General features: G+C 33.5%; 3 protein-coding genes and 2 pseudogenes across 4 annotated transcripts; 4 read left to right on the top strand and 1 right to left on the bottom strand.

Annotated features, from left to right (window-relative positions):
* Window positions 1-13,109: 13,109 nt before the first annotated feature.
* LOC120215310 (protein WVD2-like 7) lies at window positions 13,110-14,539 on the top strand. The gene is made up of 3 exons (XM_039213023.1): window positions 13,110-13,217; window positions 13,574-14,134; window positions 14,272-14,539. Exons 1-3 carry the CDS (start codon window positions 13,149-13,151, stop codon window positions 14,527-14,529), a joined length of 888 nt encoding a protein of 295 aa, XP_039068954.1. The 5' UTR covers window positions 13,110-13,148; the 3' UTR covers window positions 14,530-14,539.
* On the top strand, window positions 14,493-16,907 carry LOC120215309 (protein WVD2-like 4). The gene is made up of 7 exons (XM_039213022.1): window positions 14,493-14,879; window positions 15,087-15,145; window positions 15,323-15,421; window positions 15,596-15,698; window positions 15,787-15,858; window positions 16,092-16,202; window positions 16,420-16,907. Exons 1-7 carry the CDS (start codon window positions 14,532-14,534, stop codon window positions 16,696-16,698), a joined length of 1,071 nt encoding a protein of 356 aa, XP_039068953.1. The 5' UTR covers window positions 14,493-14,531; the 3' UTR covers window positions 16,699-16,907.
* Window positions 16,908-17,069: 162 nt separating this feature from the next.
* Window positions 17,070-20,269, bottom strand: LOC120215308 (two-component response regulator ARR11-like). Of its 2 annotated transcripts, XM_039213020.1 has the most exons (5): window positions 19,984-20,269; window positions 19,241-19,393; window positions 18,738-19,124; window positions 18,512-18,588; window positions 17,070-18,207 (listed from the first exon to the last, which is right to left on the bottom strand). In XM_039213020.1, exons 1-5 carry the CDS (start codon window positions 20,117-20,119, stop codon window positions 17,239-17,241), a joined length of 1,722 nt encoding a protein of 573 aa, XP_039068951.1. In that variant the 5' UTR covers window positions 20,120-20,269; the 3' UTR covers window positions 17,070-17,238. The 2 variants fall into 2 exon arrangements, with proteins under 2 accessions (XP_039068951.1, XP_039068952.1); XM_039213021.1 differs by lacking the exon at window positions 19,984-20,269 and having other exon boundaries at window positions 17,071-18,207; window positions 19,227-19,351.
* Window positions 20,270-27,430: 7,161 nt separating this feature from the next.
* On the top strand, window positions 27,431-32,035 carry LOC120215307 (annotated as a pseudogene).
* Window positions 32,036-46,433: 14,398 nt separating this feature from the next.
* On the top strand, window positions 46,434-47,032 carry LOC120215139 (annotated as a pseudogene).
* The last annotated feature ends 17,763 nt before the right edge of the window (window positions 47,033-64,795 follow it).

Here is a 64,795-nt window from a genome sequence, read left to right as displayed (position 1 = left end):
AAGTGTCATTGGCGTGCAAAGAAAAAAGAAATTCAAAAGAGAAAAAGACTCCTTCAACAAATTGGAGTGCAAAAAGAAGAGAAAAATCATAAAAGAATAAAAGAAGAAAAGAAGAAAAGAAGAAAAGAAAAGAAAAGAAAAAGAGAAGTTCAAAAAGATAAAGCAAGCCAAGGAAAGTGCTCTACCATTGCAAAGTACATCAAAGAGGCCTATCTACACTAAGAGAAGATAACCTTATTGTTTCTTGAGAAAGGTTGCAGTAAGTGTTGTTTCTTGAATTGTAAGTCACCTCTTCCTTTTATATCCTTTCATTTTCCTTGTCTTCAACAATTTTTATCTTTTAATACCTTTAAATCATTTCTTCTACCTTTACATTTCTTCTATTCTTTCTACCCTAACCTATTTGCAGCCGACGCACACAAGGAAAGAATTAACTTGTTCTAATCTTGAGTAAGTTTTTCAAAGGACTTAACAAGAGAAATTGAGTGGAAAAAGGCTAATTGAGAGAGTGAGATCAGAAGGGGAATTGTTAAAAGCCAAATTATATTCCCGAGAGTAAACACGAGTGTTGAGTGAGTGATCTCTTAATTTTCTTTGGAGTGAAGATTGTGAGGCTTTGAGAGTGTGCTGGTAAGGTTTTAATTTTTTTTCTTTCTACTAACAATGTCTTATGATCTTTCATCTTTCCAAACAATGGAGAACGAACAACAAAGAACAAACACATTTCACACTCGTTGCCATGTAAATGGTAAAGTGTGTCTTGTAGCTATTGACGGAGGAAGTTGTACAAACATTGCAAGCACATACATGGTGAACAAATTGGGTCTTACAACGATTAAACATTCCAGCCCATATGAATTGCAATGGTTGCATGGCAATGAAGAATTGAAGGTTACTGAGCAAGTACTTGTTCCATTCTCACTTGGAAGTTACAAAGAAGAGATTCTATGTGACGTGGTACATATGAATACGAGTCATTTACTCTTGGGAGGCCATGGCAATTTGAAAAGCGTGATGTTCATGATGGTTTCACAAACCAATACTCCTTCTTTCACAATAAAAGGAAAATCATCTTGACTCCACTATCTCCTAGCCGAGTAAATGAAGATCAAAACACCTTGAAGAAGAACATTGAAGCAATGAAAGAATAACTTAAAGACAATGCAACTGAGACTGTTTGGAGAAAAATTCAAATGAACAAAAGCATTTTGAAGTTGAACAAAATGTTGGAGTTGAAAATGATGAACGGAGAGTGGATGCAGAAACCGTTGGAGTTGAAAAGTATGAATTTGGAGGAAAAGAGGAGAGTGAAGAACAATTTTTATCTAACCTTACTTCTACTCCTATTCTCTCTTTTGTTTTGCAGGATAATTCAAGAGACATATCTTTTCAGGGAGATGATTCACAAAACATGTCTCTTGATATTTCAAAGGTTATGCCATTTGAAGTTCTAAAAAAAGCATCACTTGAAGTGCCAAGAGTTATGTTCGTTGACATTCCAAGTACATTGCCAATCCAGAAAAGAATTCAGCAACCAACTCCCATTAAACATCCACCCTGGTTTGATATTTCCTTTAATCTTGTCAATAGTTTTTCATTTACATGTTTTGATTTATTTTGCAGAAATTCAATTCATGTCTATGGTATTATCTTATCACTTGGTGATGGCAAGGTCATTCGAGAATGCCTATGGATGAAACGAAAGATCAAGGATGATTATTCTAACCATGTAATTATAGATTTTTTCTTTGATGTTTCAAATTTTCCAAGCGACACAACTTGTCAAATTGGGAGGCTAGGGGACGTGACCTTCAAAGAGCCAAGAGATGCGAGGCAAAGGGAGACATTTTATCATCCAAAGGACGTGTCTTATGAGGATTCTAAGGACACTTCCATTCTAAGAGTTATAACCTTTCATGATTCAATGAATACACCTATTGGAGGACCAAGGAACATGACTTTTGGGGACATGATCGTTTAAAGCAACATATCTTATGATTCAAAAGACATCACTTTTGGCCATCCAAAAGATGTGAACAGGGAGTATACCTTTAACTTTCTAATGATTAATACTTCCCTTACTTATGAAAGTCTTCTTTCTTTTCAAGACAAGGAGGTTCAAAGTACTTATTCAAGATTCATGACCTTTCATGAGGAACCTTTCATAGATCGTTTCAAAAGGAAATGTCTTGAACAATTTGGTATTGAATGGATACATTTTGAAGTCAAATCAATAACATTTGAATGGAAAGACACTAAGGAGAAGTTACCTTACGATTTGAGGACAAATCGCCTAAAAGAAGGGGATGATGATGTGATCATGTTTTGCACCAACTTTCTTCATGACACACTCACATCATTGAAGATTCATCATGCTCAATATAAGGGAGTTATACCTTAATTTATATTATATTTACTCATTTATACACTATATATTATTATGAGCATACATTTGCATCTTAAACTATGCTTGAATAATCATATGTTATCATTCACTTGCAACAATATGATTTTCATGCATAACATATGTTTTCACATCTTTACTTAGCTTTATATTATGTTTACATATGTTTTAGATTCATTTATTATGTTTGCATTTCATTTAGATATCATGGCAGCATGTATTCATTCATTCATTAACTCATGTCATGTTATTCTAGCTCATGTTATGTTTACATTAGCTCACTAGCTTTAAATCCATGATTCTTTAGCTCATTTGCATGCATGCATCTATTTTCTAGCTCTTGAACGTTATGGCAGCTCATTTCATCACTTAAGGAGCTTCAACTTAGCTGGAGGAGCTAGCATGTAGCTGAACCTAGTTGGAGGAGAGCTTTGGACCAAATTGTTGAAAAATGGACTAAAGGTAGCTGGAAGTAGCTGGGAGAGTAGCTGAGGAGCTGAGAAGACCAAAGCTAACTAGCTTGAGTTCATCAAGCTATAACTCACCTAGTTAGCTACCAAGACACTCACCTAGCTTACCTTGAAGCTAGTTCATCTCTAGGCTGCCCATGGACTTCAAGACATCATCCTATGGTTGCAACCTCACCAAAGCCTTGCAAGAAGACCCATGTGCGTTCAAGTAGACTGCCATGTGCATCATTCAAGCATGTGCACTCCATGTGACATCAAATTGGAGCCAAAACACCAAGGGATGCTTCCTATTCGGCCAAAGACTCCTTCATCTCCATTTTGGCGCCCAAATAACTTCCAAATGCATTCCAATCATCCTTAGGGCCGAACCAACACATAACCATTCGGCCAAGAGCATGTATCTTCATTAAAATCATGTATTTTCATCAAAAAATCATGTATTTTCAAAGGGGTTTCAACCTTGGCCGAACCATCATGTGTCTATTCGGCCTAAACCCTTTGAAAAACTATAAATAGGCTAGTGCATTTCATTTGTAATCATCTCATCTCTTATATAAAACATACTCTTGTGAGTTATTTCTCTTCAAAGTTCTTTGTGAACTTTATCGATTAAGCAAGTATAATTCATATACTTGTGGCGTCATTCTTTCCATCTTGATTCCAAAATTCCTAGATTGATATCTAGTGGGTTGAAGACACTATCACCACCCCTCAAGCAAGTTTGTGAAGATCGGGATTGTGCTCCTTAGCACTATTTCATCTTTGGCGTGTTTGAGATACAATATCACCACCATTGCCATTACATCATCAACATCATCCATCAAGACCATCAATTTCCGCAGCCATCTCTATACCATTCTTTTAAATTCATTTCTTATCTTATTATTCCATTTATCCTTCCATTACTAAACATATTTATTTATTATCTTATTTGCAGCCCAAACTTATAATTCAAGGACATCAGTACTTGTCAATCCTAGATCGGGACACAATAAGGCTATCTACTCTCTTCCATTAAAGCGTGTAGATTCGCCTTACATCAGATGAAAATACAGAGGATGGTCTACAAGGCGACTATGTGTCACATTCAATCCCGAAGACGTGGCGCCCACAATTGAAGAGTATATCACTCTGCTGCATTATAAAAGACTCAAAATGAACCGGGTCTACATTAAGCACAATGAAAGTCTATCTTTGAAGAACTGACTGACAGAGGTTGCAGGGGAAAGATGAAGGTTACTGATCTTGGGAGTCCCATCAAAGACGACAATGATAAAATGATAGCTGAAATTGGAGACCATAGTTGACGAATTCAAGAAACAGACAAACGAACTTCACATAGTTCCTATCAATTGAGGGCTCCAATGATGTATTCGTTGGGAACAAGTTCAACAAAAGATAAATGCAAAAGATGCTGTCATTCGAGACTTCTTGGGCCAGTACAAAAAGCAACTCAACATTTGTACAGTTCGTCCAGAGAGACCAGAGCGGTTCGATAGGTTATTCAACCGATGACAGATGAAGACAGAAGACTAGTCAACATGTCGGAAACTGTCAGGATATTTTTGTCTCTTAAAAGATAAAATACTTTTGTCCCCAATAAGGATTATTTCTAATAACAGACATATTTTTTGGATCAGTACCTCGAACATTGCATGCATCATGCATTCCTACATATTTCACATTACTTTTCTCTTTTTTATTACATTCACATGTCTAATAAAAAATGAGAACATTTCGATTCTATGATATATAAGAAACTTTGCAAACAGTTATTTGACGCACATGTGGTGTCACCATATCCAGAGAAATCCATGAAGCCCTTGTACCCCAGGTAGTATGATGAGAATGCTCATTGCGAATATCATAGCAGTGTCCCAGGGCACGCTATCAAGAACTACTCCGCATTCAAGAGAATCATACAGAAAATACATAACAAGAATTGGATCGACTTCAACAACTCGGGGGCATCCAAGTGAGGCAGATCATTTCATCATTTGAGGCATTCTATTTGAGTTTGTTTTTTTTCATTTTTTCTCAAGTTTTTGTAAGAACATTTGAATAAATTTATGTTACTTTAATGATGGCGAGCAATGAATCACATTTGCAAACTTGCAATTCTTTGAATATCAACTGAATTAAGAAGCTCTGTAAATGGTTCAAAGTTACAGATCTTTGACAAAGTAACATGATCTAAAACAAGGACCTTGACCTTACCTAGAATATACCTTCAAACACTGTACCCTGCTATTACAATTAGCCAATATAACCTTTTCATTCATAAGGTACGGACAACATGGGGCATCCTTTTACATATGACATTACTATGCTTTTTATTTAAGATGTTCAGTGATGATAATGATCTTCACAGATTGAATAGTCGAGTAGGTGAATCTAGTTTAGGTCAGTTTCCTAGAAATTGAACTCTAAACGATGATATTTTCTGACCTTCAAAAAACCTAGACTATAACAGGTTCTTCTTAACTAACTTAAGAAATTGGACCCGTATACCCACATTACTTATACACAATAAAGCTTGAGTTGTCCCTCTAGAGCAATTGGTTAAACACCCCGGCTTTATGTATAATATTCAGCTAGCCTGATAAAGGTGGTTATATTATACAATAAAGCTTGAGTTGTCCCTCTAAGGCAATTGGTTAAACACCATGGCTTTATGGATAAGATTCAACTAACTTGATAAAGGTATTTACATATTGAGTTGTCCCTCTAGAGCAATTGGTTAAACGCCCTGGCTTTATGGATACATCTAGCCATTTAATGGTAAATTTAAATAAGGAGTTTCGATAAAATGGACTAAGGGAGTTAAAAAACACATGTTATAGTCAATTTCACACGAGCACTCAAAAATTTCATTTTTAGACGATATTTCTGCACTATCTTTGTTAGAGGAACTTACAAAACTTGAACAAATCAAAGATTTCAGAGAACCGAAATAGAAGGTCTATTAATTGATTATGCTAGTTGCGGCATTTTGTCCGCACCCAATTAAAATGCCAAACCAAAAAAACATGTTGCGATATTTCAAAAAATGACATTTTGGGTTATCAAAACCTTAGAAAGGAGGCCAACCTAAAGCCAACTCATCCATTTGAACATTTGTTAAAGAGCTGTAACTCTGAAAGCATTAAAAGAGCTATTGATTCCTTTGATATTCTTTGAACTCACGTTTATAATTTGATTCAATTGCAAACAATATTTTATAGAATTTTTCCCTCCTAAAACATGAAAAAGGAGGAAAAACATTTTCAAACAAGACAATCTCAAATATGAAATGTTTGTAAACCCAAAGCTCGAGAAGTAAATGGGGTACAACCAATTCCAAGGACCAGATTGGCAAACAAAACATGGGACTTCAATCCAAGAGATAAAACATAACTCATTCATGTTGCATGCATCTTAGACATATTTAAGGGCATCACATTTATCATTTTTAGCATACATAATTTTTTTTGCAACCTTTTGAGTCAAGTTTCAACTTCACGACGAAAGATCCTCGATTCAAAAGCACATTCAAAAGTTGATGGTGGTTGTTCAACTTCACAGTGAAGGGGGGACTGACTATCAACAAACAACTTTTCAGTTTCATTCAGAGTTAATTTCAATTTCATAGCGAAGAATATTGGACTCAAGACAACACAAGCTCAACTTCACAACGAAGGGGCGACTGGTTGTTAACAAACAACTTCCCAGTTTCAGATCCAATTTCAACTTCACAGTGAAGGATATTGGACTCAACTTCACAACGAAGGGGCGACTGATTGTCAACAAGTAACTTTTCAGCTTCGTTCAGAGTCAATTTCAACTTCACAGCGAAGGATATTAGACTCGAGACAGCATAAGCTCAACTTCATAGCGAAGGGGCGACTGGCTGTCAACAAACAATTTCCCAATTCCACAGCCAATTTCAACTTCATGGCAGAGGATATTGGACTCGGAATAATACAACTTACTTGGATTTCAACTTCACGATGAAGGCTATCCAATTCAAGGCTCAACTTCACGAAGGAGGGGTCATCCACAGTTTCAACTTCACGACGAAGGGAATCGTGCAGACAAGCAGCATCCATCTCCAGATTTGGATTTCAACTTCACGATGAAGGATATCCAATTCAAAGAATGAGTGTATGTCAATAAACTTTCCAGTTTCAAATCCAATTTCAACTTCACAACTGAGGATATTGGACTCAAAACAATACAACTTACTTAGATTTCAACTTCACGACGAAGGATATCCAATTTCAGGCTCAACTTCACGACGAAGGGGCCACCCGTGGTTTCAACTTCACGACGAGGGGAATCGTACACACAAGCAGCATCCATCTCTAGATTGGATTTCAACTTCACGACGAATGATATCTAACTCAAAGAATGAGTGTCTATCAATAAACTTTCTATTTTCAGAGTCAATTTTAACTTCACAGCGAAGGATATTGGCCTCGTAACAGCGCAACTTACATTGGATTTCAACTTCACGACGAAGGATATCCAATTCAAGGCTCAACTTCACAACGAAGGGGCCATCTGCGGTCTCAACTTCACGACGAAGGGAATCGTACCCACCAACAACATTCATCTTTAGGAACAAGCAAATTATCGACCGCCTTTGAGATTGTTTCTCTCGAAACAAGGAGTTGTCTCGCTTGAGACTAATTTACTCAAAACAATGTTTTGTCTCTCTTGAGACAGTTTCTCTTGAAACAAATTTTTGTCTCTCTTGAGACAGTTTCTCTTGAAACAAAATCTTTGAATATGTTTTCCTTGAAACAAATTTTGTCTCTCTTGAGACAATTTCCCTTGAAACAACGTTTTGTCTCTCTTGAGACAGTTTCTCTTGAAACACCAATCTTTGAATATGTTTCTCTTGAAACAATATTTTGCCTCCCTTGAGACAGTTTCTCTTGAAAAAAAACCTTTGAAAATGTTTCTCTTGAAACATAAAGACTTTCAAGTCCGATTACACTCAGCATAAAGGCACATCATTTGCAGCATAGCTTAAGTCGAGAAGAGCTATTTGCCAACCAAAGACCTTCGAGTTCGATTACATTCAACTCAGAGCTCAATGACAGCGAGGAACTACTTTCTGGAAGAATTTTCAAGCCGAAATCTTTAAACTGAGAAGAAGACAAAGGCCCAATTCCAGGAAGCCCAATCACATTTGAGAGGATCGGACAAAAACTGATTGTTTTTTTCGTCTTTACCCTATTCTTGTTAACACAAAAAATGTGCAAAGAGGGGCAGCTGTAGACACCTGTTTTTGTTCGGGTCTACAAAAAAATTATATTATATTATTATTATTATTTTATTTTATTAATTTATAATTATTTTTGCATATCCCCACATTTCCCTCTTCGGTGATGCAAGGATTGAAAATGGAAGCTCTAAAGTGAAGCTCACGCAGTCTCAAGCACCAAGTTTCGATCTTTATTGCTGGACAAGCCCTTTAAGTCCACGTTGGCGAGGAATGTGGGTTCAAGGACCTTTTGGTCTTTCTGGTGAAAGTACATTTCTGGTTATTGAATTTGATACAAAGAAAGGTGATAAAGCTGGGAACTTTAATCATGTAGGAATTGATATTCATGGTCTTGAATATGTTAAGGACTCACGTTCAACCCCACACTCACATTATTCCACGAACCCACCATGAATCCACAAAGTCTTGTAAAATCCCATGATTTACGGGATCTTAAGGGGTTAGCAACAAATTATAAAATAGGGGACCATGAATCATTGAGGGGGAGGCCCATCTTTGCTTGCAGTTTCATGTTTTAGCTATGCTTTAACTGGAAAGCAAAACCATAATTCCAAAGGAGAAGCAGTATTACAATTGCTCAATATCCTTGGCCAAGCTGACATCGTTTTGCTCATCCACACACATCCCATGCTATATTTGACAATGGAACCGACTCCCATGAGCCTTTCTTATCAAGAACATAAGCATTATGAGTTACCTCGCAGCTCACCAGTCGCTCACACAAAATGCAAGGCTCAAACTCGACGAAAAACGGCTGCAACCTGGTTACCGCTGCCTCAGGTGGTGTAGGTACATATGTAGTCCAATTAGCAAAGCTTACAAATGCCTTCTATTTTTTTTCTCTAATGTTTGCAGTCCGTAACATTGGATAATTATGGTGGTATAAACTGTTTTTGAATCCAGTGTATTCCATTTATGATAAATTGACCATATTAAATACTTTGTGTGATTGTTTTGTTCGTTCACCTTTGATTCAACTCGAACTGTTATGATTGTGCCTTTGGCTAATTAGAGATATCTTAGCTTATTAGTAATGAAGGCATGACATTAAGGACAAGAAAGCCATGGGAACAATGCCTGAAGCTTACCTATATTTGATTCTTGAAAATTTTAAAACCAAGTTCGGTGAATGAACATCACATTTCTTAAGTGTGGCCACGTTTGTTGCTGATGGAGATATGACCACGCTTTCTTAAGTGTACCATATTTACACATTTTTTTTAACATTGTTTCTCTTAATTCATTTTTTTCTCTTTAATTTATTTAGTATTTTTTTAATCTAACACTTTTTACTTTCTTTTTTAGGGACAATTTTAACTAATTAAAGATAATTAATTCGAATCGAGTTTTTAAATTTAAATTTTATTTTTCGCAATTAAATACAACTGATAAATTAATTGGTACCGAAAGGACAGTTCAAGGGTGCTAATCATTCCTTGACCGTAACCGACTCCCGAGCCCGATACATTTCTGGTAAAATGCAGATCAGGTAAGATGGTGTCCGATCTACCTAAATATCGTTTTAAAATGATCGGTGGCGACTCTTACTCCAATATATTTTCCTAAGTCGAAGCCCAATTCTAGGCCCACCCAAAAGACGGTTCCGACAAGGTTTTTTTTTCCTAATAAAAATGATTGATGTATTTTTTATTAGGGTAAAGTACAAAAATAGTCCCCAAATTTTTAGGGTGCATGCATTTTGGTCACCAAACTTTTGAAACTTACAATACAATCATCGAAATTTTAGTTCATTTTCTGTAAGGTCTTTATCGTTACCTCACCTTAATTTTAGTTGACGTGTCACTTAACCTCGTTAACCCCCCGGTTAACCTTCATTCTTCTTCTTCTCATTCTTATTAACCAACGGTGGACGGAAGAGGGACAACAGTGAGGAGGCACGGCCGACTAGGTTTTGGTTAGAACGATGTGAGGACTCCAACGGTGGTGGCGGTGTGGCGAATGGACGACCCGATCAGCCAAAAATCGATGAAAACAAAAAAGGGTGTTGAGGTTTTTCAAGGAAATTCGGGGCCCTCTCCACGGCGAACAAAGGTGAGTCTCGATGAGTAGGTAGAGTGATTTTGGTCGGAATGGGGCGACGCTCCTATTGGTACCAGCGATGATGATCATAGGAGATTGACGACGGAGATCGGGGATGGGTGTTCGAATGGTCTTCTCGTGATTTGGGACAAATTATGGACGGTCAGTATGAATCGAGGGTCGGGGGTGTAGTCGGGAGCCGACGCCAGTGATGATGATGATGGCAGTGTGAGCCACCGTTGACCGGAGGTGGGGTGAGAAAAGAAGAAGAATAAGTGGGTTAACGGGGTTAAGTGCCACGTCAGTTAAAATTAACGGAAGGTAACGACAAAGACTTTATTGAAAACGAACTAACAGTTCGATGATTGTATTGTAATTTTCAAAAGTTGGGTGACCAAAATGTAAGTGACCTAAAAGTTCATGGATTATTTATATACTTTACTATTTCTATTATTGTAGCATATTTTTTATACTTTTGTAGCATGTTTTTTTAAGGTTGGATTTGACGTCGTCTCTCCAATATGTGTTTATTTGATTTATCTCAAATTTAAACTCTCGAGCTCATTCTCTCATGCTAATAAGTGCTCCCAATCATCTCTGATATGTTGCATATGAGTTGTGATAAAATCAACTGTCAATGTATTGTAATCGTTATAATCACTTTTATGTTAGTATTGATAGTGCTTATATTTCACCATCAACAGTAATGTTTGTTCGTATCTTATATTTTTTTTACAGTTGTTTGATTAAATTTTTTATTTCTCTTCATATATGATATTAAATTTATTATTTAGTAGCTAGTTTGTACTCTTTGATGCCTATCTTTCATGGTCGACAATAATTTTTATTTATATCTTTTTAATTTTTTTAATTGTTTGATTACATTTTTTCTCATTTCATATATAGTCCTAGTTTCATTGCTTAATGGCCATTTGTATTTTTGATGGTTTAAAGAAAATGTTTATTAATTTGATTAGTCTATTTTAATTTATGTCGACTTTTTTCTTTATTTTAGTAAAAATAATAAATAATATTAATTATATTATGTTATATTAATAATTTATTAATTATAATTTAATCTATATATATAACATGTTATCAACCATAATCTAGTGTTGAACTTGATTTAGTGGTAATGTGTGCTATATGGCCTAGGTTTGAATCCTTTTAATTTCATTTTTTTTATTCTTTATCAATAAAATAAGTTGTATACAAAATGTTATCGATGACAGATCAAGGACTGAGCTTGACTTAGGGATTAGATTCTCGTAAAAAAATCAAGTTCAAGTCTCTCCATGCCCATCTCAATTTTCCTTTTCCTAGATGTTTTTCCCCTACATTTTCTATTTCTTTTCTTTTCTTTTTCTGACTAACCAAACACATATTGAAACGGGAAGTACTTGAGCAATCTCATGAAAGTCAAACCAAGTTTCGGTTTTGACTTTTAAAAAGAATTGTATTGGGGTACCCCACATTTTCATGCATAATTGCAGATAACAGCCGTTGCAAAACCTATTTTGTTAAAGCACTTATTATTTGTCTGCTTAGTAGTTTAATAAATAAAAGCTTTTCCAGATTCTCTAAATTCAACAAGTGCCCACTTTTCTCCTTTTTATTTATATGTTCTCACAGATCATCATGAACTAGCAATAATCATCAAAAAGAAAATTAAAAGGAACTAGACGTTGGGAAGTTTTTGTTTTTGTTATTGGCAAACATAGATTTAATCACTAATTTTTTAATAAAAAATCAATTAATTTATTATATTTTTATTTACTCTACCAATTAATTTTTTTAATATTAATTTAATATTGAACAAATTAAATTTTTGAGAAATAAATAAGTACCACTGACCCTCAATAAAAAAAACAGTAGGTCCTACTTATGTGATCATCGATTTTTATATATTATGGAGCCTCTTTATTTAATTTTAACTCCCTTTAGTAAATTCTAACCCCTACATAATAGTCACATATACTGACATATATTACTTTTTGCGGACTTGGTATTCATGTCATTTTTTTTTCTTTTTGTTAATTTTGTTTTATATTCTTCATTCAAACATAAAAACTTTATAGCTTTTTATTATGTCACATCAATATTAAATTATTATTTTTCGCGTCTCTTCCAACCACTTAAGATACTGATGAACTCGCCTAATCATCATTTGTCACTCTATCAGTTTATTTCTTTTACAATTATTTTAAAACTCGTAAAATCAACCAAAAACATAAAACTCATAAACCCTAAACCATTTAAATCTATAATTTCCACCGTCTGATCAACATGCAAGATATAAAACTCATTTTCTGCTCCACCATTTCTTCACCATTAAAATTTAAAAGAAGATACTCGATCATTGGGAAAACAAAAGAAATATAAAATCAGAGTTTTTTAAAAAGGAAAAAAAAGTTTTGAGGATATTTTGTAATTTTTTTAAAAAAAAATTAATCATAACATCGTCAAGTATTTAAGGATCAAATGACTAAAATATGAGAAAATTAAAATTTTAAAGAATAAACTAAAATTATTTAAACTTTAATTATTAAAATAAGAGTGAAAAAATGAGTGAAAATTTTATAATTTATCTTAAATATAAAAAGAATATGGTATCCATAAATCATTAAATTATATTCAAATAATTAAATTAATTTGAAAAATTATTAAATGATGATAATTTTTTTCAAAAGACCCGAGCTTTAAAAGACTAGCAGGAAAAAAAAAGCTTTCCCAACACATCTCAGCTAAAAGCCCATCTTTTAGTCGCGAGTCTGGAAATCGAGATGGACTCATTAGCATGAGCCTTATGTTTTTCAAACAACAACAGTAAGATTCCAAGAGAGGGAGCCTGTATTTGGTGTTTTACTTACAGGCTGAGCGACTCTGCTGAACCAAAAAGAGAAGTAAGAAGGAAACTACAGAAGAAAAGAAAAAAAATCCTGGGTTTTTCTCTTTTTGAGAAATGGATGAATCTGTTCGTCTCGTTAGATCATTTTCTAACCCGGCACAGGTTTCTCGTGAAATTCAAGAGGTTAGTTTTTTTTTAACAAAGCCTGAAACTTTACCGATAAAAAGATTATTGTTTTACATTTTGTTTGCTTAAACGGTTTCTCTTGATTCCGTTTTTTTTACTGTCATTTGTTTGGTTAATGGGATTATGGGAAAATGGATACCCGTAGAAGATCTGGAAAACGAAAAAAAGGGCTTCTCATGGACGTTTCCTTTCATTTTCTCGCTGACCAAACATAGCATACTTGACATTCCAATGATTTCCCTAAGACAAATTTCTGATTATGTTGTTTTCCCCCCCTTCAATCTTTGAGCTTCAGGCTCTTTTTTCTTCTTTCTGTTTGAGTCATGAAGCTGATGGTCCACTTTGAATTACAGGGTGACCCGATTCATGACGCGGTGCGTGTTCTTACAGAATCGATTTCTTTCGGCAGATTTGTGTCGGAACCGCTGGCATGGGAAAAATGGTCGACATTTTCTCACAATCTTTACTTGGAAGAAGTCCAAAAGTCGTCGAAACCGGGTTCTGTTGCTCAAATGAAGGCTTTTTTCGAAGCTCATTACAAGAGAAGAGCTGCAATGAGAGCAGCGGCTTTGCTTGAACAAGCCAACATTGTGACCAATGATGCCTCTCAAATGGGAACTATAAATACAGCTTCGGTCGAGCATTTGTTAAATGAGGATTTAGCCAATTCGAACACATCTTCGACTGTATCGGAGAAAGATGTTTCTGATTCTGAGATAGCTGATAATGCCTGTGTAGATGCAGGCAATCTTAATGTTGTAAGAGAAAATGATGTTGCCGACATGGAACAAGGTCCGAAAGTGATGGAAGAAGATGTGAATTTGGAGGAATGCCAGCAGGTTGAGAATTCAAACGCATTCAAAAATGGTAACATCCGTGACAAAATTATGGCAACCCCAATCATTCCCCCAAAGGTAATGTTTATTTTAACAAGTTTCTGTTTTGTTCTTCCTTATTATCGAGTCTGTATTTATGTTGCCCTCATTATCTGTTTTGTTCTTCCTTATTATCGAGTCTGTATTTATGTTGCCCTCATTATGGAACACTGCAGAAATGTGATGACCCGAAGACCTCGACTTCATCATGTAAGAAAAGAACAAATTCTTTGTCAAAGTCATTGCTCCCTGGTAAAGCATCCAAATCTCCATTACCTCCTCCTAAACGACTGGCTTCGGGACAAGCCATGAATGATGCTGATGTTGCCAAGTCCACCGGAAACTCAAATGACAAGAAGAAAACAATTCCGAATCTGCTCCACATGTCATTAAATTTTCTTCCAACGCTGGTAAAACTAATAGACCATCAGTAAAAATGTCAAGAGATATTGCAATAACTCCACAAATTCCAACTAGGATATTGAAGAAAGCTGTTGATCAAGAGAATTTAGGTACTTCAAGCGAAAAAAGTCAATCAAATTCCAATTCCAAGTTATCCAATCATGGTGGAGTATCCAAACAAGCAACTTCTAGAATCGGAAATAAGTCAAATAACCACGAGTATATTAATAATAGGCCCGCATTAGACTCAAATGAGCGGAGGAGAATAACTATAAAATCCCTTCACATGTCGATGGATTTCACACGGCGTGCTGGTGAAGCCACTAAAACATCGCCTAAGATATCCAGAGATAGCTCGACTCCACTACAAACTCCAACCAGGGTAAGTTGTCTTATGTATTTGGTGTTCTATTTGCACATTCAAGAGTGGATGACAAATAACATATTTATGTTCACAAGTGAAAAATCATAATATTATTTTCGTTTTTTATTTAGAATTCATTTCGAGGGTACTAAATATTTAGGAAGTAGACACCAAGTGGTTTGGAATTTTCAAGTGATTAAGACGAGTTTCATTCACAAACTGCAGGCATCTGTTTATGGGGGCTCAAAGCATGCTTCCAAAGTTCTTCAATCGAGAGATGAAAGGTAATCTTCACTCCTAAAATGTCTTTGTTGACACGTTGTTTAATGGGGGTGCAATGGCTTCTGTATGTTACCTTTTCCCGATTTTACTTTATAGATTGAGTCTCAGATACCATTGACATAATTCCGAAGCCCGTCTTATATGAACCTTATTACTATTCTGTATTGAATGTGTGGCAGCAACTCGAGATCTTCGATTGCAAGTAGAACCAGTGCAAGATCTTCTATTAATTTGTGTCCATTTAATGGTTCCAAAAGTCTTCAATCACTAGATGAAAGGTAATCTTCACTCAAATGTATTTGCTCACACTTTGTTTAATGGGGTGCAATGGCTTCTGTATGTTCCTTTTTCCCGATTTTACTTTATAGACCGGGTCTCAGATACCACTGACCTAATTACCGAAGCCTGTCTTATATGAACCTCATTACTATTCTGTATTGAATGTGTGGCAGATGCTCGAGATCTTCGAATGCAAGTGGAACCAGTACAAGATCTCCTACTAGTTTCTTTCCATTTAGTTTCAAGAGCGAAGAAAGGGCGGAAAAACGGAAAGAGGCAAGTCTTACCCTTACATTTTTCTCATTCTTTATAATTGTCATGGTTTCAAATTGTACCAACCTTTCTGTTTCCTTGTCAATTCCAGTTCTTTAAGATGCTAGAAGACAAAATGAAATCAAAGGAGGCAGAAAAATCACAAATGCAAATAAAACCGAAGGTACTGCAAAACAGACAACCTTGTTAGGATGTTAATACGAGTGTAATTGATGAAACCCTGCAGTTCCCAAGTCGAATCACCTAAATCTCAAAGATGTGAATTAATTGAAGAATCATTTTAGATGCACTGATATAAGAGAAAATGTTATTCATACGTACTCGATCTCTGTGTGGTCATAATCTCATTTGCTGCTTTCCATGCCAAACTGATTTATTGCCTGATATGATATGTAGGAGAAAGCGAAGAATGACATGAATAAATTCAGGCAAAGGACTGACGTGAAAGCTAAATCAAATGAAGATTCATTTCATGGATCACAGATACCGTACAATAACGCTAAGAAGGTTCTTAACCATGCTTGCCTTTTTATATTATCTTGAACAGCTTAACCTTGGATTTAAATTTTCGTTCTCTATGCATCGAAATAGAATTGTTAGCCTTAAGTTACATTGTCAGTTATACACACACATGGTTACATTGTCTATGATCCTTTATTCTCTTGATGATCAGTAGATGTTTAATGTTTTCTACTGTGTATACTGTAAATCTCGTGCCTTGCAGATCATTTCAACTCGGCCTCAATCACCAAAAATCGGAAGGAAGCCATTTGACAGCACGGTGCAGAGTGCAAACTCTAGACCTCCAAGGCGGCCTTTCGTTAATACTGAGAGCTCTAAGAATGGATTAATGAAAAATAACAGGATCCCGGGGACCACATTGCTAAAGAACAGGCATGAAAATGCTTTCCCCAATATCCAGCTTTCAGTTGGCAAAGTATTCCATACACGCATGAAAATGGGGGATCAGTCGACGGTGGGTGCAGCCGATGAGACCTTTTAAGTTCTTTTAGTAAAAAAAATTATAGAAACTGAAAATAATGTTTTTTGGGAGATAAAAGATATAGAAGAGCAGTTTGTAACATTTTTGGTGGCAAATTCCACATCAATTATAGGTACAAGTTTGTGAAATACCTTAGCTATCTTTCAGCATATAAAGTTTTCTGGCTTTTTTTTATGTACTTTGGATAATGTTAGCTGTCTATGATAAATCTAATACCAAGTTATTATGCAGATTTATATTTTTGGAAATATTTGAATTTGGATACTAAACAACAAGATTAAAAGCCAAAAATAAGATATTATATCCATTCATATCACTAATACATGTATATTAATACAGCACTAACAGATGCAAATCCCAGTTCAGAAAACTTATAGCAGTAGAATTATTATGTTTAATGTTTTATCACCATTTGTATACATGTTTTTCAACATCCAAGTCCAAACTGCTTATGAAAATGGCATCCAATTGAAGCACTCCACTTATAGATATTACCTGAAAGAGAAAAAGGATAGTTTCTTCATTGAAAACGACTTCAAACTACGTAAACAACCCTTGATCGATTGCATAGTATTCTGACGAATCGAATAGATGCTCGTGGTCGAACCTTGGTGCATCGTACAAGTATAATGGAGTTTCAGCTATCAGTGTTGGATCGTTGTACTCAGAACAATCGAAATCCTGGAGAGCGAAGTTAATAGGATAACCATCACCTTGAAGCCAGCAGATTTGCAAGTCCTCGGAGAATGATGCTAACGGTACTCCTATGCCGGCAGCATTCAGGTTTCTCTGTGCAAAGTCCGAGTCAGCAGGGCAGTTCTGACTGATGTCCTCAGTTTTCATGCTTGATTTGGTACCAGATATGGGGTTGAAAACTTGACTCTTCAGCATTTGGGTTTTGTTTTGAACCGGAAATGAGTCGACTAAGTCAGCTGGACTTAAATGCTCGACAAGATTGCTTCTATACTCATCAAACAAAGGCTTAACTTCAGTTCTTTTCCTGTTAACCTCTTTTGCAATCATGGAAGTTTCAGGCAGTGGCAGTTGGTTGAAGCCATCTTCTGGTTGCAAGGGCTCATACTCTTGTTTGGACTGAATCTCAGGAATCTCAGTCCAGGAGCACCGTGCTGGGGTGGTCGAACCGAATGATGCAAAGCTTACACCTGAATCAACTGATCCAAGGGAATTATCAAAGCTCATCTGTGAACTCTTGGTTTTATGAGAATCAGGAATATCTTTAGACAAAGCTCCTTTTGCCTCTGTCATAGGAACTGAAGTAATTCCATTTCGATCACCTTGATCTTTGAGATCAACACTCTGAGCAAGCGAGTTATTCACGGAAAAACTATAGGTACCATTCAGCACATCATCAGGCATAGTTTTCATCGGTTTATGTAGACCGAGATTGACAGTCGAATAATTTGAAGGAGTATCTGAATGTTTCATTCCAATAAATGAATTCTTGATATCACTCTCCTTCTGCAACCTGCTCAAATAGAGTCGATACTTCTGCACAAGAGAGTTTCTCTATAAAAATCTCAACAATGTCTTAGATTATTGTCTATTAAGACTCTTTCTTTCACCTGTTTAGAACATTTTCATATTTGCAAAGCTTAATAGCATTGAAAATCCATTGTTTTCATTCATTTTATCAACCCGAAAACTTAAAACAGACCACACTAGTGTTTCCTCGAAAAAGCTCTCTTTTCTACTGAAAATATATGACAAAATGTTCTCATTAACAGTTGTTTTGCTGTTCTTTTAAAAGAAATGTAACACTATCATGAGGGAAATCTATGTGGGAGGTATTTACCTGCAAGTGACTGGCGACGTTTTCTCTTGTCAACCATGGTACATTCATCAGGTCGAGTATTTTCTTAGGACCAACTTCTGTCAAACAGACAATAAACAACATCATGAACACGATGCGTTCAAACGGGATAAAAAACCATAGCCATATCACTGAAAGAGATATACTGCTACTTCTTGATGACGATCAAGAGATATATTTAAAACCAACAGCTTGAAAGTATACATACTATCGAATCCGATCTGATTTACCGCTTTGACAAATTTTTGGTGAAGGTCTACTGTCCAAACAACTCTTGCTTTCTTGGTAGAAGAAGGATCGGTAAGGTCTCGATCTTCCTGCTTGTTATCAGCATCTTTTCTTTTCCTTCCCGAAGTTGTATCGTCTCCACCGAGGAAGTGCCCGTCATTGAACAGATCACAGCCACTTCTAGTCATCTGAAGACTTTCAATACCTTCAAGACTTTCAATATCTCTCACCTCATTTATCTTCTTTCTAAACACATGCTGCCATATATTGCGTAGCTCTTTCATTCTTATAGGCTTGAGAAGGTAATCACAAGCACCGTGCTGGACACCTTTCATCACTCTGCTCGTCTCCCCGTCGACAGACATCACTGTAATGTTTTACATAAATGGAGCTCGTAAGAACTTGATCCCATTAAATTCAAGAACGAAAACGGAGCGAATAACGTTTAAAACAAAGGTTCGTGTGTTACGGTAGTGAACTGACTAATGACAGGTAAGTCCATTTCCAATCCGACGTATTCGAGAAGTTTAAAGCCGTCCATGTCCGGCATGTTAACATCACTGATTACAATGTCGTAACCATCCTTCCTTTTGCGAAGCAAGTTCAGAGCGTCTCGTGCAAGGCCACATGTAGTCACTGGAACATGGGAAAACACAGAAATATGTCTCAGACATTCCTAGTTCTCACCAGAAGTCATATGATCATGTCATAAATTACAGGGTAGGTCTAAGAAATCTCTTCAACTTCATAATCAATCAACCTAGCCATGACCTCTGCCATTCATGCATGTTCCTAGTTCATTGATAATTAGCAACTAGAGAGTCGGAATTGCGAAAAAAGGCGACAAAGCATACGGGAGGGACTAAGTGCTAGGTAGAACAACACCATCTAATTGATATTTACGGAACAAATTTTGTTCTTAGATGCAAAATCTATTCATCAACAACGCAACCAGCACTATATCACCATTTTTACAAACATTTTAAAACAAAGGGTTCTAAACTAATTTGTGCTCTGAGCATCCACCAATGTCCAAAGTCTTAAACCTACCAATTTAAGGGGGGGAAGTTGACAACCGAACAGTTTATCATACGGAAAAAGGGAGCAAAACCAAATGAACAGTGCAGAAAAATGAAAACAAAGGAAACTACAGCCCCATGTATTAGTAAACAGTGGCAAAGTAAAGTTGGTTTAAAGATAGAAGTTTGAAGAAAACGATAAGTAACCTTCATAAGAACACTTCTTGAGCATCTTTTCGAGGATTTTCAACCAGGTAGGATCGTCATCGACGACGAGAACCCGGAGACCGGTAGGAAAAGCATCGTTTCGAGAAGAACAGTAGCCACTTTCACGGAACACCATGTTTTCTTGTTGCTTTGTTATTGTTTTGTTATAAGGATTCGAGGGTTAGAAAGAGGGTAGAAACCAGGGCGGTTAGGAAGGGAAGAAGGAAGTGTAAGAGAGAGAGAAATGGAAAGCTAATGCTCTTAAAAGGGAGAAGCAGAGAGGAAGAAATGGCAGTGGGTTTAAAAAATAGAAGAATCGGAGAATGAAGTGAGTTTTTAAGCCAAAGGTGGCGAGATTCCCGGTACTTTTGAACCATTACCGCAATTGGTTGGATTTATAATAAAACAAAGCTAATAATAAAGTAATATGTATTTGATTTTTTTTAATTTATTGATAATATATATACGTTCTATAAATACCGTTATTCAAACCAAAGGTGACAAGATTTCATGTAATTATTTATAATATTAATAGCATTAGAGATGTAACTGAATTGAGTTTAAAGAATAGTAAACTCGAGTTTGATACAAAACTCGATATATATTTTGAGTTCGGTTTAATATTAAAATATAAATTTAAGTTTAGATTTTGATTTTGATTAAACTCAATTGTATTTAAGTTTAAGCTCGAACTGAATTAAGTATCGGTATGTAATTTAACAATATAAAAATATTTAAAAAATATATATTAGTAAACATTTAATTAAACTCACCAGTCGTTCACATTGGGACTAGTGATGTTAAGACTTGACCTAATTAATAATTTAACCTATTTGAGTTACATTTGATTATTATCGAACTTAATTTATTTTTAATTAAATTACATGTTTAGTTTTTAAACTATTAATTTTATTCTATTTTAATACATACTTTATTTTTTTTTAAATCATATCTAACATTTAGGTTATTTTCAATTTGGTATCCCGTCGTTAAAAACTTAACGGTGATGTAAACGTGTCACCATACGGTAATGTCACATAAAAAATTCTATTAGTTTTTTAACGACGGGTATCAAATTGAAATTTAAACTAAATGTTAAGTATAATTTTGGAAAAAAATAAAGTTAGGTACTAAAATAGAATAAAAGTAATAGTTTAGATACTAAACATATAGTTTACCATAAACCTAATATATATATATATATATATATATATTGGATAATTTTTAAAACACGTAAAAAGTAAAGGGAAAAAAGGCGTGGAAGCATAAACTCCCAATCGTGGACAGACAAAACATGATTGTCTAGTCAAATTAGGGCCTTTGGTTGTCTCCATTTCATTGGACCCTTTTTTTTCTTGTAAGAAAAAAATAAAATAAAATGACTACTAGGGTTTCAACCTTAAAGCTCAGAGGGTGATTCCAAAATTGATTTTTTAGTTTATGGCAAATGATCAAGATGACTAATGACAAATTAATTAAGCATTAATCATGGAGGAACATTTAACTTTTTAATGAAGATTCTAATTACAATTAATTGATTAATTAATAGCATGGCTTCCCACTAAATACTAAAAAGATTAAAGAATTTTAATTGTTCGTTTTTTATGTTGGAATGAGCTTGAAAACGATCGATGACATGGGATAAGAATGAATTACAATTCGTGCGTGAACTAAATGTAAAATTTATTATTAAATTATTAGTTAGTCTAATGCATTGTGATATTAATTTTTTAAATAACTAATTAAATAGTTTTAGTGATAAAATATAATATTATTCTTTTTAGAAAATTTAGGTTCAAATAATTGTGTCTGCAGAGTATATACTTTGTCGATAGACTAAGAAAATTTTTGAACAAATATTATATTGTAATCATATCTTACAATTAAAAAAAAAAGCTTAATTTTCAACAATCAAATTCTAAATATTATTTTGTGATAGACCTTTATAGAATTCAAGGATTACTCTATTAAGGAATTTGATATTTGTATTTATATGAGAAAAATATTGAATTTGTAAGAAAAATATGGAATTGAGTTTTTATAATTTTTGTACATAATGAATAATTTAACTCTTAATCTTTATATATTTTATCAAATTAATTTTTATTTCTTTATTTATTTTATTCTTGAATTTTTTTTCTTTTATATTACAATAATGATTACAATTAATACATCAATATAACTAAAACTATCATTTATATCCAAAAAGGAAAAAAAACTACAACTATCATCAATCAGTATAATGCACACATGAAAATATAATTATAATTACAATTAATATGTCTACATATTATGATTAGAATCAATTATATAACTTACAAATAATAAATTTATAAGCATAATATATTAAGATTTCGACCAAAATAAATTTAAATAAAACTCATATATAATAACACATAAACTAAACTAAAATTTGTACATAAGATTTACGTATGATATATAATTAAACTCGAGTTTGATATGTAGCATTGTATTGTTTCTTTTTAAACAAATTAAATAATAATCGCTAAATCCTAAACTTTAACTCTTAAATTATAAATTTTTATTAAAATATAAAATATAAAAGAAAAGAATAAATATTAATATAAATTTAATGATAACAAATATAAAACTATAGAAGATCTAATAAATCATAAATTATTTTATTTAGATTAAAACATTATGTTTTATTATCAGTGGCGGAATAGGTAATCATTCTTTTTGGTGCATCGGAAACGTTAAAAAATTAAAATAAATAAATAAAGGATGAGAATTGGGAAATGATATGCGAACATAACCCTAAGCTAATCGATCTTAACCGTCCATTGAGGCCATATCAGCGAGATTTAATTTAGGTTTAAATATATTACGGTTTTATATTATTTAAAAGTTTAGAATTTTATTTTCATAACTTAATTTTTTCTATAAGAAATATGAAGTTATAATAATTTTTTCTATAAGATAGTAGATTTAGTTGATAGATTACGTGGGTCTATCAGTAATCATATTAAGGGACTGTAATTGATCAAAAAATATGAAATTCTAAAGGAAAAAAACAAGTATAAACTTATAAAAGAAGTCCGGAAAAGGTACGACAATTTATAATATTGGATTTACATATAATTTTGAGAATACCCAACTCTATCCATTAGAGTAATTGTTAGAATGCTTCATGATTTACCCATGACCATGAGTGATTAATTAGAGTACCTTCTATAGACAAGGTTAGTGAGGAGTGAATTCACTGTAAATGTACAAGAATGAGATAGTAACAAGAAACTGAAACAGGGAATTTAAATTAGCTATTTTATTATAAAGTTTATGTAAATTATTCTCTAAATAAAGCACTGTAAATTTAAGATTATGATCCCAAGTATGTAACTAATTTCATGTGTTTATTCCTTCGTTTTTTCTTTCTTTCATACTCATGCTAAATTTATGCCCACATAGTGCACCACATCAACCTGCCATATTGTGTTTTCCAGTGCAACTTTTGATGAATGATAGTTCTTTTAATGGGAATGACAAGTGTTTAATGGATATGATTTTTTAAATAGCAGTTGGGTTATATTATTTAAAGATATATAATTTTTTTTAAAATTATATATCTATGACCATTCATTTCTAAATTTTCATTTTCGAATAATTTTCTTAAACGCACCCACTATGTAGATACAATTATTCAAATCCGTTAATAATATTTTTTATCGTTGAATTCACCAAATTCATTAATTACCTTTTTAATCAATTTTCAACTAATTAATATCTTTTAATTCATTAACAAGATCACTTCATATATCTAGATTTAGATGAATGGATCATTGCCATACTATTAGTGGAATGTTATGAATAGGAATGGGCATGGTACCTAAATTTTACGGGTTCCGACCCGATCGGATCGTGTCGGTTTTTTAAAAAAATCGGGTTGGGTTTATAGTGAAAAATACCCGATCCGACCTGAAAAAATATATAATTTTACATTATATATTTAGGAATAATTACAATAACACCCCTCTATATAATATTATTTCTACTTAAGTCATTGTGTTTATTTAATAAAAATAATATTTTTTTTATTATTTCGGGTCGGGTAGGGTCTCGAGTGGAGGACTCTTTGTTATCGGGTTGGGTCGGGTGAACAAAAAATTCGACCCAATCCGACCCATGCCCATCCTTAATTATGAAGCAATTCAAGAAGACAAAAAACAATCTTGAACATCATATGATTAATTATTAGTGGAAATATCAATTTTCCTTTAAGAATATTATATTTCAAATTTTGGTTTTTTTATCAATTACTTCTTTACTCTAACACATCAAGTGACATTAGTGGTTAAAAAGAGTATTATTTACAGGTCATGAGTTCAAGTAGCTATGTATAGGATTTTTGTACGTTGTTAATAATTAAGAAAAATTATGAATATATTATTTTATAATCAGTCCATACTATTCAAAGATTAGAAAAAAAAAATAAGGTGAGAGGCTTAAAGGTTAAAGCCTAACAGGCATACTTTTAAATGAGTGGGGTAAAAGAAAGGACTTGAAACAAAACGCAATAAAAATAAGAAACAAGTTCCAAAAGGAAAATGCCCAAATGTCCACTAACACAAATGCCTTTATGATATGCAATTATTTAATGGAAAATAGAGGTGTGGGCATGATTGGTAATTAACAAATTTGGGGGGATTAACCCCATGCAACTTCTCATAAGTGGGATGTTGCCTTTTCATTTTTTTATATTTAAAAACTCATAATATTCATATTCTACCTTGCTATCCTATGAAGCCTTTCAGGGTTGTTTGATCTTTACCTGTTTTTATTCTTTTTGGAATTTTCTTTTTCTTTTACTCATATAGCATTCTAAGTAGATGTGGCTTGGGAATATGCCAATGCCATAACCAAAACCTAAATTTTTGGCACCAAGGATGGATACAGCTTTGATTCTATAACTATTTGTCTTTTAATTTTTCAATACAATTCGAACAAACTTGAAAGAAATTAAAAAGTATTTGATGTTGTATTGATTTTACGGGATAAAATACTAAATCTTTTACGTAAATTGAAAGTTTGAATCTTAGTGATACAAAATAAAATAATCTTTTTTGAATTGTTTGGGTGATTACAACGTAGTACATGTTCAGAATCTTTCTTAATCATTGACAATACACATACCATTGTTAAAACCCTAAATCTCTAGAGAAAACAACATTCTTTTTTACCATTAAAATTATTTGATGAATTCTAAATAAAATAAACTAAATTCACAGAACCGTTATCAGTGGCAATAATTTGTATTTAGATGAATTATTTGCCCAAGCCAGTTCCCCAACCCTACAGCCCACAAAGAAAGAACTTAAAGATTAAAGAGAACCCATCTTAGGAAATGAGAGAGTAGAAGCATTTTTTATAGGGTTTTGGAGCCCAAATATAATTACCAACTTTTATATGATTTGGTTGGGCTCTCCCTCTGCTTTGTACCTTCTTTTTATAGGGATAAATGCAAAAAATTATATTAGAAGACCATAATATTATATCACAAAACATAATCAAATATAACACTATAATTATATATACACAACAACCACAAATATCATCGAATACTCAAAACAACCAAATTTTATATGTTATCATTATAGGAGTACGAAAATAAAAGAATTTATACTAATAGAAGTCGAGAATTGACTTGTGAATCTTAAATGCAGTTTGAAACACTTTATTATGACCGAACTCTTAATTATAACGAATACAATATGATACAAACACAACAAATATTCCTTTATATCGTCGAAACACACAATCAAAACATTAAACATCTCTTCTTCTCATTGAAATTTTAAAATAGTCATACACAGATGTTATAAACTCTATAATAAATGAATCAAACTAATAACTAATCGTTCATTAAATCAAGTTATTCAAGTATAAGCAATTGTCATTTTTATTGTCGGATTAACATATAACTTATAATAAATATTAAATGAAGCATTTAACTCGATTTTACTTATCGATCATGGCAATCTATATATTTCTACAGTGAAGGACACGTGGATTACTAATAGTGTTTGCATGCAACTTTCTTACTTTTTCCCAAATTCAAAAAAGCTAGCAGTCAAGTTGGGTCGGTTTAACATAAAGCAAAAGCTAAAGCAAAATTTTAAGCTAATGGTTTACTTAAATAATACGCTTTATTTATTTTTGTGTTTTAATTACATTTATAAAGAAAGATATACTTGGAATTTATTTTTTATTTTTTATTTTTTTAGTACACAAAAGTTTAGGTTTGGGGTAGCTCCTCCAGTCTAGGGTCAGGGAATACTTAAGATCCAATTGAGATTTATATAAAAATTTACATATTGTTTATCAAAATTGACGGTGGTAAGATTCAAATTTGATCTTATAAACTCAAATTCTTGAATCTCAGTTACTTGTGCCCTTACTCATTTAATAGAATCTTTTATTTTTCTTATACAATTTCTTATTTTCTTTTATATTTTTCGTCATTTATGATAACATTACTTTTGAATTTGATTTTTCTTTTTAATTTATATCTCCTTTATAATATTTTTTTATTGTTCTTTCTGTTTTAAAGCTCCACATATTATTATTATTATTTTAATTATTATTTTTTCAATAAAATAATAAATATTTATGTCTTTTCATGGTATTTTTGTATTTCTTGTAATATGTATTTTACTTTTTATTGAATTTGATTTCGTCTATTCATGTAATTTTTATTTACTTATTTTATTCATTTATCTCTTATTGAAATTTTAGACGGAATATTGATAGACACTCACAATTATTGAAGATAGATAACCAATCACTGAATATATGTCATGATTGAGTTATGATAATCTTAATTTATCAACAAATTATCATTTTATATGTATTTTATTATATTTGTATTGATATTGTTTATCTTTAATAGTCAATAATGAAGTTTGTTTGAATCTATCATCTATTTATGTGATTGTACTTTTAATTCTTTCATTGTATGACCATTTTTTATTCCTAAGCTACTAATTTGTACACTGATGATTTTGAGATAATATTCGAGTTTTGTGATTAGTTTATTTTTTTTTCATAATTTTTTTTTATTTTAAATATTTTTCTTTTCTAATAAAATTAACAGTTATTATTAGTTAAACACATATTTATTTAAATTATTATAAAATTAATATTTTTGTAATTAATTAATTTTTTACTTTAATCCTTTATTTCTAGCTTTTGTTAATTATTTTTTTTCTGAAAAGTAAGCAGGAAATCTTTAACTCTTGGGAAAAAGGAGATTCCAAAATCTAAAAGAAATGGAAAATAAAAAAAGAATAAAAAAAGAAAGAAAAAGAGAGAGGGAGACATGAATGTACATTACATAAACTGATAAACTCATCAATCAGTGAATGGTTAGTGGAGTAAAGATGGGTTAGATGCTGAACCAATAAACCCAGAATTTTCTTTACCGTTTACAGAAAAATTATAAGTGCAAAATAAAACATCAAAAGAATCAGTTTTGCCTTGTTGATCTTGAATGGCTTTATTTACACAGTTATTTATACTGTATTTCTACTTTATATCCTCTGTTGTATCCCAAGTTTCAGGTATGTTTTTTTGTTGCTAAATCTCTAAATTCATGGGATTCCAGGATTGTTCATCATGTGTATGATTGTATAGTTATATGAATTTAAGTTTTATTAAGCATGAAAATTGTGGCCTGCAGAGTTTATCAGTATAGATTGTGGAAGCACAAGTAATTACACTGACCCGAGTACTGAGCTTTCATGGAGTTCAGACATGGATATGATGAAACACGGGACACAAGTGACGGTCGAGAACCAGAATGGGAACTCGATGCAGCATCGAACACGGAGGGACTTCCCTTCGGACGACAAGAAGTACTGTTACAGTTTGAGCACCAAGGAGAGAAGAAGGTACCTTGTTCGTGCAACATTTCAGTATGGAAGCCCTGGAAATGTCGACGCATACCCGAAATTCGAGCTCTACTTGGATGCAACCGAGTGGGCGACTGTGACAATTCAAGATGGCTCAAGAACATATGTGAATGAAATGATCATAAGGGCTCCTTCATATTCTATTCATGTCTGCTTATGCTGTGCAACAACTGGTTTTCCTTTCATTTCTACTCTTGAGCTTCGCCCCTCGAATCTTTCCATGTATGCTACGGATTTCGAGGATGATTTCTTCTTGAATGTTGCAGCTAGAGTGAACTTTGGTGCTTTAACTAAGGATATAGTGAGGTAAAGTATGATCTGATATGGTATTTGAGAACTGTTTGATGTTTTGCTTCATCTACAAGCTACTTGATGGATATTTGTGTTAAACGGAATTCGGATTTATAGGTACCCTGATGATCCATATGACAGATTTTGGGAGTCTGATCTCAATAGGAGGCAAAATTTTCTTGTAGGAGCCGCACCTGGGACTGAGCGAATCAAGACGTCGAAGAACATTGATATAGGAACCAGAGAATATCCGCCTGTTAAAGTGATGCAAACGGCAGTTGTTGGCACTGAAGGAGAGCTTAGCTACAGATTAAACCTCAAAGGCTTCCCCGCCAACGCTCGAGCCTATGCATACTTTGCTGAAATCGAAGATTTAGCTCCGAATGAAACCAGGAAATTCAGACTGCGAGAGCCTTACATCCCTGACTATAGCAATGCTGTGGTAAACATAGCTGAGAATGCCAATGGGAGCTACACGCTTTATGAACCGAGTTACATGAACGTCAGTCTCGATTTTGTTCTGTCATTCACCTTATCCAAGGTCAATGATTCTACTAGAGGGCCACTACTTAATGCAATTGAGATAAGCAAATACCAGCAGATTGCTGCAAAAACAGACAGTCGAGATGGTAAGATGGCCTTGGGGTGTTTTTGTTTTATTTAGCTTTTGATCATATTGCACATTAGTGTGTATGTTCAAGGAATTTGCTTGACTTAGTGAGCTGACAACTCATTCATTTCTCGATTTATCAGTGACCGCTCTCGATGCCATTCGATATATGGCTACTGAAAGCGTTTGGGCAAATGAAGGAGGTGATCCTTGTGTTCCTAGTCCATGGACATGGGTAAATTGCACCTCAACACCACCACCAAGAATAACAAAAATGTAATGAATTTGAACTTGGTAAATTTCTTGTTCATTTCATAACTATATTAAAACAACCTTGTTAAGTTCTTTTTAGACTGGTTACTAATTGTTCATAGAATTTGATGGATTTTTTAACCTGGTGAACAGTGCACGGTCAGGACAGAATCTGAAGGGCCAAATTCCATCTGAGATTAATCACATGGAGGGATTGATTGAGTTGTAAGTATCGAAAACTTAACCTTCTCAAAATTTTCCTATTACCATACACTGAAGCTCCCATCTTCTGTAGGTGGTTGGACTCCAACTCCTTAACAGGGCCACTCCCTGATATGAGTAGCCTTATCAATCTGAAAATTGTGTAAGCTCTTCACTCTATGCAATACATATATCTGTATTAAATTTCCTTAGGAATTCAGGATTGGCATTTCACTTTGGGACTTATTCTCTTGTGATCGCTTGTCCTAAATCACGTCCTTTACCGGAGCTTGCAGACATCTGGAGAACAATAGACTTAACGGTTCACTACCTTCATACCTCGGTCGTTTGCCTAACTTGCAAGCATTGTAAGTAGAAATCTTGATTTATTATCTCTTCTTTCCATGATATATCTACTTTAAAGCTTCAGTAAAGGTTAATCTACAAACATTTCAGGTACATACAAAACAACTCGATTTGTGGGGAAATTCCTGCAGCACTGCTAAGCAAGAAAATAGTTTTCAAGTGAGTTCGTTTTTGTAAATTACATCTTAAGCTCTTTGTGTTCCTACACAGAAAATTTAGAAACAGAAAATTTATATACATTTATATATTTCTGTTGTAGCTATGAAGGTAATCCTGGACTACGTAATGAGGCACAGAGGAAACTGCGTTTCAAGTTGATACTTGGGGCCTCAATTGGAGTGCTTGCAGTTTTGTTAATTCTTTTCTTGGCAAGTTTGATATTGTTGAGCAATTTCCGAAGGAGGATGTCTCCCCGAAAACGAGATGAAAATGGTTCGAGCACTTAAATTGCTAATTATTTATCATTTATGCAATGTGTAGTCCTTAGTAATTCCATTATTGATTCTTGTTTTATATCAGGTAACCGACAATCTGACCCCAAGCAATCAACAGCCTGCTCAATAGCACGGGGCGGGCATTTACTGGACGAAGGCGTGGCATACTGTATCTCACTGTCTGATCTAGAAGAAGCAACTAACAATTTTACCAAAAATATTGGTAAAGGAAGTTTTGGATCTGTCTACTATGGCAAAATGAAAGATGGAAAGGAGGTTGCAGTGAAGACAATGAGCGATTCATCTAGCCATTTGAATAAGCAATTTGTGACTGAGGTAGTGTCCCATAATCCCATTTCACTAGTTTCTTCTAACTTTCTTGACAATGCGCTGAAAATATAGTGCAGTCCACTTGTTTATCCTTGTTCTCGAAACTGATACATATAGGCCGGTACCACCAATACCTCCACTATGCAAATAACCTTGAATTTACCTCACACTACACGGTTAAGTATCGATGACTGACACATGCTTTCAGGTGGCCCTCTTATCAAGGATTCATCATAGAAACTTGGTTCCTCTAATTGGATACTGTGAAGAAGCTCATCAAAGGCTATTAGTTTATGAATATATGCACAATGGAACTTTGAGGGATCACATACATGGTTTGCTTCTCTAACAAGAAATCAATTCGGTTTATTGTCCATCTGTGGTCAAAAGTATAACAATCTATGGACATTATGGCAGGTTCGGTCAACCAGAAGCTGTTGGATTGGCTTACTCGATTACGGATTGCAGAAGACGCAGCTAAAGGTTTAGTATTGAAGCTCTCAATAATTGATGCATTGGTCTTTATTTTTTTTCCCGTCTTTTATTTAAGCATAAACATAAATTTGGATTTCTGTAGGCCTTGAATACTTGCACACTGGCTGCAATCCGAGTATAATTCACCGAGATGTAAAAACAAGCAACATTCTACTAGACATTAACATGAGAGCGAAAGTGTCCGATTTTGGACTTTCGAGACAAGCTGAGGAAGATTTAACCATGTATCAAGTGTGGCACGTGGAACATTCGGTTACCTCGATCCCGAGTAAGCTATATAGGATTACAATCCATGAGTAGTTCATTAAAAAAAAATCATGTGCTTAGCCAATCATTTATATGTTGTAACAGGTATTATGCAAGTCAACAACTGACTGAAAAGAGTGATGTTTATAGTTTCGGAGTTGTTCTTCTGGAGCTTATCTCCGGAAAGAAACCGGTATCAGTAGAAGATTTTGGTCCTGAACTTAACATTGTCCACTGGGTACATTTCTCTTCAACTTTCATCCGTTTCTTAGTATATATGGTGCCTAATTGAAGCACAAAAACCGGATCTGCTTGTCATTTTTTTGCAGGCAAGATCCTTAATATGCAAAGGCGATGTAATAAGCATCGTCGATCCATTTCTGGTAGGAATGTGAAGATTGAGTCGATCTGGAGGATTGCTGAAGTGGCTATCCAATGTGTCGAACAACGCGGATACTCTCGCCCCAAGATGCAGGAGATCATTTTGGCTATACAAGATGCTATGAAGATAGAGAAAGGGGATGAAGGCAATGCGAAGTTGGCTTGTGGTAGTTCCAGGGGACAATCTTCCAGGAAAACTTTACTTGAAAGCTTTCTTGAAATTGAGAGCCCTGATTTCTCAAATGGCTGCCTTGCCCCATCCGCCAGATAATTTTGAAGCTCAGCCAGCTGATATCTTATGGCGTATGATGGTAATATCACTGTCATTAGAATCGAAGTATGTATATTCGGAATGTAAACAACTGCAACACAGGCTTACTGGTTTTAGATACATGCAAAGTTCGATGGGAATAGAACCCGGATTTAGTCTAGTTGGTTCATGAATTTTTATGAAGTGAGATCGAACGTGTGGGGTTCGAAACGCTTATGACCCTTTCTTGATTCTTAAGTTACAGTCTTTCTTGCTCCGAAAGAAACGTTACATCTTAATGTATTTAATAATTGAGAAAGTTACATATAGTAACACTAGTGAAAATCTATGAAAGAGTGGGCGATCATCTATGTACATTAGTTTCTTTGCCTACTAATTATATCATAAAAAGATGGTTTGCAGAAGCCTCCATGGATGAACAGTTGAGTTATTTCCTTATGCATTGCTTCCGTCCAATGAAGGCCATCCCACTGAACGTGGTTAGCCGAGTTTCCGCACACGGTGGTGCCAGCCATGCCGCAAAGGTTGTGCAAGTTTGAAGTTGAGAAGTAAATCCCTGACGCCGCAACATGTTCGGGATCCATCGGAAAACCCGAACCCGTATGAAATACTTTCCCATTTCCGCCTTGCATTCTTCCTCCTACTTTCCCTTGAAGCTATTTCGGTCACGAAATTGTTGGGTCAAAACAGGGCTGATGGATACGGATTGCTCGGGTTTGGGTTGACCCGGATCAATTTGGACCTTGGTTGGTTCGGGCAATGGGTCTGTTGGACTTTTAGTTTGACTGGTAATTGAGTTTAAGAATTGAGATTTAACATCTGATTTGAAGCTGGGTTGAATTTAGGCGTAGTTGGAGAAAGAATGTATAATGTTAAAACATGTATTTAACGTTTGATTAAATAGTTATTTTGATTCTTATTTTTTTTGAATATTTTGACCTTTCAACGTTTTATTTTAGGATAATTTTTTTTATTTTGGAACGTTAATTATTTGTTGATTAATAATTTCCATCTATGAATTAATATTTTTGTTTCAAATTAAAATGTTGAGGGTTCAAAATGCTTAAAAAAAACAAAATAGAAATCAAATTGATTATTTAATAAAATATTTTTATTATTATGCCAAGAAGAAAATGAGCTTGGACTGGATAAATTTAGTATCTACAGACTTTATTTCTTATATATTACTATTATTAATTATATTTCAATGATGAAGCAAATTCACCACAAGTATTATTGTCCATCAGCCCAATTCAAAGGAAAATAAACCATAGAATTAAAAATAGAATTTTAATTATAAGATCCACTCCAATTTTAGGTCTAATATTAATATTTAAATATAAGAATTCATGTGTTGGAGTGGTTCGAATCTGATACTACAAATATCTATTGTGAGACGATCTTTCTAACCAAACTTTCTATATTCACAAAATTAAGATTTAAACGTCTAACCTTGCTTAAGAGATATAATATATCATCCTTTAGATTAATTAATAGTTAATTTATGCATAAAAATTTTAGATCAATATGGTATCTCTATCATGTTGATATGTAATATTGTCCTACTAAATATATATTTAACAATTAAATTCTTTTATATAAACAAAGTAGTTAATAAAACGGATAAACGTTATGAATTTAATTGAAATTTAACGTACTCAGTTTATATAAAATAATAAATAGAAGATAAAATATGATAATTGAACTATTAAAATACTATGTAAAAATAATAAAAATTCATGAAATAAAGTTGAATTTAATTCATTCCATTTGCGCTTAGAACATCGGTTGGTTGGTTTGGTTTTTATTATTGAACATCGGTTGGTTGGTTGGGTTTATTAATCTAAATTGTATATTGTATAAATTTATTATGAGATAATCTTTTCAGTCTAATTTATTTTATCTATAAATTTAATATTAAAATTCTTAACATTATTTAAAAGATCCGGGGACGAAGTTATGTATAAAGTTGGTGGAGCCATTGCCTCCCTAATTTTTTTATCATTAAAAATATATAATGATAAATCTATTTAGACCTTTAAATTTTAGTTTATTTTGATTTTGTTTATCTCGTTTTCTATTGTTAATTTTATCTTGCCTCTCTTGAATTAGAATTTTCCTGAAAAGACTTGTGATTTTCATTTTCTTTAAAAAAATGATATTAAAAGTTTTAAATTTGAACTCAAATATAATCTTAGGTATAAAAAATTGAATTTGAATAAATTATAAGTTGATTTAATAGAATGAAATGTTGTATTCTTTAAGTAACATTTAAGGTTCAAATCTTGACGTTGTGGATTGAACAAATTGAATTAGAATAATCGTCTCTCATAATAAATATATACAATATATAATCTAAATTAATTGACTAATGGGTTAATTGTTGATAATTATACCAAAAATAATAATTAAACTTAAAACATAATATTAAAATCAATATTATATTTAGGGTAAACTACAAATTTAGTCCCTCAAATATTCACATGGTTTCTTTTTGGTCACCTAACTATTTTTTTCCTTTCAAAATCATACCTAAGGTTACGTTTTGGTTTTATTTTGGTCACTCGTTATTAAAAAATTAACGGTGACACTGACATATCACCATAAGGTAATGACACATCATCACTGCAAAAAAGAAAAAATGCCATGTCAACAGTTATATTAATTTTTTAACGGTGGGTGACCAAAATGAAACCAAAACATAACATTATGTATGAATTTTAAAAAATAGTTGAGTGATTAAAATAGAAATCGTACGAATAGTTAAGTGACTAAATACATAGTGTACCCTTATTTTAGGGGTGTTCATTTTTCGGTTTTAACTGAATTAACCGACCGAACCGAATTAGTTCGGTCGGGGAACGGTTAATAATTTTTTTAGAATTCGGTTAACGGTTAATTCGGTTCAAAATTGGTTAATTAACCGAAATTAAATTTTAAATATTATATATATTATATATAACATATGGGCTCAGCCCAAACCATTTAAAACCCAATTAATAATTTAAGATATGTTGAGTTAATCAATCGACGAAATAGCCAAGAGGGGGTGAATTGACAATAAAAATTTTGGTGGAAGCTTTTGCAGAAAATTGAAAATAATTGCACAGCGTTTTAGAGTGGTTCGACTTTCTCAACCAAAGTCTACGTCCACTACCTTAGCTATCCACACTAAGGATTTTCCAACAAATTCACTAATATGTTCTTTCTTTTGAGGACAAAGAGTAACCTTACAACTCCCTCAAGAATTATATCCCAAACTCTCTCCTAAAGAGAAATACACAAATTTGCAAACTTACAGAAAAACCTCACAAGGCAAGATGTTTGCACAATTCTAGAACAAAGAAAGAACACTCAAGAATAATACAATTGAGCACAATAAGTGTTCTTGAAAGAAAAAATGAATATTGAACTTTAGGTTTGATGCTTTCTATTTGATTCTCTAGCTTCTCTTCTTAATTGTTGTTGATCAATGGCTCCTAAGCTTGTTTAAATACACCTTGTATCACTTCTGAACGTTGGGATCATTGGTGAAGTCAATAGAGTTGTTATTGTGTAATTATCAATTAATAAAACAGTTGGGAGCGTGTGTGCATCGATGCATAGTCAAGGTGCATCAGTACACTGTGTGTAAAATTTAAATATTTCGGCCGTTATATGGCTTAGTGCATCGGTACACTAGGGGTGCATTAGTACACTAATTACATTCAATGTTTCAAAAAAGCTAGGAGTGCATCGATGCATGGTATGTGCATCAGTACATAAAATGCATTCAATGTTTCAAAATATTTCAAGAGTGCATCGATGCATGACTTGTGCATCGGTACACAAAATGCATTCGAAATGGGTGTGCATCAATGCATCAATGAGTGCATCGATACATCCCTTTATAAAATTGATTTTTGGCTCAATTTTGGTTCAAAATACTTTGTAAAAGTTGTTTCAAAAATATTTTAAGTTTAAAACACAATTTTACACTTTAGTAAGGATTGAAATTGTTCTTTGAAAAACTTGGAGTAATATTTTGATAATCGAATATACTTTGAAAAAGATTGTAAAATCTTAAAATTCATTTATACTTAATTTGTTATATCGAAACATCAAAATGTTTTCAACAATATCCCCGTTTTTGATATAACAAAACATTTGAGTAATTTTAAGATTTTCTTTGAAAAATCATATTTGAAATCAATCAATTTTGAAAACTACTCCCCTTACTATAACATTTCTTCTCCCCCTTTTTGTTAAATCAAAAATACTCTATAAAACGTTTTTAAACAAGATTTTGTAAAATTAGCCAATTGTTTAAACTTTAAATATAGCTTAAGATGCTAAGATCAAAATCAAGACAAATGTTAGCCATTAGTTTCATAAATCAATATTCATACATAATGTGTAATGGTAAATTGGTCATATTCAAAATGATATAAATGATGCAAAAATTAATAAACAATAAGTTCAAATTAAAAATTCAACCAAACCAAATATATAAATGTAAGCATTCAAGTTTAAACATCCAAGCATTCATAACAAATTTAAACATAAAACAATCCAAAAACATTCAAAATGTTTTAACAATGAGTCCTAAGTTCGATCCAAGAAAACTAAAGCAAGGCAAGGTATAGTCATCCAAAGTAGGAACGGGAGGAGGAGGATAATGTGCTCGTATCTCGAGTTGGAGCGCATCGAAATGTTCGCGCATCTCTCGTTGAAATTCCAATTGTTGAGCCCCCATAGCGGTTAAATGGGACTCTATGGATGTAAACCTTTGATCAAATGACTCCACAAACGATCGAAAGTATGGAGGCATTTGATCCTCTTGTTGTACTGGCTCGTCTTCGGGTACATGATCGTCAATATCTTGAAATAGTTCTTGAAGTTCTCGATCATCGTCCGCTGCCGATGCTGGAGGAGCTCGTGAAGAACTACCTCCTGGTGTTTTCTCAGTGGTTCAGACTCATTGATCACCTTCCTTTTTCCATCCCGATTTCTTTAAGGAAGTAATATTGATTTGGTTCTGGAGAGGGATGAGAGTATCAAGCGAGACCATAAGCCCGAGTTTGATAAAAAGGTTACTAAGGAGACAACCGTAAACTAAAGTTTCTACATTTTTAGATGGGACAACATTTACGGTGTCTACTAGCTCACCAAAGATAATTTGTGGAAAATTTATTTTCTTGTTATGTTGGATACAATGTATCCACCATAAATCTATAATTTTAAGAGAAGAGTACCTACCTCCGGATGGTCTAAACCACCAAGAGATCATCAAATGAAGGAATCGCTCATGATGAGTTATTAGGGTACTTACACTATCCTTAGATTTATAAGGTGTAGCCACAATATCTTTTTCATAATCAAGACCCTCGTTTTCTAGTCCAAAATGGGTAGTGATTGTATCGGAGTCAATAAAAATGAATCCACCTAAGAGATAGGATCGAATTCTTACGGTTTCATTTTGACGCTCATTTTGGACACAATCCGCATTTAAGTAGAAGATACGGACTAATTGGTGATAAACGATGGGCTGAATTTGAAACAGTTTATCAAACTTTCAAGAACGAAGGATAGGAAGATATCGGAAGTTCATATCCATCATTGCTTGAATGGATGGAATATGTTCTTCCCGAATCTTGTATGATTGGAAGGAATTAACGAACCTATGATATAGTTCTTCTCTACGATGATCAGGTTAGTTAAAACAAGAATTGAGAATGGTCAATTCGGGTTCGTTGGGATTTGCATTTTGTGGTGGATGAGGAATGGGAGGTCGATTTTGACTCGAACGAATCGATGACGACCTAGGGAGTTTATGATTAGACATGTTCAAGAAATCGGTATAGATAAGGTAACCTACAAATTTGAAACACATGTATGCAATACAATCAATCCCAAAACTCAATAAGAGTTTGTAATATTCAGAGTTCTCTAAACCGAATCCTAATGGACAAAGTTTTGAAAACTATTTTTGAAATCAATGTTTAAAAATCATAATATAATATAATTCAATCAAAAATAACACTTTTTAAATTAAAACACATTTTTTTAATTTCGAAAATTCCAAAATTTTTGAAAAATTGTGTGTTTTTGATGAAATTAGTTGTAAAATCTAGTTTCTAAACATAATACAATCAATGCCCGATACTTAATTTAACCTATAACTAATCAAAACTAATCCTAAGTTCAAAAATCAATAAAACAGAGGTTTTTAGAAAAAAAAATTACCTTGATATTTCGGATTGAGTGGAATGTAGTGATGTTTTGCACGATTTAATGATTACTAGTAGGTTTATGAGATGTAAGCTTGTTGAATTCCAACTTAAAACGTTGGATTTGAGCCATTTTTGAGAGTAGGGTGAGAGAGAGAGGCGCACGGCTGTGAGTATTTAAGTTTGGTGTTTTAAAATAATGAAGAAATTAGGCATTTAAACCTAAAGACCCGATGGGTGTATCGATGCACAGCAAAGTGCATCGATGCACATTCAAGTAATGCATCGGTGCACTTTCATGGTGTATCGATGCACATTCAAGGGATGCATCAGTACACTATCTAGTGTATCGTTGCATTATGCACAAAAATGTTAAAATCTGTTTTAAAATACTCAAAATGCTAAATTAATTAGCTCTAGTGGTATTGGCAACTCATGTCACGAAAATTAACAATGTTCAATCAATCAAATCTATCATTAAACATTATTTGAACATATAATTAATTTTCACTAAGAATCATAAACTCCCCCTAACTATTAGCAAAGAATGCAATCAAAAGAGTTATTTTTATAAGCATTTTTAAATCTTAATTAAAAGTGCTAAAAATTATTTTAAACACTAAGTGAAGATATGTTGGTCAAACCTAATTCTCTCCTAAGTGTCCAAAATCTTTCTTTATCTAAAGGTTTTATAAAAATATCAGCTAATTGATAGTATCAACATATTCTAGAATTATATCTCCTTTAGTGACATGATCTCTAACGAAATAATATCTAATTTCAATATGCTTAGTTCTAGAGTGTTTGATGGGATTTTTAGTGAGACAAATAACACTAGTATTGTCACATTTGATAGGTATGGTACATACTTCAATTCCATAACCTAAAAGTTGTTGTTTCATCCATAAAACTTGTGCACAATAACTACCCGCTGAAATGTATTTCTCTTCAGTGGTAGATAATGCAACACAATTTTGTTTCTTTGAAAACCATGAAATCAATATATTTCCTAGGAATTGGCAAGTACCGGAGGTGCTTTTTCTATCTATTTTGCATCCTCCATAATCTGCATCAGAGAAGACATGCAAGCTAAATCTATAGTCTTTATGATACCAAAGTCCTAAACTATGAGTGTACTTAAGGTATCTAAAGATTCTCTTAACAGCTAGTAAATGTGTTTCCTTAGGGCATGATTGAAATCTAGCACATAAGCAAACACTAAACATAATGTCTGGTCTACTTGCGGTTAGATAAAGCAACGAACCAATCATTGGCCTATATAATTTAACATCAACACATTTACCTCCTTCATCTTTGTCAAGCTTTGTAGAAGAGCTCATTGGAGTGGCATGAGGTTTCCCATTTTCCAATCCAAATTTCTTGAGCATATCCTTGACGTGTTTTGCTTGATTGATGAAGATGCCATCTTTTCTTTGCTTGATTTGAAGTCCCAAGAAAAATGAGAGCTCCCCCTTCATGCTCATCTCGAATTCACTCTACATTAGCTTAGAAAATTATTGGAAAAGAACATCATTAGTAGAACCAAATATTATATCATCAACATAAATTTGAACTATTAATAAATCTTTACCTTTATGTTTTAAAAATAATGTAATGTCAACCTTCCCTTTTGAAAAACCTTTTTCAATTAAAAAGTTTGACAATCTTTCATACCAAGCTCTAGGAGCTTGTTTTAAACCATAAAGTGCTTTTGTCAATTTAAAAACATGATCTGGAAATTTTGAATCTTCAAAACCTGAAGGTTGTTCCACATACACTTCTTCTTTTATAAAACTATTTAAAAATGCACTTTTAACATTCATTTGATATAATTTAAATTCATTGAAATATGCAAATGCTAATAACATTCTAATTGCTTCTATCCTAGCTACGGGAGCGTATGTTTCATCAAAGTCTATTCCTTCTTCTTGAGTATAGCCTTGAGTAACAAGTCTAGCCTTGTTTCTCACTATATTACCACTTTCAGCAAGCTTATTCCTAAATACCCATCTAGTATCATCTAATGCTTCTTTGATGTTCTTAGGCTCTAAGTATGAGATAAATACAACATAATTACATATATTTCTAAGAAAAGATCGAGTTGTTACCCCTTTAGATGGATCACCTATTATTTCACCATCCTTAACATAGTTGTATTTTCTTGGATAAGAAACTTCCATTTCTTCAATGGTTGGATTCTCGAGAACATCGTGAGTTTCCTCATTTTTCGTTTCTTCCTTTAATGATGATTCTCCAATGTCATGTCTAACGTCATTTGCTTTTACAATACCTACATCATCATTCATACAAGAATTCTTCCTCTGAAGGAGATTATCATCGAAAACAACATGTATAAACTCTTCTACAAATAAAGTTCTTTTTATTAAATACTCGATAAGCTTTAGAATTTAAGGAATAACCCAAAAAAATCCCTTCATCACTTTTAGCATCAAATTTGCCAAGATTTTCTTTATCGTTGTTTAAAACAACACATTTACACCCAAAATGATGAAAATAACTAATGTTAGGCTTTTTATTTTTGAAAAGTTCATATGGAGTTTTCTTTAAAATAGGCCTAATCATTACTCGATTTATAACATAACAAGTTGTATTTGTGGCTTCCGCCCAAAAATATTTTGGCAAATTGTTTTCGTAAAGCATGGTTCTGACCATTTCTTCTAAAGTATGATTTTCCTCTCAACAACTCCATTTTGTTGAGGGGTTCTAGGTGCTGAAAATTATGACTAATACCTTTAGAATTACAAAACTCAGTAAATCCAAGATTTTCAAATTTAGTACCATGATCATTCCTAACACTGGTTATGGAGTAACCTTTTTCATTTTGGATTACTTTTGAAAACGTGGTGAATTTTTCTAATGCTTCATCTTTAGTATTTAAGAATATAACACATGTATATCTAGAATAGTCATCTACCAATACAAAGCAATATTGTTTTCCACCCAAGCTAACAGTCCTAATTGGCCAAAAAAGATCTATATGGATCAATTGTAATACTCTACTAGTTGATACATCTTTAATGGAGTTAAAGGAAGCTCTTCTATGTTTTCCTTTAGCACATGCATCACAGATTTTATCATTATCAAATTTTAGATTTGGCAATCCTCTTACTAAATCTCCCTGAATTAGTCTTTGTAAAACATTCATGCTAGTATGTCCTAGTCTCCTATATCATAACCAACTATCGTGCTCATCCTTAGCAACTAGGCATAAATTAGTCACATTAATTGTATCTAAATGCACCATGTAAATGTTTCATATTCTATGACCAACAAGCATAATCTGATTAGATGCAATGTCAATGACTTTACAACCATTAGTTTCAAACATGACATTGTATCCTTTATCGCATAATTGACTAATACTCAATAGATTATGCTTTAATCCATTCACACATAAAACATTTTTAATTTGTATGGAAGAGGTATTACCTATAGTACCTATACCTTCAATGTGACCTTTTGAAGTATCACCAAAAGTCACATCTCCTCCATTTTTGTCGTTAAGCTCTATGAATCGGCTCTTGTCTCCGGTCATTGAGCATCCACTATCAAGGTACCATGAGTTTGAATTTGTTTCTCGTGCCTTGTAGCAATGCTCATTTTCCTACAAACATAGATTAATTTTTGATTTTTGGTACCCAATTTCGTTTGGATCCATATTCATTAGTCTCCAAAATTCTAGTCCCCTTAGGTATCCATTTATGTAGGATATCCTTATCTTTAGTAGTAATGAGTTCTTTAGGAACCCATATACTTGTAACGATTTTTCCATTAGAGGTTCTTCGAGGACCTCTATGATTGTAGTTTTTAAAACTTTTTCTAACAAAGTTGGATTTTGAATTTTCTCCATTTTCAAAACTTTTTGTTCCAATTTTATTAAAAGAAGCTTTAAGATCATCAATTTTCTTTTGATGATCGTCGTTGACTCTTGAAAGTAAATTATGTAACCCAGAATTTTTCTTTTCAAACTCATTTAGTTTGATTTGCAAATCTTTAATTTTACTTTCAAGATCATTGTTGGTCTTGGATATGAGATTATTTTTATTTTTCAATTTTGAAATATCATTTTTGTATTTTAAAAATATTTTTTCATAATCCGAAGCCAACCCAGTATATTCCTCTAACAGCTCATCAAAAGAATAATCTTCGAAATTAAATGAGCTAGAGGTTATCTGAGAGCTTTCCCCGATGGCTATCAAACATAAGTTTGCTACTTCTTGTTCCTCTTCATCGGAGGCTTCTTCATCGCTCCATGTAGCCACGTGTGCCTTATGCTTCTTCTTGGATTGACCCTTTTTCTTTAATTGTGGACAATCATATTTGACATGCCCCTGCTTTTTGCATTCGTAGCAAATGATAGGGTCTTTCTCCTTCGATTCAGTTTTGAAGCCTTCATTTCGTTTGATTTTCTTCCTTGGTTGGGCTTCATCAATTTTCTGAACCATTTGGCAAATAATGTCATTTCCTCGTTATCATCATCTTAATCCAAATCACTCTCATCTCTTGTAGATTTGAGAGCAACTCACACGTTCTTTTTTCTCTCATTCTCCTTCTTTGTCTCGTCAATCTTCTCGAGGTCTACCTCATCTTGAAGCATCATTTCATGAGTGATGAGTGAACCAATTAACTCTTCGAGAATTAAAAACTTTAAGTTTTTATCCTCGATGATTGTCGTTTTCTTTGATTGCCAAGCTTTCAAAAGAGAGTAAACTAACTTCCTTATAAGCTTCTCGTTTGGAATGATCTCTCCATATGATTTGAGACCATTGACAATCGTGGAAAATCTATCTGTCATAGCTTTGATATCTTCATCCGGTTTCATCATGAAATTTTCATAGCTATGAGTTAGAAGACTAATTTTATATTCTTTTACCTCGTCTGTGCCTTCATGAGTGACTTGTAGTTTATCTCATATCTCCTTGGCGGTTGTACAAGATGAAACTCTCTCGTATTCATCTGGTCCAAGAGCACAAAATATAATATGGATAGCCTTTGAGTTAAGCTGGAACATTCTTGTCTCTCCTTCACTCCACGTTCTCGAATGAGTGGAAGGAATGATGTATTTGTATTCTATGATATTCCATGCTCCCATGTCACTTACTTGAATGAAATACCTCATTATATTCTTCCAATAAGCATAATTAGCTCCATTGAAGAAATGAAGCTTGTTGACGGGCAATGAATCAAGACTGAAGTCGAAGTTTGAAGTTGAGGCCATTGATGACTTGAATATCGATATAAATCTTCCCGAATCGACTCAAGAGGTGATTAAACCTTCAAATGAGTGAGGTTTTGATATCAATTGTTGAGTTAATTGATCGACGAAATAGCCAAGATGAGGTGAATTGACAATAAAAATTTTGGTGGAAGCTTTTGCAGAAAATTGAAAATAATTGCACAGCGATTTAGAGTGATTCGACTTTCTCAACCAAATTCTACCTCCACTACCTTAGCTATCCACACTAAGGATTTTCCAATAAATTCACTAATTTGTTCTTTCTTTTGAGGACAAAGAGTAACCTTACAACTCTCTCAAGAATTATATCTCAAATTCTTGAGAACACTCTCTCCCAAAGAGAAATACACAAATTTGCAAACTTACAGAAAAACCTCACAAGGCAAGATGTTTGTACAATTCTAGAACAAATAAAGAACACTCAAGAATAATGCAATTGAGCACAATAAGTGTTCTTGAAAGCAAAAATGAATATTGAATGAAATTGGCTTGAAAATGCTCAAACTTGAGGTTTGATGTTTTCTCTTTGATTCTCTAGCTTCTCTTCTTAATTGTTGTTGATTAATGGTTTCTAAGCTTGTTTAAGTATACCTTGGATCACTTCTGAACGTTGGGGATCATTGGTGAAGTCAATAGAGCCGTTATTGTGTAATTATCAATTAATAAAATAGTTGGGAGCGTGTGTGCATCGATGGATAGTCAAGGTGCATCGGTACACTATGTGTAAAATTCAAATATTTCGACCGTTATATGGCTTATCGGTACACTAGGGGTGTATCGGTACACTAATTACATTCGATTTTTCAAAAGAGCCAAGAGTGCATCGATGCATGGTCTATGCATCGGTAAATAAAATGCATTCGATGTTTCAAAATATTTTAAGAGTGCATCGATGCATGACTTGTGCATCGGTACACAAAATGCATTCGAAATGGGTGTGCATCGAGGCATCAATGAGTGCATCGGTACATCCCTTCATAAAATTGATTTTTGGCTCAATTTTGGTTCAAAATACTTTGTAAAAGTTGTTTCAAAAATATTTTTAAGTTTAAAACACAATTTTACACTTTAGTAAGGATTGAAATTGTTCTTTGAAAAACTTGGAGTAATATTTTGATATTCGAATAATTGAATCGAATATACTTCGAAAAAGATTGTAAAATCTTAAAATTCATTTATACTTAATTTGTTATATCGAAACATCAAAATGTTTTCAACAAGATCCAATAACTTTTAAACCTAAATCAATATTAATTAATTAAAAAATCCATATAAATTTTTTATTTTATAGTTATATATTATTTAAATTAATTGTAAATTTTTTTGAATTAAAAAATATTCAATTTTTATATAAATTATAAAAATTTTAAAAATTTCGGTTAATTCGAAAATTAACCGAATTAACCGAAATTTATTCGGTTCGGTTAATATTTTCAAAAAAAAAAGTTTGGTTCGATTAACGGTTAAAGAAAAAAAAAGTTCGGTTAATTTGGTTAATGGTAATTTGGTTCGGTCGGCCACCATTTTAACCGATTGAATACCCCTACTTATTTTACTAAGTGTCCACTGTTCAGATTTAATTAGCAGTAAGAATTTTTATTTTCAAACAAATTTTTTTTATGAATTTAAATATTCTATAGTTTATTTAAAAAATTTATTTATACGAACCAAACAGCTCTACCGGTTAAGAGATTGTTGTTATCTCTTGATGTTTCGGGTTCGAGCACTGCATATTGTAAAAGTATGAGCGTTTATTATCAAATAGTTAAAAGTCTTTAAACATAAATTACATTGTATTCACCACAGACATATTAAATATATATATATATATATATATATATATATATATAGCTTATATATAAAAAGTGGTTAAACTATATAATTTTTTCCATTTAGCTGTTTAAACTTTTTTTCGATCAATATAGGTGTCTAATGTTACGAACGTTACTATTTCAAGTGCCTCGGACGTAACTACCGTTAGAAAACCCATTAAATGACATATATCAAGTTTATATTTTTTTTGAAATTTTTATTTTTCTAAAAAATTAAAAATAATATTCCTTAGAAAAAATCATTTTCCTAAAATGTCAAAAAAATCCCAAACCCTTTAAAACTTTAACTTCAAACCCCATTATCATCATCATTGGTCATCGCTACCTGTCACCGTTGCCGCCGGGCAACCATCCATCGACTGATCACTGTCATTATTATCGTCTTAAACCCTTAAATTACTAAATCCATAACATTAAACCCTTAAAACTCTAATATTCAAACCCTTTCGCCCTCCGGCAACACCCCAATCCCAAGAGACAATGTTGTAATAAAAAAATTTATTAAATGGATGGACGAAATCAAACCAACATTGACACAGTGAATAGACGAAATCAAACATTGATGTGATAGAACAAGCATGGACGATGAACTGCAACACATAATTTCGCGGCAGATTCGGGAGGGAGCATGGCCGAACCATCGATAACCTGGTCCGTCATCAACGTTAGGGGTTTCGGCCGGTCAGTAGCATTGGTAGTGGCCGAAAGCGGGAAATGTTAAGGTTTTTAAAGTTTTGAAGTATTTTTTAAAATTTGAGAAAATTTTAGGTTCTTTTTAAAATAATAATTTTTTTTTATTTTAAACAAAATTTTCTAAATGCGACACATATCATTTGATGATTTTTTTAACGGTCGTTACATCTAAAACATTTAAAATGATAATATTTGTAATGTTAAGCACCTACATTGACCGAAAGAAGTTTAGATACCTAAGTAGGAAAAAGAATATAGTTTGAACAATTTTTTTCGATTAATCTAGGATAAGTGTAAAGTAATATATGTTCAAAGATAACCCTTGTTCATTTGACATTGAACGCTCATATCCTTGACCTTCGTGGTACTCAAATTTAGAATCTTAAAAAATAATAATTATTTTACCACCGAGATCACTTTATTTGGAATAGAACATTTTATATTAAGATTATATATTTGGAATAGAACATTTTATATTAAGATTATATATATATATATATAGTATCTCAGCATTTCATACTATAAACAGAAACATGGCTTTTATTATTAATAAACGAATTAATGTTAAATTTATCCTGATTTTTAGCCAATATCAATAAACCCGAAATCTCGACAGAGCAACCAGCAAAGTCTCCGCATCAACCACCGCAAACAATGCTACCTCTGTGGATGTTTACCTTCTCATTTCTAGGTTTTCTCTCTTTCCTCCACCACTCCATTTCCCTTCTCAAATGGGTTTTCACCACATTTTCCAGAGCCCCCAAGGACCTCAGTACTACGGCTCATGGGCTCCCATCACTTGAGCCACCGACGGCATAGGCAAAGCCTTCAGCCACCAACTAGCTCGTCGGGGACTCAACCTATTCCTCGTCAGTAGGAACCCAGATAAGCTCAAAACAGTTTCGACCGAAATCCAAGCGGAATTCCCGCATATAATGATCAAGGTGGTGGCCCATGATTTCTCTGGCGATGTATCGGCCGGCATGGGGTTGATAGAAGAGGCAGTGAAAGGGGTGGAAGTTGGGGTGTTGATTAACAATGTGGGGCTAACGTACCCGAAACATGAGGTGGACGAGGAAGTGGTGAAGGGGATTATTAGGGTTAATCAGGTAAGGACGACTTGGGTTAGCAGAGCGGTGCTGCTGGGGATGATAAAGAGGAAGCGGGGTGCGGTTGTCAACGTCGGCTCCGGTGCTTCCGTTGTTGTGTCTTCGCATCCTCTTTACACGATCTATGCCGCCACAAAAGCGTAATCCTGTCCGTTTTATCGTGTTTAGTTTTTACATATCTCTTCCCTTGTTTATTCCCAACAAAAAATTAGGGTAAACTACATAATTTGTCATTTGAGATATATATATATATATATATATATTAACGTATGAATTTAGAGAGTATGAGATAATAAAGATGAGTAATTTGATATAAATGTATTTTCTTATTTTTTATTCGATATTTAAATATTTAATATTATTTATTTTTATATAAATTTACACAAAAGATCCTTAAAACTTTAAACTAACATTTTTAAATTCCTTTTATATAATGTGACTCGATCGTCAAATGTATAGGATACCAAAACGTTTTTTATCTTATCCATTTATTTTTCTTTAAAAATTATTGTTATGTTTCTTTCGGGAGCCACATCTAGATGTTATTCCTCTAAAGTCCTTTAAAATCTTTAAATAAATTTTTTGGAATTTCATATCTCGTGACCAACTATAATCTTTTATACGATCAATGATAGAATCATGTGATCTATCAGCTAAATTTGTTATATGATAATTATATCTATCTACATTACTAACCTACAAATAATCATATTAGTTTAGTATTAACGTGAACACTAAAGATTTGTATGTAAGTCACCAAGAATTGATGTAACGGTATACTCTTTCTCTTAATCTCTTGAACGATTCGTCATTTTCTAGAACTCATTTATTTTTCTACCTCCTTTATATAACAATTGACCATAATTCTTCATCCAAATTAAAAAGAGTGAACACTCAAATAGAAAACAATATCATTTCTTCGTCAGTATTTATAAATTATATATAACTTTCATTTTGAGATAACATGTTTAAGGTGTAATTACGAATCTCAGAAAAATTAATGTTATAAATTATAAAATAAAAAAATAATTTATTAATGTATTAAAAACTTTTGAATTTGAATATAGTATACAATTTAAACAATTTAATAAAAGAATAAACATGAACAAAGGTGCGTTGGTTCGTTTATTTTCATGAACAATCTCGTTTAGAAACTCTTTATTTTTTTAACATTTTAAATATTAGTGAAGGTACATACTGAATTGAATACATGGTGAAATTTGGAGATTAAACTATGAATTCTAAGAAGTTTAAGTACTAGTTGTGTAATTTTATCATTTTTCTTATTATAACACTAAAAAACATTTTAGCTCTCATTTTTCATTTTATTCTAAGAAAATATTAAACGAACATGTTCGCGAACAATAACTGAATGCTAAACGAATATGTTCATGAACGATAAACAAACATATAAATGAACATGTTCACAGACATTTAAATGAACACGTTCACGAATATTAAATAAACGAATACAAACACCTTCAAAAAATAAATAAAAGAAAACGATATTGAAAAATTAAACGAACATGAACACCTTCCAAAATAAACAAACAAATACAAATACAATCTTTTTCGTTCAAGATCGGTTCATTTACACCCATACTCATCATTAAAAAATTAATATAATTGCTCAGTGATGTTTTATTTAATTTTTTCAATGATGATGTGACATTACCTTATGATGACACATCAGCATCATTGTTAAGTTTTTTACGGTGGGGTACCAAAATGAAACATAAACTAAACGTTAGACCACTGGCCACTCGACTATTTAAATGCATTCAATCATATCACTGGCCGTTAACAGTTAACAGAAGTGTTGAAGTAATAGTTAATAAAATTGATATAATTACACATTTGGTCATTGTTCCTTATATATTCTATCAATTTGGTCCTAATTTGAATAAATTAAAATAAATTTCATCTTCGAATCAGATCATGTCATGTGTAAGTATTGTTAAATATTATGACAAATGTCATCACCCGATTGGAGGATTTAATTTATTTTTAATTTAATTTAATATATTTTTTTTCATCAATCAAAAAGTGACACTTGCCACCGTAAGGTGGAATGAAAATTAATGGCATTGAAGAATGGAACATAGGATTTGAACTTGGGTTATATGGGTGACAAAGGAGTGTATCAACCATTGGGTCAATGCTAATCATTTGCCTTGACTACATGTGGTATATAACTTGTATCTTAGTATAATTTTAAATTCAAAATATTATATATATCTTAACTTAAATTCACATCTTAATAAAATTAAATATATATTTTATTTGTATCTTAACTAAAGTAAAAAAATTAAAATAAAATATATATTTTCAAGTTAAGATAAGAATAAATAATATTTAATCATTTAAAGTAAGAATATAATATATTTATTAATTTAAGTTAAGAATATAATATATGTAACAAGTTAAGATAAAAATAAAATATATTTTGAAGTTAAGGTAGGAATAAAATATATTTTATAAGTTAATATAATATTAACATATTTTTTTAGCTAAGATAATAATAAAATAAACTCGATAAGTTAAAAAAAATAAAATATATTTTTTAATGTTAAGATTTTATTTTAAGTTAAGATATATTTAACATTAAAAATTTAAGATTATATTAAAAAACAAGATATATAATATATGTACTCTATTATAAACCATAGAATGGGCTTGTCCCGGTGATTAATGCTTTCATTTGTTACTCAAGAGATATTGGTTTGAATCCCATGGCCCCACTTCAACGCTTTTAATTTTCATTCCACCTCTTATTGGTGGAAACTAAATATATATTATATTAAAATAAACTAAATACTCTAATAGGGTGGCAACACGCGTCATGATATGACATTATTGACATATGGTGTGATCTGATTTAAAGATTAAATTTATTTTAATTTATTAAAATTAGGACCAAATTGATAGAGTATATAAGCAACAATGACCAAATGTGTAATTATATCAATTTTATTAATTGCCACGATAACATTTACGTTAACTCCTAACAGTCATTGACATGATTGAATGCATTTAAATAGTTGTGTGACCTGATTGATAAGAATTCAAAAATTGTCGTCAAAAATGAAAAGAGGCTATAATTGGATGGTCACTGGTATATTTTACACTTTTTGTTTTTAAGAGTGTAGACATCATTTTTTTCATTTAAATTTATTATTATTATTAAATTTATTATTATTATTATTATTAAATATTATTATTAGTATTATTATTATTATAATAATAATTATTATTATTATTATTTATTATTATTATTAATATTATATATTATTATTATTTAATGAATAATTACAAAACTGGAAGCCCATTTACAAGCCCAAATACCAGGCCCAACCAGAACCGACCCATACCCAAATGGAAACCCTAAACTGATTTAGGGTTTCAGCTAGGGTTTTCAAACCCTAGCCCCCAGCCGCCGTCAACATCATCAGCCGTTGGATCTGCAAGATCCAACGGCCCAAAAGAGTTCCAGATAGGTTTCAGCTAGGGTTTTCTAACCCTAGCAGCCAGCCGTTTCTAGATGCCTCCAGCCGCTTCCGATGAGTCCAGGTGGTCCAACAGATGCTGCCGACACTCCAGAACGTCGAGAAGCTACCCCACGTTGAGCCCTATGGTGAGTCACCACCATAGCTATGGTGACTCACCGGGCCTTTCATCTCTGGAACCGGTCCAACGAGAGCCTCGGTGGTGGCTATAAAAGCCACCCCACCTGCAAGAAAGAGAGACAGCCACAGAGAGGAACGGAGTACAACAGAGAAACAGACGAAGAAATAAAAAAAAAAGGAGATACGAGCAACAACCAACAACCAGACCAAAACAGAAACGAAGAGAAGAAAAGAAACTTACCCTTGGAGCCTTGACCACCGTTGGAAGCACTAAACATCGCCGGAGAACAGAAAATACCGAAGGTATTTTCGTAGATTTACTCCGATTAGGAGTCTTTTAGGGAAAACAAAGACCGGAATCGGTCTTAGGGCATTTAGATCTACGCTTTGGGGGTGTTTTTGGTGAATTCCGACCACCGTTACGGTGGCCGGCGGCGGTGGCCGGCGGCGGAGTACGGTGGCCTATGGCTGCCGGTTTCCCTCCGGTGAGGGAAACCTAGAGAGAGGCGAGAGAGAAATCTCTCTCTCAGTTTGAGAGAGAGAAGAAAGAAAGGAGAAATGAGATGCTGGCCCTTCGGGCCAGCCAGCCTAGGGTATTTATACCCTCTCTTAAACGGTGTCATTTAAGGGAGGACCTGTGCGTAATTATAGAAAGGTTAAATCCTTTCCACAGTCCTCTGAATTTGTAAACTTTATATTTTAGTCACTGAACCCAATTTTAGATCTTTGTAATTTGGTTCTTTAATTTTGGATTTATTTATTTTAGTCCTTTCTATTAAATAATATATTTAGGATAAATACGTATTTAGTCCTTTAGTTTTAATAAATCATATTTTAATCCCGAGTATATATTTTTAATTTATTTTTAATCTGTTATTCAAATTTTTTTATAATTATATTTTAGTCACCAAATTAATAAATAAGGAAAATAGCATGTTTAATCCCTATAATTTTAAATAATTAATTGTGAATTAGGTATTTAATTTTATCAAATTATAATTTAGTCCCTAAGTTTAATATTTTTATTTACAAGCTTTATTTTTTTATTTCATATCATGTTTTAATTGTATTTTAAACATTATTTAATCATATGTTACTTTTATATACTTATGTTCATATATATTTAATTATCATTACTATTATTATTATTATTCTTTATTAATTATGTCAATATATATAGTCTTATAAATATATATAATATTTATTTATTTATTCTATTTTCCTATTTATAAATTTAATTTTATAAATTACTTTTAAGAAAAATAATCATATTTGGATATTTATTTATTTTTAATATCAAAGAAAAAAGTTGTCTTAAGGTACCTAGAAGCTCTTTTCTGATATTTTTGAATAAATAAATATCTTACTATATTAAAATAAAAGGTTTTTGATATTTATTTTTAAATATTAAAGAAAAGAGCTGTCTTAAAGCACCTAGAAGCCCTTTTCTGATATTTCTAAATAAGTAAATATATTATTTATGTATATTAATATATTTTCTTAAAATTATTTGAAACAATAGAATTATGAATTAAATATATCTTTGAATTTTTTAAATTTTCAATAATAGAGACAATTTATAATTAAAAAGTACCAATTTTGGGCGTTGTAGGGGTGCTAATCCTTCCCTAAACGTAACCGACCACGAATCCCTTTTTATTAATAAAAAAGAATGAATTTTTGGTTAAACGCAGATCAGTTTATCTTTTAACTGATGTTTTCTTAAAAACTCTTTTAAAAGATGATTTTTAGGTATTCGACCTACCTGACCCAAAAGGCCGATGGCGACTCCAAATTATTTAAAAAAAAAAATAATATTTATTCACATAAATTTTCCCGCCAAGTATAATATTTTCGTGCCCGGACGAAAACCGGTTACGACAGCTTGGCGACTCCGCTGGGGACCGTCAAACTTTTAAAAATCAATTATAAATTGTCTCTATTAATTAAAAATTAAAAGTTCATCTATTTAATTTTTAATTCGTTCTTTTCAAATTTTTTATTTTTATATAATATTTATATGTTTTATTTCAGTATTTATTTTTCTGTCAAAGGTTTGAACATTTCTCCTCACACACAACACTTGCATTGCATTACATAAAGCTCTATAATTGAGTTGTCCCTTTTAAGTGGGAGTGAAAGCGACGTCTTCGTGAGAATTTATTCTCCGTGTCAGACCTAGCAAGTAACTTTCGGGGTTCATATGCTCTATGTCTTCGTAAGAATTTATTCTTCGTGTCAGGCATAGAGAAATGTATCCCCTCGAATTGAACTCGATCCACTTTAGTCTGTGATGGACTAGGATTGAGGGTTAGCAACCCAAGGGGGCACTAACAAGGACAATTCGAGTACCTTTACTCCTAGGACTGAAAACCTGCATATAATAAACCCTAGAAACTCTCCCAATCTGAAACCATGCCAAAATTTTGTCATTAGGTATACACTAAGGAGAAATAAGCTTTAGCTTTTAATTTATTATTTTTCCTGAATAAATGCCTGCGAACTAAAAATCATGCGGTTAGGTTAATTTTTCCTAACAAAACATGGAACTAGAAAGCATGAGGTTAAGATTTATACCTTGATAGATAGATTTTTTTCATTAGTTGGTACTAACTATTTTATTTTTTCTCATTTCTTTTGTTTGCATTGCATGATCATAGCATAACCAAAAGGTGTTTACTTGAAAGACTGTTCATCATATTGGAAAGAAATCGTAAATGGACAAAAAGTTTTATGATCAAACAAAATATGATGCGGCCAAAGAAAGACATTCTGAGGAAACTCCGAGGATAGAAGCAAGCTATGCACCCAAAGATCGTATGACCATTAAGGAGCAAGAGGAGATACGAGAAATAAGAGAGCAGATGTCCAAGATGATGGATAGAATATCTGTGTTGGCCAAAGGAAAAGAGATTCCAGCACAGAAAGAGAGAGAGCTCAATGAACCTAACTCTGCAGTTTCAGATACGCAAGGGATTTCGATTCCTAACCAATTAGAAATTACAGACATTCATCATTCGTATTCACAAATCGTATGGAGATACCAAAGAAATGGTGACAACCGTACAAGCTCCCAGAGAAGAGAAGAAATCATGTAATCAGAAATCATCAAAGTTTGGTCTGCTCCCGATGTCTAAAATTCAGGTTCAATCCAAGACAAAAGGTGGCTCTCATCTTGATACTATACCCATATCATATAAAGAGTTGTATGAGAAGCTATTTGAAGCACAAGAAGTGGATCCATATTATATAAAACCGTTCCAACCTCCGTATCCAAATTGGTATGACATCAACGTTCATTGTGAATATCATGCTGGAGCTCAAGGACATACCATCGAGAATTGTCTTGCCTTCAAACGCCGAGTCCAAAGTCTTTTGGATCATGGAACCTTACAATTTATGGTAAATGATCGACCTAGTTTGGTAATTAAGGGTCCTGATAGATTAATACCAAAAGTCTTCAAAGGTAAGAATATCAGTAGGGGCGCCCAGAGAGAAGAAGATTTGCTGAGGTTTGAAGCTCAAATACGTCATTTGAAGATTGAAAACGATAAATTGAGCACCAAAATGGAAACCATACATGAAGACTTCCGGAAGGTCAGTCAAGCTTTTCAAAATGCTGGTATAGGAAACACCCCAGAAGAGTGGATATCAGGGGTCACTAAACTGAAAAAGAGTTGCAGCATACATGAATATCTTCTCCAAAAACTTTTTGAACACAAATGTTCTCTCGCAAAGGAAAATGATCAACTACAAGAATTAACATAGGAGATGAAAGAACCCCAGAATGTCATGAAAGAAGCTGCAGTCCAGACAAGCAATATGGCCCATAAGCTGATAATCTAACTTGGTTTTAGAGAAGAAAATGGGAAAGTTATTCCCTATATGTAAAGTTTTGTTGAAATTAGGATTAAAAGTTGTCCCCTACATGTAAAAGTTTTGTTTGATGTACTGAAGCTTTTGTGTTCAATGAAATCTGTTCTAAGATGATCACTCTTAAGTAACACCTTTTCATACATGCATTTACATTTTGTATCTGTGCATTTTCATTTTGTATTTTTATATCTTTGAATTGCACATTTTGCATTCTTATTTTTCCATTTATGCATTTTTCACATTTTTATTTAAGTACTGTCATGTACTTTAATTATAAAAACATATAAATAATTCATGAAAGGTTTCTGTAACAGTAAAACCAAGATCATTCATTTTTTACTGTACCATCATCATGAAAACAATGGAGCAATCTTATGAAGGACTACAAGACTGTTGTCCAGAACCATTGACAGGGTTACCTCGGGATACAAGGAAAGAAGTTTCAGATTCAGTACCAGATGGATCAGATCAAATTATCCAGGGAATGGAATCTGATAAAGAAGATACAACTGCTATAGAGAAATCGTGCTATCAGATTGAAGAGTCGAGAAAGATAACATACCCTGGGGCATCCCACTCAAACCCAAAGAATAGCCTCATTAATTATTCACAATATGAGGAGAAAGTCAAGAGGACAGAGAAAGCAATCAGAAACATGAAAGAGGTTGATACTTCCCACAAAGAATTAGAAGCAAGAGAGCTTAGCTTGGTTCCAGATTTGATTATTCCCCATGAGTTCAAAATGCCTGATTTTGAGAAATATGATGGCACCAGTTGTCCCTTAATCCATTTGAGAATGTTTTGTAGAAAAATGGAGGGATATTTGAGTTCTGATGATCTATTAATTCACTCTTTCCATGATAGTCTTTTTGGCCCAACAGTAGTCTGGTACAATCAGTTGACCCAAGAACAGATCAAGAGATGGGTAGATCTAGCTGATGCATTTTTGAGACAATATCGATATGTTAAAGGCTTAGCTCCAACACGTATGGATCTTCGAAGAGTAAAGAAGAAAACCAATGAAAGATTTCAAGAATATGCCCTAAGATGGAGAGGAGTGGCAGCACAAGTTCAACCTCCCATGTTAGAAGAAGAGATATCACGTATGTTTCGTAATTCCCTTCCCGCTCCTTTCTGCGAGTTGATGCAGGCAAATCCGACAAAGGAATTCGAGAATCTTGTGACAAATGGAGATTTAATTGAGAATGTAATCAGTGAAGAAAACTCAAAGTCACATCCAAGAGCCTGAGGAATCAAAAAGCAAAAGCTGATCATGTGAATGAATGCTGCATCCAGAGTCCTAGTAATTACAAAAGAAAAAGAGCAAGTAACTATTCGGATCGATCAAAGAAAGTCAAACGATCAAGAAAAACTTTGGAAGTATTCCAAATGTCCATTTCAGATTTGTATCCTCATTTGGTTAAAGGTCAATACATCACACCAAGACCAACTAAAATGACATCAAACCCTTCTGCTCATAGCTATGATCAAGATAGTGTTTGTAATTTCCACTTGGGGGTAAAGGGCATTCTACAGGCGATTGTAGGCCACTGTTGAAAGAAATTGAGATGCTTATTGACAAAGGGGTTTTGACACAAGAAATGATCAATAAAATGGGGGGCAAATGAAGAAAAGAACCCTGATCCTATTACATACCATTATAGGAGTAATGAGGCATAATAAAATAAATAAGTGGAAGTATAGTACCTTTCTATTTTCAGTATCTTGTTTGAACTTGTTTTTTGTTTCTTTCTCCGCTTTTGTGCAATAAATAAATGTGTGTTGCTTATTAAGATTATAGCAAGGAATCAAATTTTAATCTTGTGATTATTGAGTATCAAGTAGATTAAATATTTTTTAGTTTTTCAAGAGTTATAGATCTATTGGCAAGTGGTAAAATTATATCTTCAATATCCCATCCAATGCCAATTACTCAAACCAAATCCTGACACTACAAAGATTCTGAAGAAATGTCTCCACCTATTTTTGAGACACCTACTCCAGATGTTTACCTTTTCAGGTAGAGTTGATTGATAATACTACATTCCACCATATATACGACTTCAAAAGTCACACATTTGTCCTTCCAAAACCATCATAAACCAAAAGACCTCAAAAGAACCAAACTTTCAATTATCCATGAATCTTACTGCAAGAAGAGACGAGATGAGGCATCATGGACCGACTCATTGATGATAATTTCGAGTGATTAGGGCATACTCAAAGAAGAAGGGGAAAGTGATTGATTGAAATAAATATATCATGCATTAATTACATTTTTCATGTAAATAAAGTTAATCTTGAATATTCATCCCCCTGTGGATACCTCTTTTTACAAAAGGTTCCTGTGTATGAGATGATGAACGGCATTGTTTCATTTATCCTTTAATATATATATATATATATCCTTTGTTGTCCCCATTTGAGCCTGAATAATGTTTCTTCTAATTCAACCCTAACCAAGGATCACCCTCTACATTAGGGGGCAAGGTAAAGGATACTGGCTCACAAGAATAAAGATTGTCAATACAGTTTTATTACGAAGACAAGTTTCCATGAAGTCATGAAAGTTTTGAACTACAAAGTATGTCAAATACAGAGTGCTTGAAGATCAATCCAATCAAGAATAATGAAAAATCTCCAAAATGCAAAAGGAAAAGGAGGTGCTCAAAGCAGTTGAAGTATTATACTCATCTAACAAAGAAAAAAGAAAAAAGAAAAAGGAAAATTGAATCAAGATGGATGACTTATTGAGCCTCAAGTTACAAGGTTAATCAAGTACGAACAAGAAGAGCAGGAAATGATGAAGATATGAGAAATTGGAAATGAATCCAAAATTTGGCAGTCTAGAGGGATCCAAATGATGGAAAATTCCATAACAAAGCAGATCCAAGTTAAGCAAGGCAAGATTGATGGCATCAGAATGAATTGATCCTTGGTTTAATTACCCTTAAACACTTATTTGGGCCTTTTTATCCCTTTCTTTCGTAACCATAAGCCATGGCCTACGTTACGTACCTGAAAAGTCCATTTTAATCATACATGGATTTCTAAGTAAAAGAGAATATCTTCAGAATTCATTCCGCCTCTCAGGATTGATTTTTATTTGCAAAAATTGGTTTTTAAAATCTTTAATGCATGATATGAAAAATGATAAAAGGAGGGTTCAAGATATAAATTTTTAAATAACATCTTAGAACCAAAGGAGGATTCGAGTTGAAAACCTGAAAAGGCGGCTCGAATATTGAATGGTGCAACAACGACATAAGAGACGATCTTAAGCTCTTAATGAAGCACTACACATCTCAAAAACGTTCCTGAGATTCTGGAAACGAGAAGCATCTCTACAAGATGAGCATAACAACCATTTCTTCAGTTAGTGGAAGCCCGAAGCGACATACTGAACCAACTTGAAGAACCTCTTTACCAAAATCACCCTACACCTCAAATCAGTCAATAATTTTGACACTTGCCATAGGATTATGATTTTTGAATGATTTAAAAGTGTAGTTGATTTATTTGATAGTCACTAAACTCATTGTTTATGTTCGATTATATTGTGAACCTGAAAGGGGCAATACTTTGCAAATTCTTTCATTCTTCAATAAAGAAAGGAGAAAAAACATTTTCAAAACGACGTCTCAAATGGAGAAGGTCCTTGAAGCAAGGTTGCCTATCTACCTCTATTGTAGAAAAAGTGATGCCAGGATGATGAACACTTCACATTTTTGAAAGCAAGTGGTCTGAGAAGTCAGAAAGACTGGAGAATTGAACTTGTGACACTCCCCTATGACATTATTAGCTGCTCATCAAGAAAGATTATCGTTTATCTCATTTGAGGTTGATAAGCATCACCAGATAAATTACTTTCCCCAGTCATTAATCCATGTTTCTGGCAGATTACATTACAGAGATATAGGTCCCAGTAAGATGTATTATGGGAAACAAGTCAATACTTGCACTCTGATATACCGTGATGTTGGCTCAAGTCTTGATACATCATTAATACTTCTTCTATGCCGATCACTTTCTTTGTCAAGATGATACCCATTATGTCCTTCAGAAGATTGCTGAATTTGAATTTGAGTGACTTATGCACAGAATAAGACATTGGAACAAATTCTACATTTGTATACCGTACAGGATTCTAAAAGTTGAGATAACCAGTTTTACCATCACTAAACCGTTCCATAATTCGAAAGAGTGGGATATATTGAAGCAGCAGAAGACAGTTTGCTGTAGCAATCATTGCAAGTAATGCACCAACAAAAATCTTCAAATTCACAATGATGTTTATTTCTTCCAGTAAGGTTGTTACGCTGGATGCCACCGACAACAAGGTCGAATCTACCAAATATACTCATCAATTGCTCCAACTGATCATCATTCAGTTCTGGCACATTTGCTTTCAAAAGTAGCCAAGACAGTAAAAGGCAACTTCCGTATCTTGATCCCAGAGAAAAGAGACATGACATGATACCACCATGGGACATGTCTCTATACAGATTATTGTGTATGGTTTTTAGAGAAACCTAGAAGCATTTCCACCTCATAGATACAAGTGAGAAACTTTATTCCTTCCAACCCATACTAATTCCATTTCAAGCACTCATCAAGAACATACTTCTGGACACTCGAAGGTGTTTCATTGCCATAAGCTTCAGAGCCTTACAGATTCTTTCTGTCAATTTGGCACTTCCTGTACATGTTTATAAACAGTTCAACTTTGTTCTTGGATCCCAGGAAGACCATCATTTTTTCAATGGAAAAGCATCAGCACATGGAGGAAGTAAAATAAAAGAAAATCTATTCTCAATTGGCAGAATTATGAATAGCCCTTTTCAGTGTAATAGCATGAAAATGCTTCGAATCTATAAATTCTGTCTCTACATCAAATAAGTACTGTGATATTCCAGTCCAAACATTAACTGGAGCAAGTGCCTGTGCTCAAAGTAAAATAAGAAGACTCAATAGCATCTTCTGGAAGTGTTCTTTGAGTTATCTGATCTGGTTTGGTATGAACCCAAAAAACCAATCATGGATTTGAAAGATGAATTTGCTCATGGTAGAAACAAGGAGACCCAATAGCATCTTCTGGAAGTGTTCTTTGATTATCTGATCTAATTTGTAGGAACCCCAGAACCGATCATTGGAATTGAAAGATGAACTGCATGATCATCTTCATTAAGAAGCTTCTTTTCAAGCTTCCTCTGCTTCTTCTTTTCCACAAATCATAGCCCAGTTTCGCCTTTGTTTGTAATGGGATCATTGCATAATGGCTTCCTATCTTCTACCATAAGAAGTGCGTCAGTAACCTTAGCCATTTGATCAGCACATATAAATCTGTCAATTCTGTAATTGATGAATCTGACCACATCTCTCCATGGTTATTGAAGCTTCAGCCTCTGAGAATCCCATTTTTGTCAAGTATAACAGTTTACTCTCTCATCAGAATCAGAATTCATGATTTCTCGATATCAGAAGAACTATCAATATATGTGAAATCATCCTGAAAGATCGCTTCATAATCATGAGTTGTTATCAGAATCAACATGTTGCATGGGTGTAGATTTTTGATGCTTGTACCATTGTATATGTATCTTGCCATTGCATCAGATTTGTTTGCATAAATTGGTTTTTCTCCCACAGAAAAGTATATTTCATATGGCCTTCACTGAATGATAAGCCCTGTGTCAGCTTGGAACGATTACCAAGCTATTTTTACTTCACTGTCTGACTAAATCCCTCCAGATACAGAAAATGGTCACCTCATTCAGAAGACACATATCTCAGACATTTCTGTTAGAATGATTGAATACTTCTTAGTTTGTGATAACATGAGAATTTCAGTTACTTGACAATATTATTGTTTAGTGACACCAGAATGAGAGTATTCAAGATAAATAGATTTGGGCACTAATAAAGCTACAAGTACCTACAACAATTCATTGTCAAAATTGGACCTCGTGGGGATCATGACATTCCAGTCAAACAGAGATTAAGAGTGAATCAGATAAATCTAGAGGACATCTTGAGGGCCCATTTCAACAGAAATAGAATATTGGAGCATTTTGAAGGCTCACAGCAATATGAATATTTGGGCATTCTTGGAGGCTCATCTCAACAAGAAGTAATGTTAAGCACACTTTTAACATCTGTATCAGCAAATATTGGGGCATTTAAAGCTCACTTCAGACAGATCCATGTGGGACATTTTGAAGACTCAGATTAACAAGAAGCAATATTGGGGCATGCTGAAACCTTTTTTCAAACAGAATCAAAATGTTGAATATTCTGATATTTATCAGCAAAATGCTGGGGCATGCTGAAAACCCATTCAATCAGAATCAGAACTGTTGATGCATTTTTGAACGATCGTATCAGCAATTGTTGGGGCATGCTGAAGGCCCACATCATCATCTGTCAAGATCATTGACTTGAAAAATATTTCCTATGAGACGAAAGATATGAAGAATGAAATGGTGCAACAGTGACAGTCGAACTGACTATACATAATTGCTTCGTTCATCAGCAGTTACATTATGATCATGTTTTGACAATGTTACTCAGCAAGTATGTTTTCAAAAACCTAATATTCTTAACCGTATGACAGTGTGTTCTTTGATAAACACATTACGGTTGCATAATAAGATGATCCTCAGGCAGACTACTCGATCCAGGGATCAGTTCCTCGGACCTCAAAATCTGAATTTGGCCTTTTTGTGTCGTAATATTGAAACATTTCTTTGAGATTCCTGTCAGTTAGTTTCAACCATACTGTTAGGGTTACGAAGCTGTTTTTCACATCAGTTTTGTTGATGACGTTAAAGAGAGAAGCTCAAGTATATTGCTCTTTCCCGATTGTTACTGGGTTATCATTGCCAGCTAGACTAACCGAGTTTTCATCTATTTGGTTTATCATGTGCGTTTCCCCATCATCAAGAATTCTACGGATATCGTTCTGTACATGGATCCTATACTGAAGTGTTTCTATTTTCTACCATGCTCATGACGGAAGAAACGTGATCTGTATCACACTTGCCTTTGCCCTAGATGATATCAAATCAGTTGGTGTCTCTATTTAATTCAGCACTAGCATATCTTGTGGATTTGACTAATTTTTTTGTCATACCAACACACACTTGAATCCCCTGAGTTTTGTTCTCAGTGGTCTTGTGACGTTATTCAAAAGCTTTGAACATTAGGCAAAGAGCGTAAATGATTGAGAAATCTTGGCAGAAGCCACAGTAAAGGATGAATGTGTTGTCAAATGTTTTACGAACATCTGAGCAGAAGCCACAGTAAAAGATGAATGTGTCAAATGTTTTACGAACATTGAACAGAAACCACAGGAAAGGATGAATGTGTGGTCAAATATTTTATGAACATCTGAGCAGAGTCACAGAAAAAGATGAATGTATTGTCAAATGTTTACGAACCAGTGATTATGGTGTTGAACCAAGTTGCAATCATATGGTTTCCATTTATTGATCCAAGATGAAATCTGTCTTCTTCAACCCCAAGATATAATGAAGATTTCTTTCCACAGAAGGGAAGCAGAAATTTTAACAATAAGAAACTAGTGGAGCCAACTATGGTTGAACTACAAGTTGTTGTTAAGCATCTCGACATGATATTAGTCCAAGTTGCCTTATTCGAGATCTGATTATATGTGGAGACATGAAAGGAATTGGAATAAATCTTCTTGTGATTTTCAAGAGTTAAATTAGAACAGACTCTACTCTCCTAATTAATCCCTGCTGAGTCAGGCATATCTACATCTACACTCTTCAAAGATGATAGATTCTCTTTTTAAAGATGAAAGCTTTATGGGATTTACACACAAGTCCAAGCAAATAAAGTTGGTTTTATCCAAGACAAAATCGGGCATCAAGGTCATAATTTTGACTACGACAAGAGTTCCACAAGTGAAACATTTCTTCTAAGACTTTCATGAAGCAAAGAAGACAGCAAAGATACAAGTTGATCAGATGATTGCATGAATGCAAGCTTGATAGCATAAGTTTCTACACTATCTAGAGGTAATCCTGGCAATAAATGATGAAGTGAAGGAAGACCAAGTTCACCACTTTGAAGTCAAATGAAGATTGCATCAACATTCATGCATTCATAAGAACATCATTTGCACAATAGACAATGCATTACATTGATACATCTGAGTGCATTCAACATGAAGTTTTACAGATCTTCGGAAGAACAAGAAGATTCATGGTAAGAAATACCTTACAAGAAGAAGGTATTCAAAACCGTAATACAGGAATCACGCAAACATCTGAAGAATAGATGGACGTAATCCACAAAAATGAGCATTATTTTGAGATTGGGGCATGTAACCTAATCAACATGTTATTTTGAAAAATAATGAGAAAACGATTTCCATAGTTTCTCATTCAATCTTTTCTAAAAATGAAATTGTTGAAAAGTAAGAAAACGATTTCCTTAGTTTTTTTTACTTAGTAAACTATTTCCCACATCTGTAAGTAGTGCATGATGTTTCCAAAAGCTTCGGGAGCTTTTTGATGTTTTCAAAACCTTCGGTCATCTGTAAGCCCTTCAGTGCATGATGTTTTCAAAACCTTCGGGTCATCTGTAAGCCCTTCAGTGCATGATGTTTCCAAAAAGCCTTCGGGAGCTTTTTGATGTTTTCAAAGCCTTCGAGTCATCTGTAAGTCCTTTAGTGCATGATGTTTCCAAAAAGCCTTCGGAAGCTTTTTGATGTTTTCAAAGCCTTCGGGTCATCTGTAAGTCCTTCAGTGCATGATGTTTCCAAAAAGCCTTCGGGAGCTTTTTGATGTTTTAAAGCCTCCGGGTCATCTGTAAGTCCTTCAGTGCATGATGTTTCCAAAAAAGCCTTCGGGAGCTTTTTGATGTTTTCAAAGCCTTGGGTCATCTGTAAGTCCTTCAGTGCATGATGTTTCCAAAAAAGCCTTCGGGAGCTTTTTGATGTTTTCAAAGCCTTCGGGTCATCTGTAAGTCCTTCAGTGCATGATGTTTCCAAAAAAGCCTTCGGGAGCTTTTTGATGTTTTCAAAGCCTTGGGTCATCTGTAAGTCCTTCAGTGCATGTTTCCAAAAAAGCCTTCGGGAGCTTTTGATGTTTTCAAAGCCTTCGGGTCATCTGTAAGTCCTCAGTGCATGATGTTTCCAAAAGCCTTCGGGAGCTTTTGATGTTTTCAAAGCCTTCGGGTCATCTGTAAGTCCTTCAGTGCATGATGTTTCCAAAAAGCCTTCGGGAGCTTTTTGATCTTTTCAAAGCCTTCGGGTCATCTGTAGCCCTTCAGTGCATGATGTTTTCAAAACATTTCTATCCTACTCAAAGAAGCCAAATGAAAAAATATGTCTTTTCGTCTTTACTCTATTCTTGTTAACACAAGGATGAGCAAAGAGGGGCAGCTGTAGACATCATTTTTTCATTTAAATTTATTATTATATTAAATTTATTATTATTATTATTATTAAAATTATATTAGTATTATTATTATTATAATAATAATAATTATTATTATTATTTATTATTTATTAATATTATATTATATTATTTAATGAATAATTACAAAACTGGAAGCCCATTTACAAGCCCAAATACCAGGCCCAACCAGAACCGACCCATACCCAAATGGAAACCCTAACTGATTTAGGGTTTCAGCTAGGGTTTTCAAACCCTAGCCCCAGCCGCCGTCAACATCATCAGCCGTTGGATCTGCAAGATCCAACGGCCCAAAAGAGTTCCAGATAGGTTTCAGCTAGGGTTTTCTAACCCTAGCAGCCAGCCGTTTCTAGATGCCTCCAGCCGCTTCCGATGAGGTCCAGGTGGTCCAACAGATGCTGCCGACACTCCAGAACGTCGAGAAGCTACCCACGTTGAGCCTATGGTGAGTCACCACCATAGCTATGGTGACTCACGGGCCCATCTCTGGAACCGGTCCAACGAGAGCCTCGGTGGTGGCTATAAAAGCCACCCCACCTGCAAGAAAGAGAGACAGCCACAGAGAGGAACGGAGTACAACAGAAACAGACGAAGAAATAAAAAAAAAAGGAGATACGAGCAACAACCAACAACCAGACCAAACAGAAACGAAGAGAAGAAAGAAACTTACCCTTGGAGCCTTGACCACCGTTGGAAGCACTAAACATCGCCGGAGAACAGAAAATACCGAAGGTATTTTCGTAGATTTACTCCGATTAGGAGTCTTTTAGGGAAAACAAAGACCGGAATCGGTCTTAGGGCATTTAGATCTACGCTTTGGGGTTTTTGGTGAATTCCGACCACCGTTACGGTGGCCGGCGGCGGTGGCCGGCGGCGGAGTACGGTGGCCTATGGCTGCCGGTTTCCCTCGGTGAGGGAAACCTAGAGAGAGGCGAGAGAGAAATCTCTCTCAGTTTGAG

The sequence above is a fragment of the Hibiscus syriacus genome, unplaced genomic scaffold (genome assembly GCF_006381635.1).
Source record: "Hibiscus syriacus cultivar Baekdansim isolate YM2019G1 unplaced genomic scaffold, ASM638163v2 tig00110114_pilon, whole genome shotgun sequence".
NCBI classification, from domain to species: domain Eukaryota; kingdom Viridiplantae; phylum Streptophyta; class Magnoliopsida; order Malvales; family Malvaceae; genus Hibiscus; species Hibiscus syriacus.
This window is presented reverse-complemented; position numbering and strand designations above follow the sequence as displayed.

Coding starts and splice junctions, on each gene's coding strand:
- LOC120215310 (XM_039213023.1), top strand. CDS start 13,149: ATGGATGAATCTGTTCGTCTCGTTAGATCATTTTCTAACCCGGCACAG. Junction 13,218..13,573: donor TTTCTCGTGAAATTCAAGAG/GTTAGTTTTTTT, acceptor TTTGAATTACAG/GGTGACCCGATTCATGACGC. Junction 14,135..14,271: donor CCCCAATCATTCCCCCAAAG/GTAATGTTTATT, acceptor GGAACACTGCAG/AAATGTGATGACCCGAAGAC.
- LOC120215309 (XM_039213022.1), top strand. CDS start 14,532: ATGTCAAGAGATATTGCAATAACTCCACAAATTCCAACTAGGATATTG. Junction 14,880..15,086: donor CACTACAAACTCCAACCAGG/GTAAGTTGTCTT, acceptor CACAAACTGCAG/GCATCTGTTTATGGGGGCTC. Junction 15,146..15,322: donor CTTCAATCGAGAGATGAAAG/GTAATCTTCACT, acceptor AATGTGTGGCAG/CAACTCGAGATCTTCGATTG.
- LOC120215308 (XM_039213020.1), bottom strand. CDS start 20,119: ATGGTGTTCCGTGAAAGTGGCTACTGTTCTTCTCGAAACGATGCTTTT. Junction 19,125..19,240: donor AATGGACTTACCTGTCATTA/GTCAGTTCACTA, acceptor AAAACATTACAG/TGATGTCTGTCGACGGGGAG. Junction 18,208..18,511: donor ACGTCGCCAGTCACTTGCAG/GTAAATACCTCC, acceptor TCTCTTGTGCAG/AAGTATCGACTCTATTTGAG.